The sequence below is a fragment of the Varanus komodoensis genome, unplaced genomic scaffold, assembly GCF_004798865.1.
Source record: "Varanus komodoensis strain SLA01 unplaced genomic scaffold, ASM479886v1 scaffold15, whole genome shotgun sequence".
Taxonomy (NCBI): domain Eukaryota; kingdom Metazoa; phylum Chordata; class Lepidosauria; order Squamata; family Varanidae; genus Varanus; species Varanus komodoensis.
This window is the reverse complement of record NW_025335440.1, coordinates 6,937,800-7,006,689: the sequence shown is the minus strand read 5'-3', so window position 1 is coordinate 7,006,689 and position 68,890 is coordinate 6,937,800. Positions and strand designations below refer to the sequence as shown.

At 51.6% G+C, this 68,890-nt stretch overlaps 3 protein-coding genes across 7 annotated transcripts; 2 read left to right on the top strand and 1 right to left on the bottom strand.

The window, feature by feature from the left end:
- Nucleotides 1–18,845: 18,845 nt before the first annotated feature.
- On the bottom strand, nt 18,846–39,720 carry GUK1 (guanylate kinase 1). The gene is made up of 8 exons (XM_044425130.1): nt 39,570–39,720; nt 27,959–28,072; nt 26,133–26,174; nt 24,522–24,618; nt 23,262–23,400; nt 21,836–21,920; nt 21,240–21,325; nt 18,846–19,059 (listed from the first exon to the last, which is right to left on the bottom strand). The coding sequence occupies exons 1-8, from the start codon at nt 39,604–39,606 to the stop codon at nt 19,024–19,026; spliced, it is 636 nt and encodes a 211-aa protein (XP_044281065.1). The 5' UTR covers nt 39,607–39,720; the 3' UTR covers nt 18,846–19,023.
- MRPL55 (mitochondrial ribosomal protein L55) lies at nt 39,669–45,505 on the top strand. 2 transcript variants are annotated; one of them, XM_044425131.1, is made up of 4 exons: nt 39,669–39,819; nt 41,229–41,386; nt 44,300–44,501; nt 45,115–45,505. In XM_044425131.1, exons 2-4 carry the CDS (start codon nt 41,361–41,363, stop codon nt 45,262–45,264), a joined length of 378 nt encoding a protein of 125 aa, XP_044281066.1. In that variant the 5' UTR covers nt 39,669–39,819; nt 41,229–41,360; the 3' UTR covers nt 45,265–45,505. The 2 variants fall into 2 exon arrangements, with proteins under 2 accessions (XP_044281066.1, XP_044281067.1); XM_044425132.1 differs by lacking the exon at nt 39,669–39,819 and adding an exon at nt 39,972–40,080.
- Nucleotides 45,506–47,212: 1,707 nt separating this feature from the next.
- On the top strand, nt 47,213–55,901 carry CUNH1orf35 (chromosome unknown C1orf35 homolog). Of its 4 annotated transcripts, none has more exons than XM_044425248.1 (9): nt 47,213–47,253; nt 48,474–48,666; nt 49,774–49,924; nt 50,507–50,552; nt 51,232–51,314; nt 51,823–51,895; nt 52,318–52,397; nt 53,520–53,666; nt 55,103–55,901. In XM_044425248.1, exons 2-9 carry the CDS (start codon nt 48,573–48,575, stop codon nt 55,440–55,442), a joined length of 1,014 nt encoding a protein of 337 aa, XP_044281183.1. In that variant the 5' UTR covers nt 47,213–47,253; nt 48,474–48,572; the 3' UTR covers nt 55,443–55,901. The 4 variants fall into 4 exon arrangements, with proteins under 4 accessions (XP_044281183.1, XP_044281181.1, XP_044281184.1 ...); XM_044425246.1 differs by lacking the exon at nt 47,213–47,253 and adding an exon at nt 47,733–48,037; XM_044425249.1 differs by lacking the exon at nt 47,213–47,253 and adding an exon at nt 47,735–48,037 and having other exon boundaries at nt 55,106–55,901.
- The last annotated feature ends 12,989 nt before the right edge of the window (nt 55,902–68,890 follow it).

Genomic DNA, 68,890 nt, shown 5'->3' with positions numbered 1-68,890 from the left:
TCTGTTCAGAGATGCAGAGATGCTCAGCAACCGAGTTGGCCGTTCCCTGTTCTGCAGCTGCTTCTTCAAAACGGAGCCTGCACTGGCTGCGTCGGGCTGCCCCGGGGCCAAGATGGTTGGACACCTGCAGCAGGCCCCTGAACTCTTCCCTGTTGCTGTTTGTTTACCTATGTCTTGCTCTCACCCAGGTGACACCCTTTGAGAAGGTACAGAGGAAGTCACTGCCTCTTCTCTCCCTGGATCTCTCCCTCTTAACCCTCACTAAGACAGGTGAAAGCCTCCCTCCCCCCCCAACATCCTTAGCTGAACTCTATCACTAGCAGGTGGCCGGCTGGGTGAAGAACTGGAAAAGCTCGCTTTGGTCCTCCGGATGTATGAACCAATGAAGAACTAATTTCACCTTCCTGCCATCGTTTGAGCACACACGCTCCACCAGTGCGAAACACCCTAGAAGGCAGCATGAAGATCCAGGGCGATCCTGATACACTTTAATACCGGGCTGAAACCGACCAAACATGAGCCGACAATGTGATGCAGCTGCCAAAAGGGCAAATGCTATTTTAGGATGCATTAACAGAAGTATTACTTCCAAATCATGAGAAGGAGTAGTTCCCCTATACTCTTCCCTAGTCGGACCTCACCTGGAATACTGTGTCCAGTACTAAGATTTAAGAAAGACGGAGGTAAATTAGAAAGTGTCCAGTGAAGGGCAACAGAAATGATCCAGGGTTTGGAAACAGTGCCCTATGAGGAGAGACTGGGAGAACTGGGCATGTTCAGCCTTGAGAAGACTAAGAGGGGACATGAGATCCCTCTAGAAGGACCTCAAAGGCTGCCACAAAGAGGAAGGCCAAGATCTCTTCCCGCTGATGCCAGAGTGCAGGACATGGAATAATCCGTTCAAGTTGCAACAACCCAGATCCAGGCTGGACATCAGGAGAAGCTTCCTCACTGCCAGAGCAAGACGACAGGGGGACCAGCTGCCTGGAGAGGTGGGGGGCTCTCCCACACTGGAGGCATCCAAAAAGAAACTGGTCAGCCATCTGCGTGGGAAGGTGTAATGTGGTGTCCTGCAACAGCAGGGGGTTGGACTGGATGGCCTTCACGGCCCCTTCCAACTCTACTATTCCATGATTCTAGAGGACACAGCAAGTTGACCAAGCCCCGATACAGAACCGTGTGTTCTGTGCACTCTTGTCTCCCTGGGAAGGGGGTGTTGGTGGGGAATCTCCAAAGAATCGGGATGGAAATAGGATGGAAAGAAGCGCAGCACAAAGCATTCCATTGTGCTGGTTACAATGGAATAAAATCCGGATCCCAAAGAGCTTGTGTTCTGCCACAATATTTATGGAAATGCAGACATGTACCAGACAAATGGAGTCCAGGAACCGTAAGCTTGGTTTTCTGACTATTTTTTCTGTTCCTGGATTCTCAGTGTTTGTACTCTGTTATAACAACGCCTCTACTGTCAGGACACAAACAGAACTCAATGGACATTCTGGTTTTTGACGCCAGCGGTTTATTTAAAAGAAAAAAAAAGATTTGCTAATCTAAACTGAACTTGGGGCATTCACTCAGTAGCATTAGCTAGAAGGCTGAAAAGCACACGGTTCTGCGTAATTGCATTGCAAATTTTCAAAACCATCCCAGAGTGCAAGATCCAGCTACCAGTTCTAAATCCAGAGCAATTTCTGTAAAAAAATAATAATATTCCCAGCTGGCAAGTTTCCAGACCTCATGAACGCAGGAAGAAGAAGACAAAAGGTAAAGCCTAGTAGATGCACCATTCAAATTTTGGCTAAAGCTAAGATGAGAAATCCAGGCTTTCTTTTGGGCTTGTAACCAGATTGGCAAGCATTCCAAGTAAAGAAATTAAAAGCAAGTTCATTGGGAAGATTCCCTTTGGCCAACATGTCCAAGTAATGTCAAGAGAAGCAGGCATTTAGACTAGAGAGGAATGCAAATGTGGTGCAGTGGTTAGAGCACTGGATCGGGACTCAGAAGATCTGGGTTCCAGTTTCCAGACAGCTGTGAAAATCAGAGTGACTTTGGGCCATCGCTGGTGTCTCTTGGCCTTCCTCACAGGGTTGTTGTGAGGATGCAGTGGTGAAGAAGAGGCCCGTGTAAGACGCTCCGAGTCCCTTGCAGAAGGGGATAAATAAATATAATAATTTGAGACCTTAAGTCTCCAGCGCTCTCTTCTTTGGAAAGACTTTGCCCTGTCTGCAAAGGCTCTGTCTCTGGAAAGAGACAGCTGGAACGTCAAGAGCTGTGTGGATTAGGCCTGGATTGCTCCTGTTCCTGCACCGCCCGGGCAGCGTGAGACCTGGCGGGGGCCCGTCCCAGTGGAGCAGAACAGACGCGGATGGACTGACGGCTGTGACAGGAGGGTCAGGCACTGCCGGCCGGCCGGCCCGCCTGGTGGGGAGCTCTGTCCTCTTGCCCGCAGGGATCCGTGCCACGCGCTGGCCAGCAGCCGACGGGAGAGCTGCACAGCGGGAAAGCCAGCCGCGGCCGGCCCTGCTGCGCAAGCCATCGATCCCACCCCGATCACAGGCCAGCGCACTCGCTGCAGGGCGCTCACTGTGTCCCCTAGCCCCCCGGGAGCGTCTGTGCGGGAGGGGCAGAGGCCTGATGCCGCGCCATCCGTCCAAGCCCCCAATCCAGGCATTATGGGAGTTGCAGTCCATCTGGGCGGGCAGCAGCTTGGGGAACGGCTGGAGCGGGGTACCAGGCCCCCCCTTCCGCCATTCCCCACACTGCTTTTATGGCGCGCCGGCCCCGACGGTTTGAAAACGCAGCAGGGTCCGGAGGGGGCTTCTTGTCCAAACAGCTGGCTCTTGGAAGACGGGCCCACCTCTCAAGGATCAGGCCCCGGCACCCCACAGAAACCACACCCGGTCTGTCTCTGGGCACTGCTGAATTCTCGTGTGCTTCGATGTGGGTTGTGAGCATGGGTGCCCTCTGGGCAGGGAAGGCTCCCCAAAGGAGGACGAAAGGTGTTGTTCCTGGGGAACCTGTGCTGGGGTGGAGAACCAAGGTCCAGGAGCCGGATCAGCCCCCCCGTGCTCCGCAGACGGAACCCTGCCCCTTTCCCCAGCCTTGCTCGGGTGCTTCTGTGTTTCTCTCCATCCACTTATTAACTAGATATCAATCTAAAAAGGGCTTTTTGGGGGCGGGTTGTATCTTTGTCTCCCGCTCCTTGGCTTTTGCCGCCCTCCCCACTAAGACTTCTCCAAAACGGAATTTGGCCTTTGGGATGAAAAGGACTCTAAATCTGCACACCCCGCCAATGCCAACAATAACTCTGGAGCGTCTGTCACCTTCCGGAAGAGGCGAAGCCCCGCAAGAGAGAGAAAGGATGCTGCACGAAACACGCCGAGCGAAGCCGGACGGAACATCAAGCAGATGAGGCCTTGCCTCTGCGAAGGGAGCTGGCCGTCACGGCAGATGCTCGCTCTCGCTGCTGCTCCTGCCCCGACTCACCCCCCCCCCCGTCTCCAGCGGGGGTCCAGCTGCCACGGATTCCGTGTGCAGTTACGACTGCTGGGAAATTGTGTGTGTCTAATGCAGTGTGTGTGTGTGGGTGAGGCAACATGTAAAAAAAGGCACACTAAAAAAGCGTGGACAAACTACACTTCCCCCCCACTTCCACCTTCCCCAAGAAGATGCATTCCAGATGGGCTGGACTCCAAGTCCCATCATGGCCGGCCAGCATGAGGAAAGGGGGGAATCAGATGCACAGGTGCAAGGCAGCGGGTGGGGGAGATGACTGTTCTGGCAACGAGACACACGAAAAGCGTCTTGGATTTATGCTCAACTGCAATCGGAGTATGAGCCCAGCTGCGTGAAGTGGCTACGAAAAGGGCTAATGCGATTGGCGTTGCTTTCAGAATCACAGGAGCCCAGGTTCTATTCTGCTCTGCGCCAGATGGATCGTCGCTCGCTTAAGTGCTGAGCTTGTTTCTGGACGTGACTCTTGGCGGAGGATTTGGATAGAGCCAGACACGTTTGGAGAACGGCGACAAAGACAATCAGGGGTCTAGAAAGATGTCCTCCGAGCAAAGATGGAAGGAACCGGGCATGCTAGCCTGGAGAAGAGGCTATTAAGGGGGGGCAGGACCCCATTTTCCAAGTGACTGAATGGTTGACCACCCAAGCTTCTAGGACAGCAGATAACGGGCTTAAATTGCAGGAAGACAAATTTCGGTTGACCATCAGGAAACATTTGGGGGTGGTCAGAACAGCCAGACCATGGAACGGACCGCCTGGGGGAGCGGTTGCCCCTGCAGGTATCTGAGCAGAGATGGGACAGCCAACCCTGGATTCCTGCCTGGACGGGGGCTAGACTCAACAGCCCTTCGGTGAGCCATGAATTCTGCCCGGTGGGATGCCAGTGGGGCAACGGGGCAGACTCCTTCATGCTTAGCTCGCGTCTCACATGCCCTGGAGGGCACTTTTCGGAAGACACAGCCGCCACCACCGCCCACGCATGGGGGCCCACCTGTAAGGATGCTCAGAACAATCTCAGGGGTTGCCCGTGGGAAGCTTCCAAAGCCCAGCCTGAACTCCGCAGGGAAGGACGCCATCTGTCCATCTCCCAAGAGGTCTTGTGCGTTGGCCGCCTACCTGAAGTCGGCTGGGATGCTTCAGCAGCTGCTCAAACGGGGCACGGGAGGAGACTGTCCTCGCACTCCTGAAAAGGGAAGAGAAGACGATGTCCAGCGCGCTGAAGGAGTTTCCCCCCTGGACCGCCCCCTGGCACCCCTCGTCTGGCTTCACCGCTGCCCAGCTGAGCTCTGCTTCTCCCTCCCCGGACACCAGGAAGACGCAACAGCTAACAACGGAAGGGCTTGCGTGCGACACGCCGACCCACACATGCATGGGTGCAGGCGTGAGAGAGCATCCCCACAGATCCGCCGATGCAGGCAGGACTTTCACGTCGCTTCTAGACCGAGGCCGCTCAAGCACCCTCAGGATGAGAAATCAAGCAACATACAGGCGTGCCGGAAACCATGCCCTGGGCCAGGCTAAATACGAGGCCAATCACACAACTGGCCGTTGTGTGCTTCCCCGATTAAAATGCAGTCGAGTCTGTGGGCTCCAGGCGGGGGCTGCAGCTGGCAAAGAATAGCACAGCTCCCCCCTGGCTGCAGGCGGGGAACCCCTCCGGCCAGTAAAATCTCCCCGCAAGTAAAAAGCTGGCGCATCAGGGAGGAAGGTTCCAGCTATCCTGGCTTCCTGCAGGGCTACTTTTTTGGAAGGTACGTTCTACCTAGCGGTGCATTCACGGATGCATCAATGTGGTGCAGTCCCACTTCTGGGTCAGGACTCTTCCACCTCAGTTATCTGCAGGAGTGGACAAAGCCTTAGGTTCCACTGGAAGCAGGTAATTACTGCAGCTTCTTTGACAAATTAGCACACACTCATTAACTTTCAGGGTAAGAAAGCAGTTCCCCCACGTCATTGCATTTCCCGCTGCTTTGCAATTCTTTATCTTCTTCCTCTCCCCTCTTCGTGCTCCCTTCTTTCCCTCTGAGATGCCACGGACCCTCAGGTCGATTGCTTCTTTCCCCTCCTGCTCTCCTTCCTTCCGGGATGTTTCTTCCTTTTCCAACCCACTTTCTGCTTTTTCCTCTTTCTTTCTCACCAAGGCCAGCATGAGCAACAGAACAAACTTCTGGGAAGAGCATCAAAACAATGCAGTTTAATCCCTCTTTTGACAACAGCCGCAAGCAGAAAGCAAGGGACGATGGCCAAGAACCAACCACAGCAGCTTCCAGCTCTGGATCTGCCTCCAAGTGGGGAACTGAAGCTTCGGAGAAGGTATCATACGGCAAGGTGAGAGAAAAGCACGGTGCCAGTGTCGGGCTTTGGAGAGCCTTCGGCTGAGGGATCTTCAAGAGGTCCCTTCCCCCCACGGCTCCATCCACAGGAGGGTCCTGTGCACACGCAGAGCGATCTTAAAGGGTATACAAGTGAGCAGAAGCACACCTGTGCCTTTTCTTGGCCCTGCATACCTCTGCAACAGGTAACCCCAAGGCCCCGGCTGCCTCCCTTTCTGGTTGTTCTTCACCTTGAAAACCAGAATTCCCTCTAAGAAGCTTCAAATACACAACCATCCTCTGGAATATAGTTGCCCTGTAAGTCAGGGTGCACAATATTCTTTTCTCCCTATTCCATAATATTTTATTCACACGGAAACATATATATTCCTTCAAAGCATTTCACACATACAACACCATTTTTTTTTCAAATGATTTTTACAAATGACCCTGGTATTTAATTTAAGGAGCCAGGAACATCCACTAAAAGTAACTATTCAATAGGCATGAGATTTCTTCCCATGAAAATCCTTTGCAACCTTCTCTCCGCTAACCAAATGTGTTAATTTCAGCAGTTTAATGATTCCTAAGTTCCCAGAAATGGGCTCTCTTTTAACAGGCATCTCAGGGCAAAGCAAGGGTGCAGCAGCTTTTGGGCTCAAGATGTGGAAACTCTCTGGGAGACCTAGTGGAGAGGCGGTTGAGCCGATCCAGCGGTGGCATAGCAATTCAGAGGCAAAAGCCTTTCCCTTTCTTTTCCTCAGAGACACTCAAACCCTGCTAGTTCAACGGGCAGAACGACGATGGTAGTCTTGGCTAGAAGGAGCAAAGCCCTGGGGAGAGCACGGTTAAGGCCTCTGGGAGCAGCGTGAGGCACCTGGGCCACAGGTGGGCCCTTCTGTTGTCAGTGACATAATGCAGTGCTCCTTCGCACCAATCAGAATTTTTTTTTAAATCACTGCCTCTAGAAAACTAGCCTTTGAAATGCTTGTTTTCCAGATGCGGGGAATGGAGGGCAAAGGGGAGCATTTCAACATGTCCTTTGCCAGGGGTTGAAAGTGGGGCAGTCCAGATGGAGGAGAGCACCTGAGAGAACAACTACGGCCAGGGAAGGGAGCAAGGAAGTATGTTTTTCTCCCAACTCTGGAGACATTGAAAGTCCCGATCAGAGTTTGCCCAGAACCCACAAAGTGGGGCACCGGTTAGCCCCGTCCACCCATCCATTGCATGCACCACGTGTGAGGCCTGCACCCCATGGCGCAGCCCTGAGAGTTGCACAACTGTGCAAACACAAGAGAGTCTCTCTTTAACAAGGAGCACATTTGCCCCCAAATAAAAAGAGATGCAACAAAGAAGACGACAAACCTTCATTTTCCCACACAGGGTCCCAGCTCTTTCGTGGGACATAACCCAGGCAGGGTAAATGAAAATCAATGATGTTTTTAAAAATCATTTTTATTTAAATCAGATTTTTTTGTTTTCAATTGGTTTTTTTGAATTTAAATTAGGTTATTTAAATAAAATGCTTTTTGAGAAACAATCTACCTAAAGATAGTTTTCTATTTAAGACACATTATAGTACAAGGGGTATTCATCATGAAATAAGGAAGAAGCTTTTAATTATGTAGCATGAAGCTGCAACGTTTAAATATTTTGGTCAATAAATTCCATTAATCCATTGACAACATCCAGAGGTTTCTCCAGTATTTCTGTCTAGAAGATATTATCACAGACGCTTGGTTTTACAGTTCTCAAAACTCTGAATTTGTGTCTGCAGAGATCGCGTGCCTCTTCTTCACAGCAAAAATGTAAAATAAACACACACAGTTGAGAAAAATACCTTAATCCCATTGTTCCTCTATGTACACAGAATCAGCCGCGCCAAGTTTCAGAAAATGCAATGAATAGGAGAAGATTGCTGGGAGTGGAATAGATCTGCACAAGAAGCTATGTGTGAGGAGGGAGCGGCAAGCAGTAAAAGGGAAAGTGAACCCTTAAAGTCAAACAAATCGAAATATTCCATGTGCCCTCCGTCCTCTGTCTCTCCCTCCCACCCACCTGCTGGCGTGGCAGAGACAGCTGGCCCAGGAGTTCCACCCCTGGAGGGCATGCGAGCAAAAGACCTACACGCTGCCTCGAGCCTGCCTCCCAGGGATGATGGGAGCTGTAGTCCTACAACATCGGGAGGGTGCCATGCTGTGAGGGCAAGGCTGCCGAGCACGGGCAAGGCCTTCTGAGAGTTTCAGAGCTCTGAAATCGCGGCTGCGTCAGCACATCTGCACCGGTGGGATGCCTGCCTTCCCCTTCACGCCAAGCTGCTACAGGAAAAGCTGTCCAGTCCAACAGGGCAGCCCTGCCTCCCCTGGAGCCCCCCGGCCCCCAGCAAGTCCCTCCCTACCCTCCCCGCAGCAAGACCCTCGCCCCGCAGCGCCCGCCACCCGCAAGGTCCTGAGCCGCAGCTGCCGCCCCCTGGGGGTTGCTCATGGCACACCATGCAGAAGCATTTCTCCCCTGCGCATGATGCCCCCTTACATATTTCGTTTTAGGCACTGCCAGCTGGCAAGAGCGGAAGCAATCATTTGTCTCCTCCCCGTCATCTCCCTCCCGCTGTCGGAAGAAATCAGTCCGCCCGCTGGCTGCAGCTATCCCGTCCCATGACCTGCACCCCCTGCACAGATGTTGGGTCCCGAAGCATCCACTTATTCCCTCCCACCAGGAAACAGCTCGTGTGGATTATCTGGCCAGTGCGACTTCTTTTCTTTTCTTTTCTTTTCTTTTCTTTTCTTTTCTTTTATAACTTTTCTTTTATAACTTCTTTTATATCGTTTATATTTTTTATTTATTTTATATTATTAATTTTAATTTTATATTGTTATTTTTGTATTGTATTGTATTGTGTTGTAAGCCGCCCCGAGGCTTCGGCAAGGGGTGGCATAGAAATGTTATAATAATAACAATAACAACAACAACAACAACAACAACAACGCCTTCCTTCCCCTGATGGAGCATGATCAGCAGCATGGCTGACACGGAGCTGTCAGTATGCCTTCCACTTCACAGAGGACAGGTCCCTGCCCCAAGGAGATTACAGCCCACAGTTCAACAACCTGCAAACAACAGAGCAAGATAAGGCAAACGCCCAACAGTGGGGGGCCAGGGGGTCCCCAGGAATGGCTGCAGGCTGGGGAAAAGCTGCACTGGGCTGTGGCAACGAAATACCACGGCCTTCGCAGGAAAGACAGCTTCGATACATGCGCAATGCTCCCAGACACACACACACACACACCGCCTTCGAATGATACTGCACACAGCAAACGCCCGTCTAATATTCACACACTCAGATGTCCAAGATGCTTGACAGAAACATAATGGATATACTGTACAGCCTCAAACACATGTTTGCCTAATGCAGATCTATTCAGACACATACAAAAGCCTCCCCTTGTTATCTGCCATTCTATTAGGATACACATCCATACCATAATATGTCAGTATTACTGAGGTCCATAGAACCTATGCATGATATGCATCCAACTCCTGCATCCACAATTGTGCAAGTCTCCTTTGCAACTACCTTGGTAAGTGTGTCTTTAATGGGCTTGCGGTGCAAAATTTGTAGGTATTTTGCGGCATGCCGCAGAAACAAGCTGAGAAGTTTGCGACACTAAAATTGTACGCATGTATGCACGCAAATACACCATAAAGACTATCCCATACAAATATGGGTCAAAGATTTCCCATACAAATCCACAGATCTCTGCCACACAGTTATGCACACACATTTAACACATGGGCTTCCCACACATGTACGAACCACCTCAGAATCTTGCTTTACACGAAAGTAATACAGCACACAGTTTTTGTGTATCCCGTTTTATATGCATTTTGTTGCTATTCCTAGTATTATTTCCATTTCTATACCACTCAAAAGCTGAAGCATTCTGGGCTGCTTACAACCATATAAAAATACTATAAAACGTTATCAAAATAATCATTTTTGAAGAAAAATGTTTACGAACGTTTAGTGAAGAAAGACCACGTGGAAAAAGCATCTGGGACCGGAATACGGTCAAGCCCTGGCTGGCCCCAGGCGGGCCACTGCGGAGGGGTCCCAACTGTCCACGCATCCTGTCCACGCACCACATCCAGACAGCGCTCCTGCACGCACGCTACGCCTCCTCAGCACACGTGCGCGTGTCTTACCTGCATGTTGTCCGAGCGGACAACACTCCCCGCGGCGCGGCGTCGCGATGCCGAGGCGTCTCTGACCTACGGCGCCCGTGGCGCAACCCCCGCCAGCCGCCCTGCGCGGCGCGGCGCAGCGGGGCGCCCGTGCCTGCGAAGTTCCCCCCGCGCCGCCCGGTGCCTCCCTCCCTCCCCCCCCCCCGAGCCGCCGCGCCATCCTGTCCCTGCGCGTCCGCCTGCGCGCGCCGGCCCGCGCCGCCTCCCCCCGGGCCCCCGCTACCTCTCCGGCCCCCGCGTCTCCATCGCTGCGCCGGCGCGCAGGTCTGGCCGCGGGCAGGAGCAGCGTCGCGGTCTCCGCCGGCTGGGTGGGTGGGTCGGCGCAGCAGGCGGCCGAGGCCCGCGACGGCCCGGCCGGGAGGGCGCCGCCGCGCGGGGCGGGTCACGGGCCGGGCCCCCCAGCGGCCATTCCTGCTGCTCCCGCTCCCCGGCGCGGCGGGGCTCCCCGGGAAACGCCCGAGGCGCCTGCTGCGCGCCCGCCTCGCCTCCTCGCCTCGCCTCGCCTCGCGGGGCTGGGCTGGGCTGGGCGGGGGGAGCCTGCGTGCGAAGGGGGACCCACCCGCAGTGAAGCGGCGGAGCCGGCCCGCCGCCAGCCCAGCCGAGGCCCCGCCAGCCCCGCCGCGAGGAGCGCAGCGCAGCGCGCGCAAGCTGGGCGCCCCGCTGCGCTTCCCGCCCCCGGCGAGCGGCTCCCGCGACCGGGTGGATCCCCAGCTCTGGATTGCTTTTGGGGAGGGGCGGGAAGAGCTGGGCCCCCTCCCTCGCCGCGGGTGGGACCGGGGAGCCGGATCGCGCCCGGGCCCTTCGCTGCGCCTCGGGCTGGGCCGTTTTGGGCTGCCCTTGGAGGAGCGGGGCTCGCTCCTTCGGGCTCCCCTGCCAGCTCCCCGCGCTCGCTGCGAAAGTTTTCCAAGTTCTGCCCTTATAAAGACGTGGGCGAGCGGAGCCGTTTCTCTGCGCTGCCATCGCTCTCCTGCACACCCTCCTTCCTCCGAGCAAAAGGATGCGTGCGAGGCCTTGCGGGATTTTCGAGAGAAGCGCTGCTTTTATCTGGGATGTGTTGGCGCTCAGGGTTGGGTTATTTCTGGGTGCCTAAAATAAGGGGGATCGCGACTCATTCCACGGATCTGGGGCCATAACAGCAGGACACGCAGGAATAAGCCCAAGCGGGACGGGATGAAAGAAGAGGTGCAGGATTCTGCAGGAGAGAGGCAGGAAAAAATAGGACTTAAAGGGGGTTGCTAAGAAGCGGGGTCCCCGGTGTGACCAAATGCAGCCAGAGGGCATGAGAACCAGGATGTTTCCAGGATGTTCCGGAACCTCAGAACCAGGTTATCTCCATCCTAAATTCAGCCTTACTTTTCAGGTCCCGTTAATATGGATGGATGTTAACACACGTGTGGCTGAAGCCCATGAGAGTTCAGGGCACAATCCTCCTGTGCATGTTCAAACAGGAAAAGCCCCACAATTCCCAGCATTCCACAGCTGGGAGTTGTAGTTCCCCTAAATGAACAAGCCCAGGAGACTTTTGATCTGTCTGAGATTTATTTCCTCATGGATGGATTTGGGATTGCAGCCTGAAATGTCAGGGCCACAGTTTCAAATCCCAGCTTTTCCCTAGCCCTGTATCTGCAGCGGCCCCGATGTGCAAGTGCTGTGCTTTTGGAGGCTTTTTGGAAACTCAGAAGCAGGCATGCTGCACCTGTCCATGGAGGCTCTACCATGCTCTCATGTCAGATAGACCCACAGAGCAGTTCAGGGCATGATGGGGGCGGGTCGCTTGTTGGTCCTCAGCATCCAGTAAGGAAAGGTTTGGTTCTGAGTGGTCCCTCTAGGGTATCTCAGCCTGCTCTTCCCCAACACAGTGCCCTCGAGATGTTTGGACTTCCGTCAGCCCCAGCCAGTATCACCAAGGGTAGCCAATGCTGGAAGTTATACTGCAAAAATCTAGAGAGCAGCAGGTTACGGAAGCTGTTCTTTTTGCTCCTTTTCCCCTGCTTTGCATTTTGCATTTCCAAAGGCTTTCCTTGCAGGGCTTGAAGCTTTGCATTTCTCAGCTGGGATTCAGGCCTCTCCAGAAATAGAACATTTAGTCATTTTCTTGTAAGCGTTTCTGCTGCGGATGCGATGTTTCGGAGCCGATGAACTGGTCGTGGGCCCAGGGGAAATGTGCTGCCAAGGGCCGTTTGGCAGGGACGGCGGCGTGAGATCATCTGGGGAGACCAGCCATGTCACATCAGCTGGGCAGAACACAATATCTAACATACCCTCGAGGCTTGGAAGTCGGGAAAGGCACATCTCTGGTGTGTGCCCGTGCCCTTTTTGAAAAAAGCGAGCTCTAAATTAAGCTCACGTTCTTGCCTCCGCTCAAAGCTTCTCTGCTTCTTTAGGGCAAATGCTGATAACGTTTCTGGAGTTTAGGAATGTGCTGAACCAACATGCCGCTAGTCCTGATGGTGCAGGTTGGAGTAAGTCCACGTGCAAGATAAAATCGTGGAGATGATGCTGAAGCCACAAGTGGCCCCCGTCGCAATAGTTCCAAGGTGCTCATTGAAGCTCCGCAAAAGAACGTTAAGAACTATGGGATGGCCCCAGAGGTGCCTTGGTACTCACTGCCCTACCAACATTTATTAATTTAATTTATTTATTTAAACAACGTATATGCCGCCCCATCGCATGAGCCTCAAGGGTACAGTCTCCGCTTTCCGGCTCCAAGAGCCTTTTCTTGTGATTCCTGGACTGGGCACTGAAGCGTCATTTGTTGTGTGGTTGTCTTGAAGTCTATTCTTGGGGCTGTCACTGAGTCAAGGAACCTGGAGCTCAGCCTTCCCCAACCAGGTGCCCTCCCACTGAACCTCCTGCATCTCCCACCTTTCCCAGCCAACAAGGCCTGATGGGGGTTGTAGTCCAGCGCCTCACAAGGCTGTCTTAGTGGGTAACAACCTCCCAACATTCCAAGCCATCCAGAAGTAACATGCGTCCAGAACTTTTCTCTGAAACAGACCACTGGTCCAGGGCACTCTCTCATCCTGGTGCGGCTGGGGATACTTTATTATTTATTTATTTATGTATTAAAACATTTTTATGCCGCCCCATTCGCCGAAGCCTCGGGGCGGCTTACAACATTAAGTTAAAATACAAACATTAAATTATAACATTAAAATGTTTGTAAAGTGCAAACATTAAGTTAAAATACAAAAAAAAACAATGTAAATACTGGTCCAGTTCATATCAGGTTGGGGAAGACCAATCTGTGGCTCTCCGTGACACAAGACCGTGTGCGAGGTCCAAAAGCGAAGGATGCCCGTGACAGGAAGCCGCGGGTCCTTCTGCGTGTGCTGTGTGACCTCCACCATTGGATGGTAGGCCATCCATTTGAGCCCTTAAATCTAACTTCAGTTTACGCATCGGGCAGAAATAGGCACTCGTCTTCTGAGGCAGGGGCCTCTGAGGGCCGACGGACCAGTGGCTTTTCTACCTGAGCGTGTAGCGAATGCTCATCCTTTCCTGCTTGTGATTGTCCACAGGTCCTTGCGACCAATTCCACTTCTTGCACCCAAAGTTTTGTTTAAGAGCAGGGAAAATAAAGCATTTGAATGGGCAAGCGAAAGAGACAACTTGGTTCATTTGTGCCTTTCCGCTCTATGGCAGCACCCCCTAGAGGTTACAAAGCAGAAAAACAAGCTTTTTTTACTGTAATGTTCCGATCTTAGTACTGTGACGAAATGGAATATAGTTATAGCGGATTCTCAGGCTCTTGTAGGAAAGCTGTGAGTCAGTTCAATGGCTATTGGGAGGATTAGGTACTGAGTAGGAGAAACCTGTGAGAAAATTATGTGAGCCATTTAATAAATATCCATATTGTTCTTTCTGTGCTCTAGAAATCATTCACTTCAGTGTTAATTCCAGCAACACAAACAGTTTCTATAAGATAGCGAGAGGAATAAACATCAACTAGCACAAGCAAGCATATTTATGCCACAGTGTAAACTCTGAGCTCGTACGTAGGAACAATCCAGCCAGAGAATGGCCCCTAAGACCATATCCTATGTGTATTTATTCCAGTGTAAGTCCTGACTACTCGGTCCCAGGAAATGCCCATAAATTGCAGGGGTCAGCCCCATGAGCTGAAGGGTGAAGTGCTATACAGGGTGACAAACACAAAGGAAGGTCTCTGCCTTCAGGATGTTACAATGGTGTTCTCGCTCAACTGCTGCGCACAATCCCTACCCCTTTATTCAGAAGAAATATTCTAGTTTCTTTTTAGTCTCCTGTTCTAATAAGACCTCCTTCCACATTTGTGTTTGTGCGTGCGTGCGTGTGTGTGTGTGTGTGTATAATATATGTAAGGTTTATTTGTAAGGTATGCCTTGTCCTCATCATCCCATTCAGTTACAAACACGCTCATTTAATTTGCAATCCTATGGAAGTTTACTCAGAAAAACGCCTACAATTCCCAGCCTGTCCCAAGGATTGGGAAATAAAGATTCCGTTCCCCATTCAAGCATGAAGCTCAGTCGGTGTGACTTTGGGCTAGTCACTGACTCCCAACTTAATATAATTAAAAATTTAATTAGAATTAAAATCAGGGGTGGTAGGTTATATGGATCTTCTTGGCTCTATATTACAGTCCCAGCCAGCAACAGTGTTCTACAAAATTCCATGAATTTAGGTCCCAAACACCCTTAAATCTATAGGCAGCTTTTCTTAATCTTTACTCGGAGGGTCAGGATCCAGAGCAAGGTCCTAGCACAGAGGGCTTTTAAGATCTGGATCAGCCCCCCTACAATTCCTATAGAGGTAACATGAAGAAAGACACAGACTGCTGGAGCGGAATTTAACTTAACGTCTGTTTTGAGTGTGGCCCAGAAAGCTTGTCCAAAGCTGAATTCAGCGTTTGGCTGAAAGCCGCATGATAATTCAGTCTTCGAATGAATTTTGCACCCCAAAATTTGTTCTGAGTGCCAGATCCGAACTCTGCTCACTGACTTCTCACCACAAAACACCACTGCAGCTTTTCCCCCAAGACTCCCTTCATTTGTAGTAGTGTAAATGTACGGCACCGTAGGAAAAGGGCATTTTGTACCTTCTGCCCTTCAACAATCAGGTGTGAGAAATCCTTACCCAGAGGACCCACCTGCAGATGTAGCAGTTTGGACCCCCGAAGTGGGTAGCATCCTCCCTCCTGTCCTTGGGTGAACTGGACAGCTCAGCAGTGCCTTCGTTCATCCTGAGGAATGTGTCGGAAGATCAGGACTCTGTGTTTTCCCAGCCCGTCACTCTCGCGCGCTGCGTTTTACACAGCTCGGTGCATTCTTACAGCTTGGCACTAAAATAAAATACTAATCACTGTAGTGGAAAAGACTGTGAAGGCATTGTGTGAGAATCAGCAATCTCTAATTCTGACGGTGGCCCCAATTTGTAAGGCTCAGCAACTCCAGGCATAGCTGAAGAATGAAACATAGAAACATAGAAAACAGAGCGAGTCAGAAGAGGCCTCCTGGGCCATCTAGTCTGACCTCCGGCACCAGCCGGCTCCACTCACGACATGCCCACCATGTGGACCTCCAGCCTATCCTTGAACACCCGCACCGATGGGGCCTCAACGACCTCCCGGGGAAGCCCATTTCATACCCTGGGGGTCCTAACCATCAGGAAGTGCTTCGTGGCATCCAAATTGAACCTTGGTTCCCTGAGCTTGGCTCTGTTGGAGCACGTCCTGCCCTCCTTTGCGGGGGAGAACAGGTCTCTACCCACCTCCGTGTGACACCCCCTCACACACCTGTATGTCGCCAACAGATCCCCCCTGAGTCTCCTCTTCTCCAGGCTGAAGAGACCCAGTTCCCTCAGTCTTGCCTCATACGGCATCCCCTGCAAACCAGCCACCAACCTTGTGGCCCTACGCTGCACTGACTCTAACCTGGCTATATCCTTCCTGTAATGAGGGCCCCAAAACTGAGCACAATACTCCAGTTGCGGGCGCACTAGAGCCGTGTAGAGTGGTAGTAATACCTCTCTTGATCTGGAAGCCACACTTCTGGCTATGCAACCAAGGGTGGCGTTCGCCCTCTTGACCACCGCATCACACGGCTGGCTCATGTTCAGCCTGCAGTTGACCAGCACCCCGAGGTCCCTTTCACAAGTGCTGCTCTCCAGCCACTTGTCCCCCAACCTGTACTTATGACACCTATAAGACCTTGCACTTATCCACATCGAACGCCACCCTGTTGTCTCCTGCCCACTTCCATAGTCTGTCCAGATCCGTTTGGATCTGGAGTACCTGCTCCTCAGTTGTGGCCACTGCTCCAGTTTTAGTGTCCTCTGCGAATTTGATCAGAGACTGTTCACCCCTTCTCCCATGTCGTTAATGAAAAGATGATAGAGGATTGGCCCCAGGACAGAGCCCTGGGGGACCCCGCTTGTCACTGGCCGCCATCCCGATGATTCCCCGCTAATGGTTAATGAAGAGGGAGGCATGGAGGGGAACTCTTACTGCAAGCAGCTGAACATCCGCTTTCTGCAAATATGAGAGACGCACGGCTGTTGCAAACCTTGGATCAAGGTGCCCAGCGGGTTGTTTTAACATTTCCGATGGTGTTGCAGGATTGCTGCGGGTTGACTAGAACCCTTCCAGCTCTGAAACCGATTCTGTCAATTGCGTTTGCTTCCTGCTTTCCCTGCAAGGTCACCTTTAATGGCGACTGCATCCCACACACCCCCTCCCCAAATAATGTGAGTTGCAGTGACGGTACTTGGAGAAGGCAGGAAACCAAAGGTCTAACTGAAGATCTGGAAGTTCCTTATCCAGATACCCATTGCATCCTTTGCGAGATACAATTTCGTGTCAAGTTTCGACATTTAAAAATGCAATTGCAATTGCTGCTTTGGTTCTGGTGTTTTAAGTTCATGTTTGTGTGCGTGTTTTTAACTCTTGTTAACTGCCCAGAGAGTCTCAAATGTTAAATAAATTCCCTACCACCAGGTCTGCAGTGGTTCCACAATGTGGGCAAAATTATCTAGTAGTTGTGAGTGCATCTTGTTCCTGATCCTGCATAGACGAAGTGGGGGTATCCATACTCAAGTGAGCCCAAGGAAACCCAGAGACTGTGAGGCACAAGAATTGAGGGTTAAAAAATCCCAACGGAGGGACGATCCAAGCAGTCTTACGGCTTGGTATCCGTGGCCACCACACATGTGGAGCAGGGAAGCGTCTTTCTGTCAGTATCACGGCAGTTATGCTTTCTCCTTACTGATTTTATTATCGGTAAGAAAAAAGATGAGAGCAGTGGAAAGCACCAGATTATGACTGTTCGTTTCATTTCTGGGCTGCCCATTACGCAAAGCAAAAGACAATGCCATCTGGACCCACGAGGAGGAGGTTATGCATTGCTACAGAAAAGGCCTTATTTGGATGCTACTTGACTCTTGTGCAGGGAGCCAGAAAAGTCCACGCATGTGAACCGAATACTGTCTAGAGGAACAGGGTGATCCAGAGCCTCCGTTGCAGCTTCTACGGCAGCAGGAACCTGGAATTAAATTCATGAGAAATGGCCACAGGCTCAAATTGGAAATGTGGCAGAGCCACAAGGTTCCATCTGGATTTAGGAGAAAACATCTTCCAGAAAGAGGGCATGTTGATTTCTAAGGCCCGAGTCCTCAGTTCAGAAATTATGCATTGTTGAGATCCATTAAACACCCACCCGCTTGGGTGTTCCCCCATCTGCTTTTGTCTTTGGCATGGGCCTTTCCCTCCCAGGCATCTAATCTTGAAATGATGCAGTTGGCCATCAGTTGCAGCTGTACCAACATCAGTGGGTTCAACTTTGCACGGAAGAGAAATGAGCCATAAATGCAGATGGCTAATTTTGTTTTTGACAGCCAAAAAGCCACATACTTCACTACAGTTGAAACCTTACTACATTTTGTACATCTACGATTCCACAGGAGCAGAAAACTCATAAATGTAATTTATGCAGGTTCCAGCTTCCTGGGAATCTCAGCAATTTTTAAAGAAGTTTCTGGGCCTCATGACAGGAAAGGTATACTTGAAAGGTCTGGCCGAGATTCTAAGGAAATGTCAGGATTTCATTCCACGGTCCTGGCTGAAAAAAGATCTTTCTCACAGTCCAGGTTATACTTCCTTGATTCACACATCTTTTCTGAGATTAGCAAAGCCAACCTAAAATTAGGCAAAACTGGGTGCTTAAGCAAATCTGTTCAGTTTGCATAGGCTGCCTTCCCCAACCTGGTGGCCTTCAGAGGCAATTGGACTGCAATTCCCAGAATTCCCATCCAGCAGGGCTATTAACTGGGCATTCTGGGCGTTGTAGTCCAAATGAGTCTGGAAGGCACAAGGTTGGGGGAAACTGGTCCATAGAGATTGCAAAGTTCAGCTCACTGCGGTGCAGAATTAAAAATTCTGGGAAACATTTTATTTTTTTTAGGACAGACCTGTGTTGAATTCGTAGTAACTGTCTCCCCCTTGCAGAGCTTAGGGTTAAGGTTAGGCCAGTGGTTTAGAGTATGCAACTTCAGACATAATCCGAAACCAATTTATCAACCATCATTTGCATTGTTAAGTACAAAAGCAGGACTGAGAGAGCAAACAATGCACTATCTCGCAGGTGATGGTGCAGAAAGCTCACAGGTAGACAAAACACCTAGTAACCACACGCAAACAGAACCATTCCCTAGCCCGCCTGCGTGAGTTTGAAGCTTCGTTCAGCCTGGGTACTGTGGATTTGTCTCCACTCACGCACTGACAAAGGACAACGAGCTCAAGCGTCGGCTTCGATCATTTCTTCTTTAATAGAAAGTGCCCTAGTAGAATTCCACAGGGAATCCAGATAAAAGGGAATGTGTGTGTTTCCGTTCCTCTCTAGTACAGAAGCAGCAAGCAATGTCTCTAGCACAACAAGGATCTGGAATGTCTGCCGGGTTCGTGCCTTGATACCCGAGAGATTCATGATTTCCTCAGCCCCTGCGTCTTCTGGATTTCCTGTGAGAAGGAGAGAGGCTGTCAGCTTGTTACACAGCAATTTGCAGAGAATCCCACCCCTCACCGCTTTGTTCAGGGACACAGAAGTGAAGCAGCGGCAACCTGGGCTCATTCGAGAGGGAACCTCGTTCTGCCTAGCACCAGACAATCCACCCATCCAAAGGATTCTGGGATCAGGTGACGGCAAGGGTCCGTGCGCACACTTAAAATATCGGGAGGATTGTGGGGACTCAGAATGGCAGAGGGGGGGGATGAAAGCACCTCCTCTCACCTTTATTGCGCAGATGGCAAACTTTAGAGGCTGAGAGATGTGGGACCCGGGAGCTTTCTTGTTCATAGACAAGGCACCGGCACTTGATACGTCACTCAGCAGGATGCCGGCTGCCCAGTTAAACTTTTTATTGGTTAAAAATTCTTTTAAAGTTTAAAAAAAAATCCGCAGGGTAGCCTAGGAGGCACTAAGGGAAGCACCTGCTGGCCCACTGCGGAGCTACGGAGATCCGGCCATCACACACTTCCACACGAAAGCAGGGGACCCTCAGAAAAATTGCCTGGAGAGAGGAGGGCGGCAGCAAAGGAAGAAGGCCGGTGAGGGAGGCGGAGGGGAGCCTGGCCCCAGGCTTTAGGGCAAGTGTTTCAAGTGCCTGAAGACATGACATTCCCCCACACTCCATCACGTGGCAAAACTGTTTTTCCTGTGTTTCTCGGCCTGTTCTTGCTTACGTGGAACGGCTGTTACTCTCCTTGAGCCCTCTGGAAGCTGGGCTGTATGCCTCACTGCGTAAAGAGGCCCCAGTTTTAGAATCCTGCCCTGCCGAGTTCACGGGGCGTTGAGCAGCCTGGCCTTGGCGCTCCCTTGCACGGTCCCCCTCCCCAAAAAGGGGTCACCAGGGCAGCCTTCCATGGGGAATGGCGTACAGCCTGAGCTGCCTCTCGCCTCGGCTTCCCTGTCCCTGAGTGACTTGCCTGGATAGGGATGGGTCAGAATTTTGCTCTACTGCCCTCAAGACCTGCTCTTTTGACCCTCCCTCCATGGTATCCTTGTCTGCTTTGCAGCACACGGTCCCTCCTGCCCCGTTGTGGTGTTTTCCCCCAGCTAAACCCGGTCTAATTACTCTGCTGGTGCTTGCGATGCATTCCACGCTTCTGGAGACAGAACATTTGTGAGCATCCTGGCCTAGCAATGGCACTGTGAGGCTCACGGACACAACATTTCAGCCTTGTCCGTAGGAGGAATTCACTGGGTGGACTGTGTACAAACATCTTCCCAAATGGGCTGGAGAAGCTGACCGCTCCACGGCAGTGTTCTCCCGGTTTTGTTCAGGGCCCTGCTGAAGCCGGGGCAAGCACTGTGCTGCTGGCTACAGGCGACCCTTCTGATCTCCCTGCTGCCACTAGGAAAAAAGGATCCCAGGAAAAGACCATGCCCTTTGCTGCAGGAGGGTCAGCTTCAGGCCATGGAATTAGGAGGCAAAGTACCAGGCCATGGATATTAGGAGGGTGAGTACCCGGAGGAGGGCCTTCTCTGCGGTGGCGCCCCACCTATGGAATGTGCTCCCCAGAGAGGTCTGCCTGGCACCGTCGTTATCTGTTTTTCGGTGCCAGGCCAAGACCTTTTTATTCAAACAATATTTTAATAACTCTTAATGTCATCTATAGGTTTTAATTTGAAGCCAGGGGGAATCTGGATTTTATTTGTATTATTTGTATTGTGTCTATTTATTTTATGTAAGCCGTCCCGAGGCTATGCGATGGGACGGCATACAAAAATCCTAAATAAATAAATAAATAAATAAAATTTCCTAGGGAGCAAGGGCCAAAGGCTCCTGGCAGCTTCCTGGAATGCTGTTGGAAGGGTCTTGAAGGCAAGCACATTGGAGCCCCTTCGTGTTGCCTATTCCCCTATCTAAATGCTCCCAGGAAAGAGCCTGTTGATCAGAGATCGGGGTGGGTGGCACCCCCTCTCCGCAGCCGGAGTATATGAGCTACGTACAGGAGCGCATGTGGTGCGCCTGGTGGTGGGCGCTGCATCAGCAGGCACTTGGCAGCCCCCTCCCATTGGCCTGGAGGGATGTGGCCACGGTTCCAAAGCGAGTCGTTCCACCTGCGCTTCGGCTCTGGGAAAGGGGTGGCGGTTGCAGCCGGATTCCACACTCCTTGACGGGGGCTGGAGAACTCACCTCCGCGAGAGCGTTCTTCAGCGCCAGGTATGCCTCCTCCACGTCGTCGTTGATAATGATCATGTCAAAAAGGCCGGGCTCCTTGCCTGGTGAATTAACACGCACAGATCAGCCCAGGCTGGAAGGAAGGCCTGGACACGCCCAGTCCTTCCTTTGGCCCCCCGAAAGTGACTGAAATGCCCAGCATCCCAGAACTGCCCAAAAGGTCGCCACTGCTCCATAAGAGAACTCCCAGCTGGCTATTTCCCCCTCTCCCCTCCCTGACACTTTTCCTTGTGTGCTGTGTCTTTTTTGCTGATTGATTGTAAGCTGCTCTGGGCATTTAGGGGGGTTGGGGCTGAGATGCAGGATTTAAAAAACAATATTTTAAATGAATAAACAAACACCAAACTTCTTCAGGTGGACCTGGAAAACATTAAGCCCTGCCAAACACCTGGCATTCCTTGCACAGGGTTTTTTTTTTTTTTTTTTTTTTGGTCTCTCCTTGGCATCTCTCATGTTTATGTGAATGTGCAAAACGGCATTCCCCAACCAGACATGTCGGACTACAACCCCCAACATCCCCAGCCAGCATGCAGCAGCTTTTGCATACTCACTAAGTTCCATGTCAATACAAGCCGTGTTCAGCCGCTTCTGTAAACTCTCCTCTGTTTCTGTCTTTCTGTCCCGCAGCCTTTTCTCCTAAAGGCAGGCAAATGCAAATGTGAAATTCACACTCTCCATCTGGGCTCGCGAAATCCTCACAGCACCAAGGTGTTTCTGCTTTTCCACTTAGTTGTGCTTCATGCTCACACAATTCTTCGACATGGAAGAAATGAGAGAACCGTGCATTGAACAAAACATTATATGGTATTTAATGCGTTGTTCAATGTACTTCGGTACAATCCATTTAACTGTCGTGCGCTTACAAAGTGAAATGCCAAAGAGGTGTTTAAGCTTCCTGCCAACAAACATTGATGATCTGCAGGTGCTGCAACATTCAGGAAAGGGAAGAAGAGGAGAGGATTTCCACCACTAGAATATGGAGCATGTTTTTGAAAATGCAGCTCAGGGGATCATAGAAGAGAAATGTTGTCACACCCACGTTCCCAAGTTCCTGTTCAGCATGTTAGCTGGCAGCCAATTTTAGCAAAACTGCAGAAACCGCCCAGAAGAGGGGCAGGCAACCCGCCACCCCCCAAATGTTTTGGACTACAGTTCCCATAAGCTTCAACAAGCATAAGCTAGGGTCAGGGTCTATGGGAACTGTGGTCCAAAACATCTGTAGGGCACCAGTTTGCACAGAGTGCAGCACGGGGGGGGGGGGGGGGGCATCATCCCATGACACCTGCCAAGCTCCAAATAGCGTAGGAAGGTCAGAACAGTTTCGATGTGTCGTATCAATGACGTCTGGCCCAATATCCTAACTAGAACAGTGGGCAGCCTGAAATTCCCAGGAAATTCAGAAGGAGAATGCCAGGGCAAAGCCGACTCTGGTGCCCACACCCTGCTATTCCGAAGTGATGAAAAGCTCCGAACACGGATTCCGTTTGCCCTCCCCGCTAATGGCCTTCGACTGCCACGGGCTTCTCTAACCTGCCCTGCAAAACTATCCGCCTTTCTCACAGGAGCTCTGCTAGGGCTGGGCTGTCACACGTGACTTTCAATTCAAGGTTCCTCAGCTGCTGAAGGGAGAAGATCGTGGCCGGCGGGTTAATTCTCCGTTCCCACTCAACGTATAAATGTTTTAATAAATAATAAATAAACAAACATCAAGCTTGTAACCCAACAAAGCACCAAGCCAGCTGTATGCTTTTCCCTGCCCCACCATCCCCTTGCATAATGGGCCTGTCGTGAGCGGAGCCGGCTGGAGCCGGAGGTCAGACTAGATGGCCCGGGAGGCCCCTTCTGACTCGCTCTGTTTCTCTGTTTCTAATTTGATGAAATCTTCTAGAGAGCCAAAGCTTTGCCACCCTGAGCAGTCCCGTTCATTCTGAAGATGTCGGAAACCTGCCTATTCGATAAAGGACGAGTCTCACTCACCAAGACTTCAATGGAAGGAGCCTGAATAGAGATGTAGATTGGATTGAGGTCTGTTTTTTTAATGTTCTTCACGCCTTGCATGTCAATATCCAGAATGCAGATTTGGTTCTGTGCTTGGACAGCCTGGACCGCCGCTTTGCTGGGAGGGAGAGAGGTTACTGCTCGCTAGCTGGATATGCGGCTTCCTAAGGAGCACCTTTATAACAAAAATGGGCCTTGAGGACCGGTGCCTTGAACGTGCCCAAATGATGCACCAATCCGTAACTGCTGCCTTAAAATGCTGAGCGGCTGAGACGACCGGCAGATAATTCCCTGTGCAACGGAAGACCTAGAAAGCGTGGGAGGATTTGGGACCAGGAGCACCACACAGGATGCCGTCAGTGTCCCGAGCTGATACAACGGCCCCTTTCTAACGAGGGTGATTGATTTATTTAGGATGGGCGTGGGGTAGCTCTTTCAATTCGAGGGCCAAATTCGATTTTGGAGAAGGCCGCAGGGGCTGTATTTCTGCATTAGGCAGGAACAAAATCAAAAGGCACCTACACGTTAGCAGAGACATACCAGACTTTCAGAATGAGGGAAGAGATTGTGGCAGGGCCAGCCAGACTGACGCCGGAGCAGGCAGCTTGGGCAACTCATGAAGACCCGGCTGATCCCACAAAAAGCCATTTCTCCTCCTCCTCCTGGCCCACCCTTTCCTCCAGTCATCAGTTCTTTGGAGGTCTCCCAGCTCTGTAGCCTTTGCCTTCGTTCAAAAAGCCCAAAATGTCTCTTGGCACTTACTTGTCCTCATTCTGTTGCTTTCAGGCCCATGATCAAGTTTATCAAGATTGCCCTGGATCTTCATTCTAGTCTGTTTGCAATTCCACCCAGTTTTGCATCATCTGCAAATTTAATTCTCTTTCCTTGTACTTCCTCATCTAAATCATTAATAAAGATGTTGAAGAGCACCGGGCCCAGGACTGAACCCTGCGGCACCCCGCTGGTTACCTCCATCCAGTGTGAGGAGCTGCCACTGAGGAGCACTCTTTGTGTCCGACTCAGCAGCCAATTTTGGATCCACCTAATAGTTTTTCTATCTAGTCCAGCGTTTGCTAATTTGCAGGGAATTCCAAAGATGGCGGGCTTTTATTTAACTGCATTCTAAACCTGGCTTGGCAGCCTTCGTGATAAGAGACATATTTGAAAGCACATTAGCTAGAAGGATGGACCGGCCAACAGTACAGCAAGCCATCCTCACTTATCCTCCCGATGACGTACCTTGTACCGTACATGTTCCCGGAAAACTCTGCATGTTCAATAAACCCCCCAGCATCAATTTCCTTCCGCATGGCTTCTCTGGTCACAAAATGATAATCTGGGGGAGAAAACAGGTTGATTTATGGCTTATCTGTGTGCCTGAATACTCAGAGACATGCATCAAATTACGTATCAAAGCGCACACCGCTGGAAGTGCACGGTCCCATCATCTGCCGTATTTGGAGGGCACCAGGCTGGGGGAGGCGAAAATGCAGAAACCCCTAGCCAAGTGCTGGCATCCAGTGCCGGAAGACTCAGCGCCTGCTCTCCTAGGCCATCTGATGTGGCACCAATCGCCAAGCTCAGCACGGGCACCAGCACCCACAAGCTCCCCCATACGTGGAAACGCGCACCATTTCCCACCAAGTGCCAGGCAATCCCGTCTGCCGGTGCAGCTGGCGGCAGGCCCGCTAAATCAGCACCAGCCCAGCTGACGAAAGGAAAAGTTCAGCCTGCGGCATTCTGTGCACGCGCTGGGAGGGGAGAAGGAAGGAAATGGGCTCCGAGCCTGAGCGAGAGCGAGCCACTGACATTCTGAGCAGCGCGCCGGCCCTCTGCCCCCGTCCTCAAGCGCCTGTTCGTGCCGGTTCCACACCACCTCATCCAGGAACACGGAAAGCCGCCCTGGAGGGACGGTTCCCAGCACAGTGTCTGCACGGACTGGAAGGTTTTCCCTCCCTCCCTGGAGGCTCGGAGGCCGAGCCATCTGCGTGCAGGCAGGGCATTTCCTGAATGGTCCCCTGGAAGAGCTGCCTCCGACTGCCCAGCTCAGCCAGCCCCACCCCTGACTGGCCCGGAACCATTCACTGGGCAGGGACGGGCGCGTTACGCCGGCCTGATGCTTTCCTTCCTGACATGCTCACCTAGAGATGCCTAAGGACACTGAGAGCCCGGGTGGTACAGTGGTTAAGAGTGTGGCACTGGGACATGACATCCGGAAATTCAAGGGCTGCTTTCGGCCCCTAAAGCCTTAAAGCATGGCTTCCGGATGTGGTCCCTTGTGGCTGCCATGTTGCTGCAGGCACCTCTGGCAGAGCCAGTGATGTGGTCTCTAACATGGAGCCCACAGGCACCCCAAACCAAATTTTATTTTGCTGAATTTCCCCCAGGTTAAATATGCACACATGAGTTTGTATAAAATGCTTACAACTTGCTCACTAGTTTGCATAGGCTGCAACAAGAGAGCCAGTGTGGCGTAGTGGTTAAGAGCATGGGACTGGGACTCAGAGGATCTGGGTTCTAGTCCCCGCTCAGCCATGGAGCCAGCTGGGTGACTCTGGGCCAGTCACAGACTCTCAGCCCAACCTACCTCACAGGGTTGTTGTTGTGGGGATAAGATGGAGGAGGAGAATGATGCAAGCTGCCTTGAGCCCTTTGTAGGAAAAAGGCAGGATATAAATCGAAAAATAAATAAATTAATTAAATTTGCCCTGCCTATAGTGGTGCCATCCCTTGTAAAATAAATAAATGAATGAATGAATGAATGAATGAATGAATGAATGAATGAAAACTCCCCAGGTGGCTGGGGGCACCTGGAAGGCTCCTGCGATGGCCACGGATCTGGGCACTCACCTTTTCCATCCACTTCCCCAGGTCTTGGTTGTCTTGTAGTATCTGAAAGCAATTTTTAAAAAATAACTTACGTTGCGACATGGCTGGAAAACTGACAGGCTGAGGTCTGGTTTGCTTGCCTCCCTGCAAGGAGCTAAAGCAGGGAACCTCGACACTCCCCGAACGTTCCCCTCTCCCCACCCCTTTTTAAAACCTGTGCGTGTGGATTTGTATGAAATGCAGCCCAAAGTCACATGCATACACAGACTTCAGAGGGGGACCAGTTGTCCAGTAGGTATGATTTTGGAGTTAAGATCCGATGTCACCTGTTCATACATCAAAAGACCTGTGGGGTCTGTTGTGTGATAGGCGGTATGTGTTTTTCCCACTGATTTTTAGGAGAGCCAAAGAGTCCAATGGGACGTGAAAGAAAACCGCAGGTCCACAGATACAGACAGACGGATGCCAAGGTGTCTGCAGCCGTGTCCTCGGCGGTTTCTTAAATCCCCAAATGTGCCCACAGGTCCAGAACGGTCAGGAAGCCCTGGTCTAAACAGCTTGTCTCACTTTTAATTGAAGGCTCGGCTTTTTCAAACACACACAGCCAAGCTGGGGACTGTCACCCTTGCCTCTCGCCGAGCTTTTTGAAGTGGATCGGTGGGAAGAGCTATATAGCAAGGGGACGGCAAACAAAAACTTTAAATAAATAAATAAATAAATAAATAAATAAATAATAAGTAAGTAAGTAAGAGGAGGCTGTGTGAAACAAAGCAGAAATTAGAAAGGAGAAGTGGCCTGGCTGTTATCTGTACAAAACTGAGAGGGTGGAAATTGCCTAATACAATTTATTTATATGAAGGAGAGAAAACTGGATGCAAAATACATCCCAAGGTGAGCATTCCCTGGAGTGCAATCAGGGCTTCTCCCTGCCAGCTTCACACGACCGGGGGCCTCTACCCAACGCCTGCAGAAAAGGATTGTGGGGATCCTCCAACGCAATGGAGCGCCCCCCTCCAGATGTGCTGGATCACACCATATGGCCATGCTGGATGGGAATGATGGAGGATCCGGGAACGATGCCTGAATTGCCCCAGGGTGGGGTACGCCGCTCTGACTGGCTGCTCGGAAAACAAGCCTGGTGGAGCAGAGTGATAATGGAGAGAAAGGGGGCAGAGGAACATCCCTAGGTGGGCAAGTAACCCATGGACTGAGCATGTCAAATAGCATCAGAAGTATCACGGGATGGTCAGAAAGTTACGGCAACATGTGACGCTACCAGGTCCCATGGCAAACCCTTGATCTACGCAACCTAGCCTGTCCACTAGCTAAATGCCACCCGATCCTTTTCTACTTGAGAGTCAGTGTGGTGTAGTCGTTAACAGCATGGATCCAGGGCTCAGGAAACCTGGGTTCGAGTCCCCGCTCAGCCATGGAGCCCACTGGGTGACTTTGGGCCAATCACAGACTCTCGGGCCAGCCTCCCTCACAGGGTTGTTGTTGCTGTGGGAGTCAGTCTGAGAGCAGCAGGAGGAGGAGGATATTAGCCTCTTTGAGATCTTTAAAAAAAGGAAAAAGGAGATCCCACGAAATGAGACTGGACTTTCTGCATGCAAAGAAGAAGATGGAAGAAGAAGTTGTCAGTTCAATTTGCTGCCGTTTGCTCTATTCTGTTTCCCTCCCAGCACAAGGCTCAGCTTTTTGAGTGCCGGAAGCTTAACATGCACAGCACGTTAATGCTGGCTTCCAGGGGCGGGGGGGGGGGGGGGGGGGGGGCGGGCAGGGCAGAGTTCCCCTGCAGCACACCGGATGCCAACACACCGCATGGGCTCTGCAGAAAGCGAACTCACGAGAGACGCTGAAGCCGAAGACATTCTCGTAATCCTTCAGCAGCTTCTTCAGTAGGGTGCTCTTTCCCGCTCCTGAAGGCCCGCTCAGGACGACTGGCCGCGGTCCCGTCATAACTGTGGAAAGGGAATTGGTGGTTTCATTCGGAATATGGACCTTTGAATCTTTTGTCATCGTCTTGCATCCTCTTTAGAACGGGCGTGCCAAACCACAAGCCGACGGGACAAATCCAGCCCATCTGGGGTCCCAATCCGGTTATCTGGACTTCTCCAGGTGGCTACACCCTCGACTCCTTTCCCAAGCCCAATAGTCTCCCAGCGCTTCTGCTGTTGTGTCCAACTGCCTTCTAAAAGGCTGAAATGTCTCTCTGCGACTTAGTTACTCCCTATAAGAGCTTCAAATGAAAACATGCAGGTGCTTTGGCTCCACCCCTTTGGTCTCAGCCCCTCCCCACTGTCTTTGGCCCCACCCACCACAAGAATGCTTCTTGCTTTGGGGATCAGGCCTTGGGTTGGAAAAGGCTGAAGGCTCCTGCTGTTGAAAGGCACATAAGAAACTTTCACAGTACTGCCTCGCACTTCTTCATATTGACGTATTTCTGAACCTCAGGCCAACACTGATGTGAGAGCAGCTACCCAGATACTGAACGCAACACTGTTTGGGAGACCTGTAACTGGGAACGTTCCCTCTTTCTGGGCATGGTGCTGTGTCAAGTCCCTGCTCCGATTCCTTATTACCGGAGGTGTCTTTACTCCAATACCTTTCTCCGTCTCAGCCCTATTTCCATGCCTAGCAACTACCACACACCACATTCAGGCAGGAAAGATTTCCATGCCCAAAACAGAACTTCAGCTATTGAGCAGCATACAAATATAATACAGCAATAAACGACAGCCCCGGAAGTAAAGGCGCAAGGAGGACGGTCGGCATTAAGAAGTAAGCGGAGCAGTTTGTGTTTTATTTATTTATTTTTATTTTTTGATTTATACCCTGCCTTTTTCCTACAAAGGTCTCAAGGCAGCTTACATCTCTTCAGCCATCTTATCCCCACAACAACAACCCTGTGAGGTAGGCTGGGCTGAGTGTCTGTGACTGGCCCAAAGTCACCCAGTTGGCTCCATGGCTGAGCGGGGACTCAAACCCGGATCACCTGAGTCCCAGTCCCATGCTCTTCACCACTACACCACACTGGCTCTCTCAAAACACGCAACGGTGCAGCGATCAAGAGAGCTGGACTGAGACTCAGGAGACTTGGATTCCAATCTCAACTCAGCCATGAAGCGGACTTTGGGCCACTCACCAGCTCCACCCTGGCCTACATCACAGGGCTGCTGGTCGAAGGATAAAACAGAGAGCACAAGTCTCTTGTAAGCTGCCTTGGGTTCTTTGCAAGAGGAAGAAAGGTGCAAGTCAGTTAGGTATCTCCCAGTCAGTAGATATTTCAAGAGAAGCCGTCAGGCTAAACCTCTTTTCCCCAGTAACTACTGCGTGCAGAGAGAAGCGTCAGTTCTTAATTTTCCATTGTCTAAGTCATGACTGCTAGGCGATCAAACCGGTCAGTCCTAGAAGAGATTAACCCCGGCGGCTCTTTAGAAGGCCAGATCCTGGAGATGAAGCTCAGATACTTTGGCCACTCGATGAGAAGGAAGGACTCCCTGGAGAGGAGCCTAATGCTGGGAACAACTGATGGCAAAGGAAGACGGGGACGGCAGAGGATGAGGGGGCTGGAGGGGGTCACTGAAGCAGTCGGCGTGAGCTTAGGTGGACTCCGGGGGACGGTGGGGGACAGGGGGGCCTGGAGGAGTGTCGTCCGTGGGGTCGCGATGGGTCGGCCGTGACCTCGCGACAAACACCTCGTGCTAAAAAATGACCCACACTTTCCTTTTTGTAAACTGTTCTGCTGGGCAAGTACACCATTTCCTACTGCCTGGCACCTGGAGTCTAGGGGGGAAAATTAGCATTGATATAGATTTAGTTGCAAAGTAATCTCTTATATCTGTCCAAGATTCAGAGAGATAATTACACTTTCACTGAATTGCCAGGGGTCAGCGTCTCTGTGGACCTGAGGAGTTGATTTACTAACAACAGTGTTACATAAAAAATGGTGTTTGAGATTACAATGCTAATAGATGCAGCCACTGGGGAGAACAGGCAGGCTAAAACTAATTCGATGGAACTGCAGTTTTGTCCTTCTTCTCTTACCATAATTCAAATCACTTTCATCATTCAATTTATAGGAATGGGTTTGGCAGCAATTACAGAAAACTGGAAAAATTGCGTTGCAGTGTGAGCTGTTCCTGGTTAGCCTGAGCCTGTGATTTTTGTTTTCGCCCTTCTTCTACCCTTTCCATTGTAACTAAGGTAACTGTAGGTTGTGTTTTCCCAGTTGCAATGTATGGCTGTGAAAGCTGGACCATAAGGAAGGCTGAGCGCCGAAGGGTTGAGGCCTTGGAATTCTGGTGCTGGAGGAGCCTCTGCGAGTCCCTTGGACCGCAAGGCGATCAAACTGGTCAGCCCTAGAGGAGATCAACCCCGACTGCTCTTTGGAAGGCCAGATCCTGAAGATGAAGCTCAGATACTTGGGCCACCTGATGAGAAGGAAGGACTCTCTGGAGAAGAGCCTGATGCTGGGAACAATAGATGGCAAAAGAAGGAGGGGCGGCAGAGGATGAGGTGGCTGGATGGGGTCCCTGGGGCAGTCGGTGTGAGCTTAGGTGGACTCCGGGGGATGGTGGGGGACAGGAAGGCCTGGAGCAGTGTCGTCCATGGGACTGCGATGGGTCAGACATGACTTCGCGACTAACAACAGCAAAAGTCATGCTCGGTGGCACTGTACTTGCCCTGCACATTTTGAAAGCCCTCACACATCTTTCCATCCTGTGTCATTTCAAGGAAATGCAGAGCTCCCGAGAGCCATTGCTTAGCCAATGGGAGTTGGAATCAAAGTGTGTTAGTCTGAGACGGTCATCCATAAAGGATGTTTCCCCAGGGTGCTCCGGAAGGGTATTCTTGGCACAAGGCAAGAATCAGAAAGCCAGGCAGAACTTTGCAAGCCCATGAACAAACTGAGTTTTTTTAAAGTTGCACTTACACTGCCGAGGCCTCAGGTGCTGCCCCCGTCTCACCCTGAGCAGAGTCCCTTCAGTGCTTTCTGCTTTCTATCCTGAGCCCACCCTGCTCCCCTCCAAACCTTAGAGAACGTGGGTTTCCTAATATGCTCCCCAGAGAGGTTCGTCTGGAGCTGACACCTTGTTCTTTTCGGTGCCAGGCCAAACCCTTTTTATTTCCCCAGTATTTTAAGCTTTAGATTGAGATTTTAAGTGGGTTTTTATTGTATAGAATGGATGCTGTGCTCGACGTTGTTTTATTGTGAGGCTGTCCCAAGACCATTTGGAAGTGGATAGTATGCAAAAGTTTTAAACAAACAAACAAACAAACAAAGAAATGCAACAGTGGCAAGCTATATTTAGCATGGTTCCACATCCTGACATATTCTGCTCCTAACAAGCGTGCATTCGGAAAAATTGTTGTAAATGCAAGTGCTGCCACATTATATTAGAAACATCTGTTTACTCTGTGCCATGGAAGGAGGCTGAGAACATGTTGGAGAACCCAGAGTGAAACTTCGGAAAAAGTTAGGACACAGCTGTAAAATGATGCAGACGCCCTGATTCCTGAAATCAGAATAGTAAGAGTCCATCTTTACATCTGTATCATTCATTCAGAAAGAGGACCAAGGAGAAGAAAATGATGAGAAATGGGATTTAAAGGCCACACATGTAAGATCCCTTCTGTGGTTTTTTTCTTCTTTTTCTTTTTCAAAGATCCCATCTCATCTGGAATCTTGTTCCTCATCTCCAACTCCCCTCGAGGCCATGGCTCGGCCTCAGGCCAGCAAATCCCATATATAACTTGTGCCACCCCTGCCTCGAGAGGTGCTGGACAGCAATTCCCACCAACCCTCGCCAGCATGGCCATCAGCCAAGCACCTGCATCTGCAAGGTGGTCCTTGTCCACACGCCGGCTGACCTTCCTCTAAAAGGGAAACAGGGCCAAATGTCCTACTGCACAAGCTACGCTGACTCTTCCTGAACAAGGCTCGTCCTTCTAGAAGTTCCACAGCTAAAATTTTCATAAGGATTTCCATCAACTTCCTAGCTTCTAGCCTACCACATCGCCAAGACCCAACAGCTCCTGCAGGTGCTTTAAACATGTGCAGTAAGGAAAGTAAAAGTTTAACTACTTTCCAAACCTCTTGTGAAAGTTATACGGATGCTACATATACCTGTAAGAAAATCAAATTTCACATTTGGTCCTTTACGTCATCTCCAGGGGATGCTGGCCTGTTCGGATGAGATTAATAGTAATGGGTCACTTTGTTTGAGAAATTTCTCCATCACCACCCTTATTTGTCTCGACTCTTCCAAAGACCGTCGGGTAAAACTGGTTCCAAGACCTTCTGCAGCAACGACTCAATGCAAGAAACACGCCGTGCTTCTCTGCGGTCTTCCTAGCCACCCCTCTGTACTCTCCATCTTTGGCATATAACAATCCAACAGTTTCCCTGACTGGAATCTTGCATCTGATATTTGTAATCGTTTTGTGTTATGTTCCCCCAGTTCTTTATTTGCTTGTCCCACTGTCATGGAGAAGTAAAATTATTCCAACCAATGCACACCTCCTTCCCAAACCCATACTAAAGAACTGCCACGCTTTGGAAAAGCTTTCTGAAAGACCCTTGGCTCTTTTTGTTCATATTTCAGCCCTTATTTGTTAGCAAAAGAAAAGGAAGAACTCCCAGCCTAGAATAACTGCCGAATACCCATGGCAGGTCTCAGTACCATCTCTGCCCTCTCAAACTGTTTTCACCTTACCTTTGGTCTTCTCAAAATACGATACAATCCTGCCCCTTTTTTCTGAGAGCTGCAGGCTGACCTTGATCACACAAGAGGGAAAAAAGGAAGAACAGGGCAGATCTGCTAGCTATTTGTGACTACCTAAAGCCTTAATTACTGATCCTTCACCTTGAGACAGCCAATGAGAGACTAATCCCCTCCCCTGCAGTTTTGACGCTTCCCCTGCTTTTAATGGCTTAAAGATTCGGCCACACCTGAACTTACCTCAGTAGGAGGTAAGTTTCTTCTCTTTCAAGGAAAGTCTTATCTTAAGAGAGAAGCAGCACTGTAACACGTGCAAAGCAACTCTGGAATATTGAATTATTTTTATCCCATCATTCTACAGCTCACCAGCTTTAGAGGAAAATGGTGCCTCAAAACCACACAGCATTCACTTAACGGAGAGGCAGATAGAGCCCAACAATAACTGTGACTCAGTAGACCCAAGTGAGAAATGTTGCCACCAGTTCATTCAATTAATCAATGTCAGAAGCTTCTTAGCTGCAGGTGCAATGCAATTTAGAGCATTTGAACACTTTGTAGATTGCAAAACAAAAAAGTGGCGGAGAAGGGAAGAATGTTGTGAGGGAAGTGTACTCTGAGCACTTGATGCTGTTGTTTAAAATCTACAATACACAGATTACATTGGAACGACAGCAAGGAAGACAAAAGATAAATATAGGAAGGGATCAGCGAAATGCATTCTGAGCAGCACGCAAGCTTAGAGAGAGAGAGAGAGGGAGAGGACGGAACAATGTGGCATCTGGAGGAAAGATTAGTGGACAGCGCTCGCTGTCACCTCAAGAAAGGTCTCATGATTAAACACTTTTAATCGCATTTCCTATTTATAACATGTCCTTTGCAAGTTTGCCTTGCGGGGTTTTGTAATATGGAACCAAAGGGCAGCAAAAAAGGGTAATTTTGCTAGTTTAAAGTTAAGACCAACTGGCCAGAGAAGGGGGGAAAAAGGATGACTATTTAAATTTGTGGCAGAACACCCTTGGTCTTTTATAGGGATTTATGCTTATTTGGGAGCATAACAGGAACATGGTTCCCCTCTATCAGCAGAAAATACAGGATCAAAAATAAGAATGTGCCTTAGATCAAGTCATATGCAGAACGCTGGTCCAGCTACCCCCGAATACAAGTTGTTCAGCATCTTTTCCAGCCTCCCATCCAAGGCCCTAAGTTCTGACCTGGGACCATCTGCAACTGAACTGGTTTAGACTGGAACACAAAAGATTGCCATCTGCAGCCTTCTTACTTCGAAGTGTATCCCACAGGCAAGAACTTCAAAGAAATCCTTTTGAGGATGTGACCAGAAGTCCTTCCAAAACCACAACAGGCATACCATTTGTTCTCACTGCAACTTGAGGAGCTGTTAATGAAAGAAGCCTTGCGAAAGGAGCACTGATGCTTCATTTGTGGGCAATCTGCAACAGATACAGTCTGTCATTGCTGTCCATTCCTGTGGGTCATCAAGGACAGACATGATGGAAACACTGCCCTGTGAGAAGAGACTGAGAGAACCTTGAGCCTGTTCAGCCTTGAGGTGAGAAGGCTGAGGGGGGACATGAGATCCCTCCAGAAGGACCTCAAAGGCTGTCCCAAAGAGGAAGGCCAAGATCTCTTCCTGCTGATGCCAGAGGGTAGGACGTGGAATAATCAGATCAAGTTGTGAAAACCCAGATTCAGGCTGGACATCAGGAGAAGCTTCCTCACTGTCAGAGCAAGACGACAGGGGGACCAGCTGCCTGGGGAGGTGGGGGGCTCTCCCACACTGGAGGCATTCAAGGCGAAACTGGGCAGCCACCTGAGCGGGATGGTGACTTGGTGTCTGGCACTGAGCAGGGGGTTGGACCTGATGGTCTTCATGCCCCGCTCCAGCTCTACTATTCTACAATATATCAGACCTGACTAAGGACCCACTACTGCGGAGTGTGGCCAATGATCCGCTGGGTAAGTCAGGATATGCCTGTACTTAGATTGCTCACCATGCCCAAAGTCAGGAACCAACAATTGATTTTAGATGTTTGAAATTGTATTGATTTTTTGGTAATGTTATGGTTGTCACTCTCACCTTGTCATGTTTTAGAATGGTCCTGCTAAAGAAGAAGAAGAAGAAGAAGAAGAAGAAGAAGAAGAAGAAGAAGAAGAATAAAAGTTATTTATACTTTGATGGTGGCCTTTCATGTTTTGTGGTATATTTCTAATTTTTGTCTGTTGTATGCCACCTAGAGAGTCTTTTGAACTATGTGGCCGCTTATAGATATAGAAATAAATACATGAATTCCTTCTCAGAGGCCAGCAAGCCAGGCCTACTTCGCCCTGCAACATGCCTCCTAGCTGGCTCAGCTCCCCGTAGCGGCACAGGAGGCTGCTTCGTAGTGAGTCAGATCCCGGGTCCACCCAGCCCGTACGGCCAAGGCTGCCCAGAAGCCGTTCTCCAGGGCTTCGGGCAGAGTTCCTTTCCCACCCTGCCTGCAGAGGCTGGGGCCTTCGGCACGCCGGACGCGCGTTCTGCCATGCAGCTACAGCCCCTGCCCGCTTTATGTGCCGCATGCCTGCAATGCAGCTTTGTCCGAGGTGCACTTTTTCAACTGCACGTGTGTATTTTGAGCTGCCGTGAGCAAGCCGGATCATCGTTTAGAGTCCCTTCCTGTTTTAAGGCGTGACCGTGGCACCACCTCATTGCCATCCCCACACACGTGAACAGCGTCCCAGCCTGCGTATCCCAACAAGCGGGGGAAAGGTGACATTCAGCCAGGTGTGCTGCTGCCACCTGGCTCCCAGGGGTGCTTCCTCCCTCCACAGTGGCCACGAGAAAGGCAGCCAAGGAAACAACTTGTCCAGAAAGGACGGAGGAAGAGGAGCTGCAGAAGAGAAGGAAGAAAAGAGGAGCAAGCCAGTCCAGAAGGACGACAGTTGCAGTACAAACCTGAACTCACATTATGTATTCCCATGAATAGGAGCGACTGAATGCAACATCACCATCACCTTTCCAGTTCCCTCCTCCCTTTCCATGCACTTCCTTATTTTTTAAGATTGTGAGCTTGAGGACAGGACTACCGGATAAACCTTTTGACTTCTGAAGAAAGACAAATGCTTTGAAAAATTAAAAAAAAAAAAAAAAACCAAAAACAAAGCAAGGGCCCCTCGCAATCCTTCCTCCACCCTAATGAAACGCCATTGACATTGTTAATTCCCAGCTGAGATTGCTCTGCTCTGTGGAAGTACAGTGTTCTCAAAGCCAGAGACAGAGGTCCACCAGCAGCAGCCCAGCTGTGGGTGGCCACCAGTCCAGGCCCCTCCCTGGGTTTTCTGGCCTGCACAGAGAGCTTTGGGAAGAGGCAATGCCCTCTCTCATTTGTGCAAGCAAGAAATGGCAGGAGCACCTCCTCCTGCTTGTAAGTGAGTCCTGCTGATTCTCCCCCACTCAAAAACTGCAGCGGAGGGGAGAGCTCTAGGTTAGGCACCTGCATGGCATTGGCTGCCTTGCTTTGTGCGTTTGGACCTGTGGACACCTGGAGAGAGTATCGCCACACACATATGGAAGCCCAGCCTCCCTTTTGACAACACAAGAAGACATTAGTTGCTGGGCAGATTAGACAGGAAATAAATAAACCAAAAGCTCTGGGTCTTGAATTCAACACTGATTTGAAAACAGCAGTCAGAGTACCAGCTGCAAGTTCCCACCAAGCCTCAATACCGCACTTGCAAGCAAAGGGAAGTGCTTCATTATTAAACTTTTGAACTGTAAGAAGCAGGACAGGAAAAATAAAGGTGAAAGTAGCGGAAATGTTCCTCTACTCAAACCGGCCTCCAATGGCACGCAGCCAAGGTGCTGGTAAGACATTAATCCCAGCGCACAAAGACTGCTCATGCTTATAAAGCAGTAGAACTAGCTACTGGGGTGGCGAAGCAGACCAATTCTCCAGCAGAGGGCAGTAATAATTAAACCATTCTGTTTCAGTGGTTCTTAAGAACTCCTTAATAGAGAATTATTTGGGAAATAGAAGTCACACTGAGCAAATCACTGGACAATACAGACACATGAATAACAACTGCTAACAGAATGCACAAGATGCTTCATCGCAGTTAAATTTGGCATTGGCACTCAGCATTCAAAATGTTGGCTTGATTCTGAAAAGAGGCTTTTGTCGATGCTGAGACTAAAAAAAAATCCCAGAACTCATTAACATGTATATTTAATGCTCAAGGAGAATGCAGCTTTCACTGCTGCTACTCATTTCCTTCCAGGATCTACCGTATTTTTCGCTCTGTAAGGTGCACTTTTTCCCCCTCAAAAGTAAGGGGAAATGTCTGTGCGTCTTATAGAGCGAATGTGTGTGTGCCCGACGCCCAGGACGCTGCCGGCCACCTGCACCACGTGGCACCACCTAGCTGGCACGCGCTTGGCATGCCCTGCTCCGTCCCCCCCCCCCCGGCACAGGTGAGAGCTGTGCCGCTCAGGGGGAAAGGTGCGGAGGAGAAGCCACGGCCTTTAACCCGCCGGCCGCATGGAGAGATGGACTGCTCACCCCCACCGCCCGGGAAGACCTGCCGCCGCACTGCCCGGAAGACCACCGCCAGCACGCTGCCAGCCCCACGTGGCACCACCTGGCTGGCACGTGCTCGGCGCGCCCTGCTCCGCCCTCCTCCTCTGGCGCAGGTGAGAGCTGTTAATCACAGGTCGGTGTGTGTGTTCAAATGGCAACCCATCTTTTAATGAAGCCCATGGGGAAGTGATGGGGAATGTGTCTGTGATTATCAGGAAGCTTTCCATGGATCGGTTATCTGTTAGTTGATCAGACACATTTTTTTTTAGGATCAGTGGATATTTGAACAGCATTACCTTCCTGTATGAAGTTTATTCTTCAAAGGCTACTTAGTCCGCTGTGTGTTTGATTTACCGTACAATGTTTCATTTTTTTGTCAGAAGTTTTTTTCTATTATTTACTAGTAGGGCAGCGTGGACATTACTGGCTTTTTTAGATTTGTTATTGAATTGTCTGCAGCAGCTCTTGTATAACTGGTGTAGATTGTGGATTCCTTCAATAATTCCACTACTGACTAAGAAAGTGATGTCAGTGATTGTGAGCAACAGAGCTTCATAAATTCTGACTCTAGTGATGATGAGTTCTATGGGTTCAACGAAAACTAGAAGAGTACTCGAACTTTAAAGTCTCTCTTTTGTTAATGACAGTGATGATGGTTCTTAATGCCACTGTTGACTGTTGTTCACTTTCCAAGGTTGAAATACGGTATTACTGTATTCTGTTATAGTTTATTAAATAGTTTAGTAAATCATTTGATTCAGAATATTTTTTTTCTTGTTTTCCTCCTCTAAAAACTAGGTGCATCTTATGGTCAGATGCGTCTTATAGAGTGAAAAATATGGTAATTTGTTTACAGCTTAGGGCTGTTTAAAACCTGTACTGATTTTGGGGCGTAGCTGCTACTACTTCATGCCCTCCGGCAACCTCACATTCATTACTGCTGCTACGGAGCAGGATTTGTGTTTAAGGAGAAGCATCAAACAAATCTACACTGTCAGGAAGAGTACACACTTTTAAAAAACCTGTCAACAGTGTATCTTTTTTAACAGTTATTTTAAAACAGTAATTATTTTGGTCAGTAACTCATATACTTAGAACAGGTTCAGGGGGCCAGAACTCTATCCCATAATATGGCCCGCATCTAAATCTGGTTGCCACAACATGCCATAAACTCCAGTCCTCTCTAGAATAACATCAGGGTGAGCGCATGAGGCATCATGCAGGGATCAGATCTGACTCAGAAGCCTCCTGTTGCCATCCAAAACATTTCTTTTGGTCCGTTCCAGCTGCTCATATTCACCCTATGAGAAGGACCTGATGCACCACCGCCCCAGTTCCATGCGTACCCTTATGCTGCAATCCCATAATGCTTAGCCTGGAGTAAGTCCCCCCTAGCTCCATCTATTACATAAGGAGAAATAAACCTGTTTCATGGTGCTTAGAAAGTTGGACTGGGACTCCAGAGTCCCGGGTTCTAGTCCCCACTCAGGCATGAAGCTCACTGGGAGACTTCGGGACAGTCCCTGACTTGCTGCCCAGCCTACTTCACAGGGGTATTGTGAGGAAAACAGAGAGAGGAAGGACCATGGAAGCTTCTACTAATGGACCGCCATCGTCAAGCCTGATTATTACCCCTGCTTTTTAAGCACACAGGTGAAGGAAGAAGATGCACCAACAACCCCTCCTCATGCCTCATCGCCTCCCTTCTTTTCCTTAAGGAGGGAGCCAGTGCGGGGCCGTGGGTGATCACACCATCCTGAACCCTGGAAGTACCGAAGATCTGTCATTTCTAAGGTCGCCTTTATGCGAGATGGCCCCAGAGACGAAGCGACGCCCCCCCCCCTCAAAAAAAGCGACGACTTGCAACACAAGCTCCCAGAGGGCTGCAGACAACCGGTATTATTTGCCAGGAGGCACAGCCCAAAAGGACGGGAGGGGTTTGCCAGTGAAACCGAGCTCGGGGAAGCAATTCAGCGGGAGCGCTGCGGGAAAGGAGAGGCTGCCCGGGGAGCACGGGAGGCAGGCGAGGAGGGAGCTTCGCAGGGCAGGGCAGGGCAGGTAGGAACCAAGGTGAGGGGGCACGGCGGCGGGGGGAGGGTTTCAGTGCAGCACCGCTAGGGCCAAGGAGGCTGCAGGCGGCTCGGGAGCGGAGCACTCACCTGAGAGCGCGCTGCACAGGAAGCGCCGCCAGAGCATGGGGAGCGGAGCCGGAGCCGCCGCCCGGAGCCGCCTCCCGGCACGGTGACTCAGAGGGGAGGGGCGGGCCACGCTCACCCCGGCGGCCCGGGTACGTCATCTCCGCGCCGTGCCTCTTCTGAGGAGCGGAAAAGCGCCGTGACGTCGTTGGCTGATGACGGAAGAGGGATGGGCGGGACCAGTTGTCCGCGCGTCGAGGGAGCGCCGCGTCACGTGAGGGAACGCTTGGCCGCCTTAGGTTGCCTAGAGGACCAAACCATTATATAATAGGGGGAGGCCGGCGGTGGGCCAATTTAAGGTGGCGGCAGGGCGAGGAAGTCGGTGCGGTCGGCTTTCGGAGCGTGCTAAGGCAAGGAATGAACCATGTATTCGCGGAAAATGGGGGAGGAAGCAGTCATTTAGCGGGCGAAACCATGGCGGAAGCTGATGGGGAGGGAAAGAAAAAGTCGTTTGTTGAAGGGCGAGCCATTGCAGGTGCGAGGGGGAGGCTCAGGGGCCGAACCATTTACGTGCATGGGGGTGGAATTCATGCGAGCAAATTACTGACTTTTCCTCTTTCCTTCTTGATACTGCAAAATATCTGCATGGCGTTATACAGCCTTCTTATTTAGCACACCTCCCGGATGTGTTGGGACTACAGCTCCTATCATCCTTAGCCACGCATGCATTTTCCTGCCGTTTCCTTTCTCCTTTCTGAGGCTATACAAAAGGCTTAGTGTTAGGACCACCACGTCCATCATCCTCAGTTGTGACTGCACAGTGCAGATGATGGGTTCTGTAGATCCAGCTCGTTTGGAAGTTGCCAGGTTGCAGAGGAGGCTGACTTTCAAGGAGTGCCATGCAAGCCCTTAGGATTCCTGGACCTGGGAAAGAGCTCTGCAGACTTTGGGGGCCACACGCCATGCGTAAGGTGACCTGCAAAACTCCGCTCCAAATATTGCATACCGAGACTATGCCCAAAAGTGCCAGAGGAGAAGAGTTGCGTTGCCTCTGAGCATGGAAGAACAGCCTCGCTCCTTAAGATCAAATGGTACCTCCCCGCCCCCATCTTGTCTTCAGCAGTGGCCAGAAAGAAACCTTTGGGCAGTTCCCCGAAAAGGGGCACTGTTGATTGTGTGGCTTAGCATTAGCTTAATTGCTAAGTTTTAAATAAAATAAAGACCCTGCTGAAATAAAAGAGAACCTTTCTATTCCAAGACAGTATTCCTTTGCTCCCAAGTGTTTTTATGGGACCAGGCAGCAGAATCTTAATTTAAACCTAGGCTTAAGTGTTACTGTGAAATGCTTCAATTCTTTACAAGTTTCCTTAGAGTGGCAATCCTATGCATGCATTTTCAGACAGACCCCCCCCCCCCCCCAACGCTCATAGTTCTTAGCATGCCAAAGCCAACCTGATGGGGAACTGTATGACTTTTTCTGTCTAAACATGCACAGGATCACACTCTTGGGTGGAAGTGCTAGTGATGCCATGTTTGCTCAGAAGTAAAGGCTTACTGAATCGCTCTGGGCTTTGGCAACATCTTTGCATGCTTGGTTGTGGACGCAGCGGTTCTTGACAGATAAAGCAGTTCAATAGGTCATTGGCTGCCAAGCAATAAACCCCCCTGTGATTTTTCTTACAGAAAAAGCTCTTGTCGCTCTTGGATTATGTCCCCAAAGGATCTTTGCAGCTCTGCCCCATCTTAGAGCTTGGATCCAGAGCCCCCAAGACTGAATTTTCTTGCTAAGCTTCTGCATCTTCCTCTGAGCATACAATGGCTACTCTAAGCAGGATGCTAAGGTAATGCAGATATTGGATTTTATTTGAGAGCATGAATGTGCCAGGAGTGGTCATCCACTGAGCTCCGTGGCTGAGGGGGGACTAGAACCCAGATTGCCCGATTCCCCACACTGGCTCTCAATGATTAATTGATTCATTAGGAACATAAAAAAGCTGTGCTGGGCCAAATCCTCGGTCCATTCAGTCCAGCTCTCCGGTCACAGGGTCGCAAACCAGCTGCCCACAGGATTGCTGGAACAGGATGGGTGCCTACCCAGCTCCTCAGCAATGGACTGATTACATGTATATCTTTTCTTTTCCTCCAAGAGCCAGGCATGCTCTTCCTCTCCTTTTCATCCTCCCAGCAACCCTGTGAGGTAGGCTAGAGGGACTATCAGAGGCTGGCCCATCATTTCCGGGTGGGCTTCGTGGCCCAGTGGGAAACAAGCCCAGAAGTTCCGCCACCAGTCCAACACCAACTGCTTCACCATGCCAGCATCCCTCCTTCCCCTTCCCCACCCCAGACAAGACTCATCTCCCCTCTCCCGAGCGACCTTTGATCTTCCTGCTGCCCCTCCGTCACCTTGCTGGAGGCTCCTGTCTTTCTTCAGCTTGGCCATCTCGTGAAATATCTCACAGAGGAGGCGGCACAGAGCTTCCAATACGCTCGCAACTAGCCACAGGGTGGCTGTGGATGCATGAGGAGGTAACTTGGGGCAGAAAGCGAAAACCTAAGAAGGGTCGTACTGGGTTAGACCAAGGGCCCATCCATCCCACACTTGTCTCGCACGGGGCCAACTGGCCGCCCCGACGGGAAGCTCAGAGGTAGGGAATGAGTGCCATTCCTCCCGCCTTGTATTGCCCAGAAACCAGTGTACTAAGGCACACTGGCTCTGATGCTGCAGGTGCCACGTAACCACCGGGACTGGTAGCCATGGATAACTTCCTTTTCCATTAATTTGCGCAGACTTCTTTTGAAGCCCTCCAAATCGGTGGCCATCACCAGGTCTCACACCATCGTCGAAGAGCACCGTGGGGCCAAGAAGGCTGTTGAGACAGGTCTCCCTCCCCGAGCGCTGTCCAGCTCCATCTTGAAAGCCTCCAGTGCGGGAGAGCCACCCCCTCCCTCAGTCATGGGCTCCTCTATCAGTCAGGAAGTCCTTGCTGATGTCCAGCCGGACCCTGGCTTCCTGCAACCTGAGCCCGTTATTCTTGCGTCCCACACTGGGGTAATCCAGAAGAGAGCCTGGCCTTCCTCTTTGGGACAGCATTTCAAGGATAGGCTGCCATCCTATCTCCCCCCAGTCTTTTCTTCTTGAGGCTAAGCATGCCCAGCTCTTGCGATCTCGCCATCGATTGAATGGATGCCGCAGTTTACCTGTGTGCCATGCCAAAGAGGCCAGCCTTTTATTTCTCCTCCCCATCTCTGTTATGGCAAGAGCCAGCTGGGATCTGGAACGATGAGCAAGAGTTCACGGCAGCTGAGCAGGGCCGTCAGGGGCAGGACCTCTGTGGAGGGTTGCTGGAAGTTGGAGGGGACCTGACGGCACGTAAGGACAACGAAACTGAGCAGAGAGAACCATGTCTCCCTACCCACCAGGCATCCAGCTGAGCAATCCCCGACGTGGATTTCCCTTGCAGGGTGTTGCTCCAGCCTCTTCATTATTTTTGTGGTCTCCACAGCTGCTGGGCTGCAGTTTCCATCTTCCCCAGCTAGCTGGGCCAGAACAGTCCACCACTGCCTCTCCTAACTGTGACCTTCCTCATGAAACGGGCACCTGGCTCTGGCCGGGGCCTTTGTTCCTCCCTGCAAACGGCGGATCAAGAGAAATGGCCACAGCTCTCGCGGGGAGATTTTTTCTGAAGATCTGAGAGGTGCTCAGCCTGATCTGTGATCCGTTTGCACTTTGTAAGGTCCTGTTTGCTGTCTGAAGTGCTGAGCCAGGTGTTTGTCTGATAATGGAGCCCTTCACCTGAACACGTTTGATTCCAGGATCTAAGAGAGAAGGTTTAAAAGAGAAGGCCAGTGATGTGTGCAAGCAAAACAGATTTAGATGGATAGGGAAAGGGCTTCAAAGGGAGTATCGAGTGTTTCCGGGGACATCATGCGTTTTAAAATGCAAAGAGGTCCTACGATTCCCAGCTTTACTGAAACATACTTAAGATTGTGGCTATTGTGTCTTAACTCCCTTTTGCCAGAACATACTCGGATAAGATGGAGGTGCTGTTGGTGCAGAATCCTTCTGTTCAGCTGGGGAATCTGCAAAGTATTCTGCACGAGGTTGCGTGAGGTTGGCATCCTCGGAGTACTTCTGGATCCTGAGTTGTCACTTGTGCCCCATTCATCACATTTTGGTTGCACTGCATTGTTTTCTGGCTTCGAACACAATATCCAGCCTACCTTGCAAGCATAAGGGCTAGAAACTTGTTATTTTAGAACAAATGCTGAGATTTCAAGAGATGCTGAACTCTGTGATCAGTAGAAGTTTTGGATGCAGTACGGAGTTTTTCTAGCCCAACCGAACAGTCTGTTTACCCTATTTTCACACAGGATTCTCCTTATCAGAGTTGACTTGATGGCGAAGACGAGCCCTGTTTCATATTGCTTTGAGGTCCATGTTAATTTTCCATGTAAATTTCAGCTGTCAAAGGGACCAAATACCAACTATTTATTTAAAACTTTTATATGCCGTCCTTTATGTATATCTCAGGATGGTTTACAACATTAAAATCAAAATCCAATAAAACAATATCACAGTATAATAAAACAATATATAACCAATAAAAATTAATCAAATCAAAAGCCACTGTTAAACCATTAAAATACTATTTTAAAAAAAAAAAATTGTCCCCCTTCTTTTTTTTGTAAGAGTGTGCTGAGTTTGTAGGTATGGAGATTTTTCATGGATCTAACACATCGTCAATTGCTTCTAGGGTCTTGCAGCTTGAAGCCTTCTCCAGGCAGTTTCCCACTTCTTGTGGGCTGCACACATCTGCCAGTAAGCACAATTCCAACCGAGTGGCCATTTCATGCCTTTCGAGGCAGAAGTACAGCCGGAAATATCCAGTGATGCTGGTGAGGACTGATGGCTCGACGATCAATGTCCGTTACAACGAGCCGAGGAGGATCCTTTCGGTAAGAGTGAATTCCATTCGACTGGAAATTCTGGCCTGCTCTGTTTGAGGTGGTGAACTTGTATCCGGATGGCAGAGGTTGGGTTTGCCTGCCTGATTCGTCCTCCATGCAGCAATAACGGTTCCCTGCCCATAGAAAACTAGCACGTCAGGCTTCTAGCCTAGTCTACTGCTTGGTTAGCTTTCTACAGGCAGGGAATTGTCCTTGCACAGAGGAGCATTCAGTGACATGAGCCCCACAGTCCAGAATTCATTCAGAGCTAAATTCCAGCTAGTGCAAAGCACTGGCCACTTGTGGGGCCGTTCACATTATTCAAAAATAAAAACCCTCCAAAAATAAATAAAAATAAAAATCCTAGAAACTGACTAGCAGCCACATGATTGCTGGGCAAGAAATAATAATCATCAGATTAGGGTCCAAAATATTAACACTTCCCCCCCACCAAGTCCTGACATGCTTTTCTAAGCAGAGCTGTCCTTGCTGAATTTCTTTACAAAAGGCACAAGATCCTTCCAGTGAGGGGGAATAGTGAGATTCCTAGGAATGCCGAGTAAATTATTTTTAATTTGCAACAGAATATTACTACTATTTTTAATTCTCTTTCCCTTTCTAGCTACCTGTAGACATCACTACTCTGCCTGAAGCTGAGAGGAAAGCCCGGCTGAGGAAAAGGACCGCCGGCAGGCTGAAAGTCAAAGAGGAGGTTCCTTTGGAAGATGACTTTAAATTGGACGATTACAGGAAGTACTGGAAGAAAAAATGATTGATTTTTGTCTCTGCTGGGGGTGGGGTTTAGGAGGAAAAGAAACTTTGTCACAGCAGATACTCCAGGTGCAGTCCTAGGCATGTTTGGAGAGAAAAAAGGCTACAACCCACAGGAGTTGTAAGTTGTTGGGAGTTGTAAGAACTTCTGTCTAATCATGGCTTGGATTTAGCCTTCATGTTGCAAAAAGTGCTGCAAGGAGATGAAAGCAGTCCCCAAATAAAAAGGTTTGTTTTCTTTATTTCCAATTTCCGGGTTACTCTCTTTGGGGGCCACGTTGGGGGCAGAAGGGGCTGGAGAACCACGTTTAGCTGGGTGGTGGTGGTAAGAATATCACTCAGTGCGAGCTCCTGCGCTCGTTTACTCAGAAGCAAGCCCTGTTGAATTCTAAGGGACTACTTTTCAGGTAAGTGCATACAGGAGAATAAGTGTCCTCATGTACCTGAGAATAAATTATATTGTGTCCACAGGGTTATTTTATTTTATTTATTTTAAAAGCTGAAACCAGCTCATGATCTTGCAGCTGACGCATCTTTACACTTTCTTCCCTCCACTGCGGCGGGGCAGCTCCCACTTTCAGGGAATGGGGTGGAGAAACCCACTCCGCCAAGGCTCAGTTCCGCAATATGGCGCAGCCCGGCCTCACGGGGCAAGCCCATTGGTCGGGACCAGACAACACCTTTCGGAGCACGTGCGTTTGGCAGGCTAAGCTCACTCGAATCACAGCCCTCTTGTGACTGCAGAATCACATCGCGTTTGCAGCTCCCTTTCCAGCTGGATCGTTTGGAGGTGCCTGGGCAGAGCAGCCTGCAGGGTCCAGGTTTTGGGGGCAAACGGTGCCATGAGCCCCCTTCTCAGAAGGACTGCTTTGTCACTGCTGTTTCTTGTCAGCCTTTTGCTTATTGCTATCACCAGGTTGGGAGGCAGAGAGGCAGCAAGCAGGTTGGCCTGGCATCTCCTCTTCCTCCCGGCGACCTGCCCTTGCCGGGACCTGGGTAAGAAGCAGGGGAACAATCAGGTTGCAATAGGACAGGAGGAGCAATGGCAGGGGCTTCTTGTCAGTGGCCCCTGCTGGGGCGTGGGGCCCTTGGCCAATGCCCGAGCGTGCCTGATCACGAGGCTAGTCCTGCCCGTGGGCCCCTCCAGGCCCACGGACCTGCTAAGCGCCCTTCCTTAACGTGTCCTGTTGCTTCTGCTGGGAGAGCCAATGCCGTCGCCCAGTGATGGAGCAGAGGAGCTTGTCCAGTCTCCGGCTCAGCGGGAAGCTGGACTGCACAAGCCAAGAACATTCATAGCCAAAACCTCCTCCAGCCCCAGTAGATAATACTAGATGAGGAGGACCAGGGAACTGCCTCTGGGGGAGGTGCCTTTTCATATTCCGGCTATTTCTACCTCCCCCCTGCCCCCTTTAGCCAGTCCTGACAGGACTAGACTAGCAATACCTTCCCCAACCCACAGTGCCAGCTCCAGCTTCTGGAGGGGCCATGGGCAAGTGCCCGAGCATACCTGTCCTCGTGGCAGCCCGGACTTTGGCCCGAGGCTCCAGACCTTGCACAGGAAATGTGTGACTGACCGCCCTAAGCTCCCTGCCAGCACAATCTTAGGCATGGTTGGGCAGAAGACAGTCCCCCAACTCCCAGCATGCCCCAACCTGTTGCTGGGGCATGCTGGGAGTCGGGCTCTCTCTTCTTCGTGGAGACCTGCACAGGATATGGCCTTCCATGTCGCGCCACCCTGCTTCGCCTGCGAGGAGGAGGACTCCCCTCCGGGAGGCAGGCAGGGCAGCCTCGGGCCGGCAAGCGAGGCGCCTGAGACTGCCGGGGCGCTGGAGGGCCGGGCCGCCGAGAGCAGCAAGGCGCGCCCCTCTCGGCAGCTTGGTACGGCCCGCCTCCCCCCGCCAGCGCGCGTGGCGGTGGCGCAGCCCGAGCCTGGCGGAAGGCGCTGGCGGAAGCGGGTCGGGCGCGCGGCACGTGGGTCGCAGCGGCGCAGGTCCGGGCGCCGGTCGCGGGCGGGGGGGGGGCGCGGTGCTGGGACGGGCCCCGCCTCAGGCCCAGCGGCCTCCGCCTCGCAGCGGGCCTTGCGCCTCCGGGCCCGCCGGGGGCGTCCCCTCCCTCCCGGGCCTTTGGGGTGCAGCCCGCTCGCCCCTCGGCGGGCCGTCCCGGGGGCCCGCATCTGCGGGGGCGCCGTGGCGGAAGCGCTGCCCTCGCGCAAAAGGCGCTCGGGGAGGCGGCGGCGGCGGCTCGTCGCGGGGCCGCGCCGCCGCTGCGCCGGATCGCGGGGAGCGGTGGAGCCGCAGGGGCATCGCGCCCGATCCCCGCTCGGCTCAGGGCGCGCCCCGAGGGCCTCCGGCGGGGGCCCCAGCCTCCCCCGGCCCCGCTGCCGGGCTGCTCCCACGGGCAGGGCGTGCCTCCCGGCCCTCGCACCTGGGCCCGCCCTGCCCTGCCCTGCCCTGAGCAGGAAGAGGCTCTCCTTTCCGTGGCGCCCCTTCAAGCGCCTGCGCAGTGTTTCCCGTCAATCCGAGCGGGTCGCTCGAAGGATCCAAGACGGTTTTTATTCTGACTTGACCTAATAGCCTTTCTGAACATGGCACTTTCAAATAGGATGCCTGGCACCCCATCTGTTTGCTGGTGGGAGATGGGCTTTGTAGTCCACCGCAGCAGCCCCCTCCTGCCCATGTTCCCCAGCAACTAGTTTTCTTCAGAGAGGATAAGGAATTCTGCATGTGCTCAGAGGCACTGTGAACCTCCCTCCCTTCAGAAAGGAAAGTCAGAAGGTTTGTGCTTGGAGAAGTTTTGGTCCTAAGTCCTTTTTAAAAAAAACAGGTTTGCGAAAAGGACTCTGGACAAGCTGCATATTTTATAATAAAAGCTGGTGCAACTTTACACCCAGGAGTGGGTGGGCTACTGGTTTCAGCTGTCCAGTTCTTTATCCAGAGTAAACACATTCTGCTTATGGGCCTATTTCTTTCAAAATAGCAGATCCTATACTGCTGTTGTCATGTAAGCTGCCTTGAGCTTTCAAAAGGCTGGATTTACATGTTTATGTCCCTTTCACTAGACTGAACAACAACCTTTTTGCAACTTAGAATATACCTTCCAGGACTGCAGTGATTAGATGCAATAAAACCACCAATGAAACTGCTCAACGGAGTGTTGAAATTAGACTTAGATAGAGACAGCCCTTATAAGCATTACCTTTTCCTTTTTCAGGGAAAGGTGCCGGAAGATTGGAATCCACTCTCCCTTTGAAAATTTGAATTTTTAAAAAAAGAAAAGAGTCTGCAGGGAATCACCGTTTTCCCCTTCGTCATGTTTGGGTCCTCCCGAGGCGGTGTGAGGGGCGGGCAGGACCAGTTCAACTGGGAAGATGTGAAGACGGACAAGCAGCGGGAAAACTACCTGGGTATGAAGACTGTCCCAGTTCTTTAGCTGCCTCTTGTGGTAACTGGGGTGCTGAAATTGCTCAGAGCCGGTTGAGTCCCGGGTTCAAATGCCTCCTCCAGCCTTGAGTTCACTTGGCAGCCTCGGACAGTGCTTTCTTGTGCCTTCTCTGTCTTTCTCTCTCGGTCCCACCTCTTCCTCCAGAACAGATCCAATAACATTTATTCCCCGGAGTAATATTCTGCAGAGAAGATTAAAGCAGACTGTAGAAGTGTTGTACAATAGTCAGAATTTAGCTACAGGCTGCCTGAAATGTTCCATGAGGCTTAAGGGGTCAACTGTATGCATGTTTAGACAGAAAAATAGGCCCACGGCTCCCAGCATGCCCCAGGATCCTACGGTAAGGCAGGTGGGGAGACACACACCTCAGTCCATCCTCGTGGAGGAAGCAGCCGACAGCTTTTTTCCTGTCTAGTCATGCGTACGATTGTGTCTTCTGTGGAGCTAAATGCAAGTCCTGCCATTCTGTGTTGCCTGGGGCTTTTCACATATCATAGTACCCTGTGCTAAAATTGCTCAGCCAGTGGGAAGATGGAGCAGGCTGGTGTCTCGGTGAACCTGCAGGATTCGCCTTAGCCCTCCATGAGAGGAAGAGTTAGAAATTCAGAGTGGTCTTCGGAGCCTCCCTGGGAGGCATTGGCCGCCTTACCTGGTGGATGTAAAAATGCCAGCTCACACGTGCATGAAATTGGATGCATTGGATGTACAAGAAATGTGTGCATCAGCCTTCGCCAGGTCGCTGCCTTCCAGATGCGTGGAACCGCAACGCCCTTGTGCCTCTAGCTGCATTGGACACCACCTCCCAGAATTCCCCAGGCAGCTGGGGGATTCTGGGAGGTGATGTCCAGCAGAACTAGAGAGAACCACCTCCAGGAGGGCTGTTTACTTTGGCCAGCAGGGTAGCCCTCGTGTTTTCTCGCCCTCTCAGATCCTTTGGAACAGAAAGACTAGGATTTCTGACTTGCCACGCTGGCTCCCTCTGCTTGAGCTTTGGGCCATCCACCATCTGTCTGGTGGTTTGCTTGTGCCCCCATCCTCTCCTTCAGCACTGACACTGCATCACCTGCAGGGAACTCCTTGATGGCACCCGTGGGCCGGTGGCAGAAGGGCAAGGATCTCACCTGGTATGCCAAGGGGAAGAAAGGAGATGCGCCTGTCTCCCGAGAAGAGGAGCTGGCCGCTGTCCGGCGGGCGGAGGAAGAGGCCATGATGGCGGCCTTGTAAGTTTTGAGACGGAGGCCCTCTGTTTTGGCTCCCTGTGGCCATTCAAATGCATGCCTCAGTCCACATGGACGGAGAACGCAGGGCCGTTCTCCGTCCAGAGCATCAAGGCTGGGTCATTTCATTCCCTGAAAGCAGAGAGCTGTGGAAAGCTCAGGGTCTTTCCGTTTGTTTCCTACTGGGAAGCATGTTCAGTGTGAAATTTCTTGGTGGAGCAGGACCCATGTTCCATGCTTGCCGCAGCGTCTCGAAAGCCTTGGAATTGCGCTGCTCATTTAAATCGCCAAGTGGTTCTTCTGGGAATTCAACCGAAGGTGCAAAAACTTTTTTGGGTGACGCATGAACGCCCAGCAGGACCACTGGCTTGCATGCCAAAACTTGGCGCCTTGATCAGGGTTAGCAGAAGGTGGGGGGACCTCTTTGCTGCCCCTCAGGCAGCAAAATATTCCAGCCTGACCCTGGACGGAGCCTGTGGGAAAGTTCCAGACAAGCTGCACTGGAGGAATCTGGGCTCCTTTGGAGCTGCGCTTCCTCATTCACACTCCACCAGACTAACTCTCCTTTGCGTTGCTTCTTCCCAGGGGTTACAAGAATATGAAGAAACAGCCAACAGGGTTGAGCAAAGAGGTAACCATACTTCTCCTTATATTTTTCAATTCTGCATCTGCTCCGATCCCTCATGGCTCTCCTTGTGCTTAATTTATTCTTTCAGTTATATCCCACACTACTTTTCATTCCTCAAGGGGAGTCACAGAAAACCCTCCTCTTCCTCCACTGTTGTATTCTCACAACAGCCTTGCGAGGTAGGCTGGGCCGAGATGCACGACTTGTCCAGAGTCACCCAGTGAGTTTCATGGCCAAGCGGGGGCTGAATCCCAGATCTCCTGAGCACCAGCCTGCATGGTAACCATTGCACTGCACCAGCTTCCTGTGTTAAAAGGGATAAAGCGCTTCCTCGGCATCTCTCCATTCCCTTTCAAAGCAGCTTAGTTCCTGTTATTAAACACCAGCCTTGGCTCTCTGAGAAATACGGCATGAGACAGAGGTTGGAATACAGTTTTCTGGTTTTCCTGCAGTACTCTCTTTTTCCAGAAGATTATTTGGGCTAGCCTAGGGGTTTGGCTGGCAGGCCATTTTCGTGCAGGTAATGCCTGCAGACACTTTTAGAAACGATGCACTCTTCTACTAAGCACAGCAGGAAAGGTCTAGGGCAGAAAGGTTACCACAGCTCAGAGCTGTATTATTTCCCCGGCACTGGAGTCCCTGCGTGATCCTGAAATGTATTCCTGCTGTGATTCCGTTCAAGGACCTTGCTGAAGTCTGCAAACGTGAAGGGACAGAACACGACGAGAAGAGTGTGGACCGGATGGTGGGCCTGGGGAGTTCGAGGTACGTGGGGCCTTCACCAAATACCTTCCACACGCTGCTTTCAAAGGGGGAGACTGTCCTTGTCCTGCAGAGGTGGCAGATACACCTGCAGGAAGGAGCCCTGTACTCCCTGCCCGGTTCTCTGTTCTGTCCAAATTGCACGAGGAAGCCGTCTGGTTCTTTCCACCCACCTCGCCCCCTTCATGTGCGTTGCCCTAAGCAGGCACCTCTCCATGCACCTGTTTGAGAAGTCACCACCTGCATTGGTGGAGCAGATTTCTGTTTTGTTTTTGGAAAGAATAATAGTAAATCGTGCCGTGGGACGGGACCTCGGAGATCAGGCCGTCCAGCTCTCCTGCTCTGTGCAGGAAGTTTCTCCTTTTTGGGGTGCGTCCAGAAGTACATTCGCCTTTATTTTCGATCCACTGTACGAGCGTCAAAAAAAGAGCGCTCCTTTCGATTGCTCGTCTCTCCTCGAATGGCAGCTTGTTCACTGACATCCTGCAGCTGTGATCTGACTTCTTTTCAGGTGCGCCGGGGCCAGGATGGTATTCTCCAAAGAAGACAAAGAGGCCGCCAAGCTGGGCCTTTCCGTCTTCACGGTAGGTGGCCAACCAGCCCCTCTACCGCACGCCAGGGGTGCAGAAGGTGCTGCTTGCGGGCCCCCTCTGCCGTCCTGCAAGGCCCTTCAAGCTCCTTCGTGGGATGGGACTTGGCCTCCGAGGCCCATCCGCTGGAGGAATCCCTGACCTGCTCTCGGAGCCACTGGTGTTGGGGGAGGCACATCGCTTCCGTGCCCCGTCCTGTGCGAGGCCAGATGGAAAAAGAGACTCTCAGTTCCCAGCATGCCCTGGGCAGCGCACAGGGATTCGTGGCCCTTTTCCCTGGCGGCACTGCCATCAGATCGCGCCCGAAGTGCACCAGAACGCAGTGACCTCTCTTCCTCCTCTTTTCCCTCTGATGAGCGTCTAAAGCGGTGCGACAGGAGCCGTTCACTTTCGCCTTGTCTTTGGAACTCCTCTAGCACCATCGGACGGCGGACGGCCCTGAGGTGATGCCCACCCAGAGGAAACCGGAAGAGGCCGGCGGAGGAGACGCAGCGCAGTAAGAGCCCGCGTTCCCGTGTGTCCCCGGCTCATCCCTCGGGCCGAGGAGAGGAAGGCTGTGTTGGTTCTGGGGAGCTGCACCGGGCGAGGGGGTTCACACACTGGGAAGGAGAAGCATGGAGCACGCGGCCAAAGGAAGATGGGTCTGGTGGTGCCGCATTTTAGCCGGCTCTCCCTGCCCCGGCCTGGCCCCTCCCTCGAGATGTGCCGGGCTACAGCCTCTGAGCCAGCAGCAGCTTGCTGACCCGGGGAACACGGGGGTTGCAGTCCCACAGATCCGGATGGTTTCAGGCTGGGGAGGGCTCACCCAGGCTGAAGGCGTGCGCACGGGGCCTGAGCTGGGCGGAGGAGAGAACAAGCCGCGTGAACGGGGCGTCCTTCAGCCGTTGAACCACCGGCCTGAGGAAGAGTAGGGAGAGTGGCTCCAGCCCTCAGGTCTGGACTGTGCCACTGCAGGCTGCAAGTGGGGGAGTTTAATGGCCCCCCCATTCTCTCTGCACTGAAACCAAGCATGTCAGGGACTAGGTATGGTCCCGGATAATCTGATTTTCTGTGAGCGTGGGTGTTTTTCTGAACAGCAGAGTACGTGCAATTTGAAATGGTACGGCCAGCTTTCTTACTCGGGTTCCAGGGTATCTTCCCTGCCCATTCAACTCCATCACCATGCTTCTAGACCTCATGGCTGTGGAGAACCACCCATGCCCGGGAGCTCATGGTACTTCTTTTCAAGTCTTGAAGCTGCGTATGTAAACGTGTCTTCACCAAAGGTACCAGCTCTTAACTGGGCCAGCAGTTAGTTCAGAGCTGCCCCTGCAGCAGAAGCATCCTAAACGTTCGAGGACGAGTCTTGGAGGAAGGTGTGGTTTGCCTGGCCCGCTCGCCTCCAAACACAAGGTGCTTCTGCGGCAGGACTATTCCAGAGGGGCAGGTCCCTCCTCCCGCCCCCATGCATCCTTGAGATAGTCGAGTCTCATCCGGGCTGTGCCATATACTGGCCTGCAGGTATGGGAAGGTTCAGCTCTGCCTCTTGCGTGCTGGCTTGCGTGGGCCTCCGCAGAGGGACGAAAGGAGGGTCAGAGAGAGAGGGAAAGGCCGTGTGGTTTCTGTTTTCAACTTGCAGGCCAGAGGTCAGCAAGAAGTCCAAGAAGAAGAAGAAGGAGAAAAAGAAGCACAAGAAGGAGAAGAAGAAGGAGAAAGAGAAAGAGAAGCACCATAAAAGGAGGGCCACGTCCTCCTCTGCCGCCTCTTCTCCCGACACCAGGGAAAGGTACTGCAGGAGGTGCTCCGTCTTGTGGGTCCGGGGGGCCCGTTCTCTCATGCTGCCTGCCTGGAAGAGGAGTCCCACGGCCCGGCAGAGATGCTTCTCTGGCCAGAAGGCCCTCTCCTTCCTCGGCTAGCCACAGATATTGTTGGGTATTTCCGTTCCAAGGAAATATGCTAACCCTCAGCCCCTGAAGGAGCGCGAGTCAGATCTCGGACGGCAGCAGGCGACAGCTGCCATTTCTGAGCTTTTGCGCCTGATCTGAAATGCCTGTTTGGAGAGTCCCTGGTGGGTGCGAGTCATGAGGGGAAGGTGGTTCAGAATCAACCACCTCTGCCTGACCCTGGACATAAAGGAAGTCTCTTGGGACCCCCGTATGAAGTCCTTTGGGAAAGAATTAAAGGCCAGCTGGCAGAAGCAGGTCCAGCATGTGATTTCCCCACCCCTGCTGTTCTGAAACAGTCTCCCCTGATCTGGTACCCTCCGGAGGGTTGGACCAGAGCATCCCCCAGCCAGCACTAGGCTGGAGAAGCCTCCATGATCAGTTGCGCTTTCAGGGGTTCCACACATGAGGCTGGCCAGGCACGACCCATGTCTTTAGGAGGCCTCGGCCAAGTCCTGGAAGTTACCGCTCCAACGGGGTTGAAGACTCCAGGGCTGGGCTCCTTCTCCCCAGAAGGAGAAGGGGGCGCAAATTAGCAGAGAAGCTTTTCCTCCTGCCCAGGTCTGCACCCATCCTGCAGATACGGTGCCTCGGGGTTACAGGGAGCCGGCGTCAGTGAGCCCTTGGGGTGCTTTGCGCAGTAGGAACCGTGGTCTCCACCTCCATCCTGCAAGCATCTTGCTGCCAGGCTCCCCCAAATAAAGTTTTAGGTGCTTAGGACTTGCATTCTGGCAGCCAGATTTAAAAAGGTTAGAAATACTCGAAACACCCTAAGTAATAAAGAGGCACGGAGCGATCAGAGAAGGTCTCGGGACGGAGGTCAGCCTTTATTTGGCACTCGCGCCTCCCAGTTCCAGGGGTGTTTTATAAGGTAGCTGCCCCTGCAGCGAGGGGATCCTGCCTGGCAGCTCACCAGCCGTGGCACGGCCAGCAGAGGCGCTTTTTCCCATGACTCCCAACCCTTTTCTGTGTGTCCTGGGAGTGGCTGGGCCTTCCACGGATTGTGACTTTCTCTTCCGTAGACCAGAATTTCTTTAAAGCCGTAATGGTGAAGAGCATGGGACTGGTACTCAGAGGATCTGGGTTTGAGTCCCCGCTCAGCCATGGAGGCAACTGGGTGACTTTGGGCCAGTCACAGACTCTCCGCCCAACCTACCTCACAGGGTTGTTGTTGTGGGGATAAGATGGAGGAGGAGATGTAAGCTGCCTTGAGCCCTTTGTAGGAAAAAGGCAGGAAATAAATAGAAATAAAAAATAAATAAAGCTTTTCCTTCCGCACCAGGAAAAGGCGGCCTGCTTCCCTGCCACAGGGGCATCCCTCCTCCGCCCGGCCGGCCGGAGCTGGCCTCCGGAGCAGCAAATCCTCACCCTCCCGGGAAGACCACCGAGCAGCCGGCAGGCAGCACCACAAGCCAGCCTCTTCCGGCAGCCGTGAGGAGGGCTCTCCTTGCGGCCGGCGCTCTCCCAAGCTCAGACGAAGGGAATGTCACCGCAGCAGCAGCAGCAGCCGGTCCCCGTCTCCCAGAGGCCAAAGCTTGGGGACCCCAAAACGCAGAAGGAGCCCGTCCCCCACGGCACTCAGAGCCAGGAGGAGGCACGACACGGATTCGGACGACTGACGCTTCCTTCGAAACGGAAGAGGCCGGGGCTTTGGCTGGAAGAACCACCCCTCTGGCCACGGACTGGGTTTCTTTCTCGGCCAGCGCCCATGTGCGCGGCTCCTTTGGAATCCAGGTTGCCGCTGCCCCACTGGGCTGCCCTGGTAGCAGAGATGGAAGGGGCAGAGCACCCACCCTCACCCACAGAGACGTCACCCTGAGGGCCCTGTTGAAGTGTGGAACCGTCGCTGCATTAACAGCCTGAAGCAGCCTTCCCAGCAGGGTGCCCTGAATCCTCGGGGCTGTCGTCTCAACCCTCTGGAGGGGTCACTCTGGGAAGGCTGCCGACATTGAACAAGTTGAACCAAGTGTTTTAACATACTAGGAGAAACCTTTGAGTTGCTCTTTTCCAGGCAGTGCGAGTGGCTATGAATGTCTGGATCAGCTTCATAATAAACACCTTCTAAGATTTTTTTTAAAGGATGTTGTGTTGATCTATATTTAACTCACACATTTTAAAAAATGCCGTAGAGATGTGGGTTTGGGCCCGGAATTAAGCTTCATCGGGCTCCTCCGTCCTTCCTCTTCTCTCGGTTCTTCTCCCCCCCGCAAGAAATGATGCTGGGGGGGGTGAGCTGTGGAAGGGGAATTCCTCCCCCAGGTTGGGTGGGGGCCCTTCCTGCCACAGCCCAGCTCTGCATCCAGCCCAAGGCCTTGCCCCCCCTTGCCCTCCTTTCATAAGTGCATGTGTACAGTTTGTGAAATTACGCATCAAAAGCCCTTGGCTCAGCCTCCCAATTGTTTGGACGGGAACACGCAGCATCCCTGAGCGTTGCCATGCTGGCTGAGGCTGATGGGAAAGCAAGTCAGAAACATCTGGAGGGCACCGTGTTGGAGAAGGTGGCCTTAGTGACGTATTGACATTGGATTTCTGTTATTAAAATACTGGTGAGCTTTTACATTCTAGATACCAGACGCTATAAAACTAAACCGCTGTGCCGCTGTTTTCAGTGCTTCCGTGTAAATGGAAAAGGTGGTTTCCAAGTTTTTGAAGCTGCAGTTGACTCGCTTTGTGGCGTTTCCTCCTCAGCCTTGCGCCAGCCTTCCTGAGTAGGGCACCTGTGCCAGGGGGTGAGTCTCTGGACGTACTCCTGTTTCCCTGTTACCTGGCACTAAAGGAGGAGAGAGCAGAGGCGAAGGGGAACGGTCCGCAGGGGAATGGGTGGCTGGCCCGGAGCGTTTCCTTTCCCTGTATCCCAGATGGCCCTGCTGCTTTCACATGACTGCCGATGGGGTGGGGGGGTTCCCCGTTTTGGCACATCACTCTCCCCACGCCCCCACTTCTAAAGGGAGGAAATGCCCCCTGAGGCTTAGTTGCGGGCAGCAAGAACAAGCGGCTACAGGATGCTGGTATGTTTGCCCCTGCCCGCTCGAGTGCCCCTCGAAACGTGGGTGTAGCCCTCGGGTCGCAGTGACATTCAGCACCCCTGCTGTCTGCAGAGGGGGCTGCGGCGGTCGCTCGCCTGGACCGCGTCCCCTTCGGCCACGCATCTCGGCCCTGCCCTGGGGGAAGGCACGGCTGCAGCCCGGAGGCAGAGGCGGCGTCCGTGCAAGGAACCCGGCTTTCCTTAGACGCATTCCCGGTGTTCCTTGCTAAGATCTACCTTGGCTTCCCTGGAGCAGAGCCTCCGCCTGGGCTCCCTGCTGCTCGGGTTGTGCAGCCGTGGCAGGGGAGCCTTGGTTCCAGTGGGGTGCCAGCCCCCCAAGTCTGTCTGGAACCGAACGCGTCCCTCAGAAGGCGCAGGAGGGCGGGCAGGAGGAGCACCCTGCCCCTTTGAGGTTTCCTCGAGGTCTGCAGGGCAGAAGGGAGGCGGGATGGCTTCTGCTGCCACCAGCCCTGCTTCCCGGGGTGACATGCCAAGTGGAGGCCAGCCTCGCCCGTCTGCCGGCCAGAGGAGGGGCCATTTCCGGGGGCCGGAAGGCACTTTGGGTCCCAGCTGCCTGGAACTGCAGAAGGAAGGGGAACGAACCTCTTGACTTCCTCCATCATTGACCAAAGGAGGAAGGGCCCCCGAAACCAGCGAGGAACGGCCAGCCTGGCCTGAAGGTACGTGACTTCCTCACTCGGCGCTCGGGAGCCAGGCCCTCTTCCCTCGCTCGGAGCGTGTCAGCCCAGGAGTCCCCTCCAAGTGGCGTGGATGTGAGGCTCCCCGGGAGTCGGCGGGTCAGGATGCAGGGGAAGGCGAGCTGCATTTAGTTGGCCTCCGTGGGGTGAGGCGCCCAGGAGCAGGTGGGCCTCGGCTCTCCTCCGGCGCGGCTCACAACCTTGCAGGCACCGCACCTGGACCTGCCGCCCCCCACGCGTCTCGGAGGAGCCCCTGCGTCTTTCCTGGCCTGCGCTCACTGCTTTGCTTTCCCAAAACCCCCTGCAACCCACAGCGGCTCTCTCTGCGGACTGCGATCGCTCGCCTCTTTCTCTGGGAAGCACCTTCCCGCGGGCGGTTTGAGCCTCAAGATGGCACTCAGCGGGCCGCAGGCATCCCCCTTTCCGCCCTGAGAAAGGCGCCGTGCCTGTCACAGCGCTTCGTCCTTGGGCTGGAGGAGGGGGAATAAGCGCTCTTGGTGCCAGGGTTCGGAGGGGCCTGGGGCAAGACCTCACGGCCCAGCGTCCTCCGTACCAGCACCGCCAGCCAGCCTCGAGGAGGGAGAGAAGAAACCATGCATCCACTCCGACGGTCTCCATGAGCCCTGGAAGCATGCCGCATCTCCTGTGCTCGCCTGGCACGGTGCCTCCCGGGAGCTTCCTCCAGGGCAAACCACTTCCCCTGAATTCGGCTGAAACTCTCGTGTTTCAGGGAGAAGAACAAGAGATCGGCAGTCTCCATATAGCTGGCCGGGTGATCTCAGGCACATTGTTCTTCCCCCCCGGTCTACCTTGCAGGGTTGTTGTGAGAGTAAAGAGTGCGGGGGGGGGGGCTCCATCCAAGCACCTTTGAGTTTCTAAGTTTACACGTCCAAGATATCTTAATTCTAAGACAGTCCTAGTTCATACCACCTGTATCTGCCCCTGCCAGCGGCACTTCCAATGAGTGCTACTGGCACAGACGTGACTTAACAGCACATGTGAATGGCGCCCTGTTTCGGAGTCAAGACGCAGCCTGAGAAAGCAGGGGAAATGACGTGAAATGGCGAGGCGGTGGAAGCCAGTGAAGGTGAAATTCACACACCTGGTTATTTAGGAAAATGAGTAGGAAAACCGCCCACCCCTGACCTCAGGCCTTACAGAAAAGGACAAGATGCCTTTATTGGGGGGAAATAAAAAAATTCTGGGGCAGGGGGTGCTGTGAGGAGAATGGTACCTATTTCCCCCACTTAGCATGAGACAGCCTCTGCTGTGAGGAGAAGGTGGGATGCTCTTTTGAGGTGAAAAGCATTTTAAAATCGCCAGATGGCTTTACGAGGGGAAGTTTCTCGGGCCATAAATCCACGTAATGGGCCTGTTGTTGTTATGGTTGTTTTATAAAACATATTTTGGGCTTCATGCAGTCTTGCTGGGACCCAGGTTTCCTGCTGGACGCGTGAAAGGAAGCGGGGACAACAACCGCTCAATAGCCTCGCTGCATCATAAAGTGGCCGGAGAAGACCGTCTCACCTGTGTGTTAAGTGGGGGCAACGGTGGGAAATGAGCCTTTAAGGGCACCGCCTGCGGTTCGGAGCCCCGGGCCAAGGGAAGGCGGGCAAAGGGGCAGGGAAAGGAAGCGGCCCTGTGAAATCGCAGCGCTGTAAAAGAACAAAACCGCCACCACACCGCGGTTCGGAGACGAGGGCCAGGCCAGCCGGCACCTTGGCTTTCTGGTCTCCATCCAGCTGCCCCCCCCCCCGCCCCCCAGCTCTGGGAAACGCATCCGTGTCGGGGGACAGATTTCATCAGAAATGACAGATGGAGGCAGGGGGGCGGTTAAGTAATTCCTCCTCCAGTTCTGCATTCTTTATTTGCAATACAGCAAGACCCAAAGAAATAGCAGGTAATTTTGGACTGGGCCGTCTTAAGAAAGGGGGAAGCCTCAGCTTGCAGATGTATGAACATGCAAATATTTCTTCTCTCAGGTTTTACCACCGTTTCTGTATTCCTGGTGTGATGGAGCAAAGCGAAACTCTCCGCTAATTCAGATTTAAAAGAAAGTACTCTGTCCTCGTGCGATTTTTCATCTGGAACTCACCTGAATGACAATGACATCAGCAGCTGCAGTTATGTGGGTCGCTCTCTCCACAAGCTAAAGTGGTCCCGTGCCCCATTTTGCTGGGGATCCTCCTTTCTGAGAAGCGCTGCCCAGCCTGGGTCCTATTTAAAGATCAAGCTCCATGAGAAAGGAGAGTGAAGGAGCCTGGATGTTGCTCAGAGGCAGCTCCGGGATTTTCTCGTCCAAGCAGCCAGAAAATAAATTTCCACCAATTTCCCCCCAAACTTTTCTTGCTCGCTCGCTCAGTCGTTTCAGTTGCTTCCACCTGTTCTAATTTCTGCTCCAGTGGCGCCATCATTGCAGTGACTCAAGCACGTGAGAGCTGTGCCAAAGGTTGCCCAGCGTTGTGTCCACACAGGGACCACCTAGTTGCTCCAATGGCGAAGCCCCCCAAGCAACAGCCCATCCCTGCCCATGTTCCCCAGCAAGTGGTGTTGATGGGCAGCCTGCCTCTGATCGTAGAGGGAGCAGAGGGCCATCAAAGCTCGTAGTCACGGATCGCCTTCTCTTCCATGAATTCATGACATCCAAATGGAGGCCCACCACTAGATCTTCTGGAAGTGAGATCCAAGGATCAGCTCTGCACATTGTGAAGAAAGTCCTCTGCTCTGGCTTGAATCTCCCACCCACCAGCTTCATGGGATGCCTCTGGGCTCTGGCATTATGGGAAAGGGAGAAAAACATCCCCCCGTATTCTCCACCCTGGCACAACACTTCCATCAGCTCTCTTGCTTGCCCCTTTTCTAAGTTAAACCATCCCAGCTGTTGTGACCTTTCCTTAGAGGGGAAGTGCCTCTTTCTGCACTTTCCTTTTTTTTTTTTTAATACGTTTTATTTGAGAAATTATAATCCTAAAAAAACAAAAAGAAACTACAAACAACATCCGTCATCAAAAACATCGAACCCGCTGGGTCAGCCCCCACACCCTTCTTTTTCCATTTATGATAACTTAAAAACATATTTAAATCTATGCGAAGTCCCATTTCTCTAGCCAATGATAAAAAGAGTCCCAAGTTTGATAGAAGTCAGTATCTTCCTTCTCCTTCAATAATAAAGTCAATCTATCCATTTCTGCACAGTCTAGGATCTTTTTTAGAATCAGTTCATCGGTGGGTAGTTCTTCACTTTTCCAGTGTTGAGCGCATGCAATCCTTGCCACAGTGATTACATGTAATTTCTGCGCTTTTCCAAAGAGTCAAGAACATAAGGTGAATTCTCCTTTGCTCCAGTCCCATGGGCTCTGAGGCTCTCCTCCATTTCTGCTTTGCCAAATTCAGTCCGTGAGCCTGCATCACCCAACCCAAACTTGTCCTGGATTTTTGAACCCCGAATTTTGCATATTGGACTTCCTAGTAAAACTACCAAAGCATTGCTATCCCATCTCTTAAAAATAGCTTAGAATGTCTTTCAAAATATCCAACTGGGATGGTGTAACTTAGTGTCCTGCAATAGCAGAGGGTTGGACCCAACGGCCTTCTGGCCCTTCCAACTCATGATTCTATGAACTGGCATAATTTCATAATACACTATTAAGCTTTTTAATATGTAAAAAGCAGTCATTGTATTTAAGGGAAGATGCAGCTTCTCAATGAATTCTGGGTAGCTGGATATACTTTGCAGTGAATTCTGGGTAACTGGCAGAAATAAGAGTCAAGGCAAGTATCCAAAGAGAAAAATCTGAGTCAAATCCCTAACATCTGGGCCAGAAAGTTATTTCGGTATGGAACAGGTGTGCGACTGTTGCATTCCAGCGCAAAGATGTAATTAAATTTGTTGCTTATTCATGAATGGGCTAACATCTACACAGCAAAAGTCTTACGACGCAGGTGTCTAGCGAAGTTTAGGGTGCAGGGCGATGTCCTGCTGCCCTGCTGTGCATAAGCACGGAAGCTTGCGTGCATCGTAAGCGTGGAAAAGCCACTCTTCCAAGTCGTTTTCGTGCATCTTTATTTAGCGCTGTGGGGTGGGAGGGAAGGAGGCCTGGGCACTGAGAGGAAATAGGTGGGACCCCCCAGCTGCACCTCTCTCGGCACCAGCATCTCTCTTTCTGCCCTCTCTGAGGTCGGTTACAAATGGGAAGCTGCCGATGTGATCCTTTCCGTGCTGCCGGTCGAGGGGGAAGGGGGGGCATTGGTTGAAGTCCCCGCACCAAGTTCACAGAAGCCGTAGGATTGGGTCCTTACAGCCTTAAATTGAATGAACAGATTGTAAGAAATTTATTTATTTAGAAAATCTGTAGGCCGTTCATTGCTATTGTCTCTGGACGGTTACTGTTGTCTCTGGACGTCTCAAAGGCATGATTCAAAATGGATCGGATCTAGCTTAAAGGACTATTCTTCTGGAATTTTGCAGCAAGAAATTTTGCGGCAAGAAATTACATTAAATTAAGAACAAGAAATTAATTACAGAAATTAAGAACAAGAAATTACATTAAAACAAGGAGCCCTGATTTACACGATAGTAAATAATGAGATAGATACAGAAGATGAAACTCAAATACTTTGGACACCTAATGAGAAGGAAGGACTCCCTGGAAAAGACCCTGATGCTGGGAAGGACTCAAGGCAAAAGGAGAAGGGGGCGGCAGAGGGTGAGGGGGCTGGACGGGGTCACTAGGGAGGTGGGCATGGGGCTGGGTGGACTCCGGGAGATGGTGGAGGACAGGGGGGCCTGGAGGAATGTTCCCCATGGGGACATGATGGGTCAGGCACAGCTTTGCAACTAAACAAAAATGATGAGATAATTTCTACAGAAAACATTGTAATACATGCTATTTTTGAATGTGGGCGAATCTTGTTAAAGCTTCACCTAAGTACCCAGTGAGTATTGAATGAGGAGTTTGGTCCTTGACTTGAGATTCCTTCTTTTAGTTTAGGACTAAAGGTCTCAGAAGAAGGGATATTTTGAAGGCACCATGTCCTGTTCAAATTGTTAGCAATATTTTAACAAAAATGTTATATCTAGATATACTTTATAGTTTGATGTGCTAATATGGGTGCATTTCTGATAAATGGACCCAAAGTTTTCTGACTAATTCCTGTTTATGCAACACCATACTGAATCCATGGGAAACAGTGGGGCATCCGTGTTGTCTAGCAGGCGATTTTTTCCCTAAACAATGGAAATGTGATTTTAAAACACTCAGCAAATGAACATCTGTCACAATACCTGTTTGTGGAGGAGTTTTCCTCCCAGTGTAATTAAACTTAGACACACACATGGATGGAAGGAAAGTGATGGCTTTATTTCTCTCCCCTGTCCTCTGATTTCTGGTCAAGGCATAAATCACGCGCGATCTTTGCTGCATCTCAAAGGCCAGGAAGCAGTTCTGACAAGGCCGTCCTGGGACAAAGGCCTCAGCCGGGAAGGGGTGGCTGGGGTGGGAGCTCGGCTGCTGGTGAGCGATGGGCTCGGTGCCTCCCCTTTCCAGCCCGTCCTCCTTTGTCTGGTTGAAAGATAGCCTCGCGCTGTTAGGAAGCCAGCCCCCCACTCCTTGGAGGGAGCTGGGCTAGGCGCCTCCCAGAGCTAGCGCTAAATTATTCTTATGGGGCCTCCCAAAAGCAACCGACTGGCCAGCCGACCGACCGCCGCACTCTGCAGTGTAGGGCACAGTGTGCCAGCATTTTAGCCAGCCAGTCACCACTCTGGGATGCTCCATTCCAGGTGTCCACATCAGTGCTTGCAGTTTGTGGCAATCCCTCCTGGCTGCCCCGGGAGGAGAGACAAGGGGGCAAGGCCCCTCCGCCAGCCTGCAGCAGGTCGGGCGTCCGATGTCCAGGCAGGGCCTCTGTGCGTGCCCAGACTCGGCTCCCGCTCAGAATTTCCCTGGTGCTTTATTAGTCCTGTGTGGATTTTCTTTTATAACTTTTCTTTTATAACTTCTTTTATATCGTTTATATTCTTTATTTGTTTTATATTATTAATTTTAATTTTATATTGTTATTTTTATATTGTATTGTATTTTATTGTGTTGTAAGCCGCCCCGAGGCTTCGGCAAGGGGCGGCATAGAAATGTTCTAATAATAATAATAATAATAATAATAATAATAATAATAATAGCCACTACCCACCCAGAATGGCCATCACCACTGAATCAGCCCTGGGGACCAGGAAGCGACACACCTGCTTGGCAGCATTTGAGTATTTATTTATTAGATTTATATCCTGCTTTCCCCCCCAAGGAGCTCAAAGCAGCTTCATTCATTCTCCTCCTGCAGCTCTCAGTCTTATCCCCACAACAACAACCCTGTGAGGTAGGCTGGGCTGAGAGTCTGACTGGCCCAAAGTCACCCAGTTGGCTCCACGGCTGAGCGGGGACTCGAACCCGGAGCGCCCGAGTCCCAGCTCTGTCCTCCGTGCAGAAGTGTTCCTTCGCCTGGTTCTTGCTGCAGCCTGTGGGAGCTGTATCTGCTTATCCTGCTTCGCACCTGCCCTGCCATTCCTGCTTCCGCAATGTGCACAGTTGATTGCAAGTCGGTCTCCTCAAGTGCAACTGGCCATGCTTCTGGGCATGCAACGAACGCACATACCCACCGAGAGGCCTCCCTGTTTACATCCCTGATCAAAGCTTGAGGGGCGGGTGGCTGCACCGGGATTTGGGGAGCCCCAATAGCCACGGGCAACACCTCTTCCCGGCCATGTCCTGCTCTGAATCTCAGCCAGATGGGCTTCATTTGTAGCAACTGTGACAACCTCTAATTATCTTGATTTCCTTTTCTCTTGCGAGACGCCGTTCCTCAGGCCTGGGGAGTTGAACTTGTGATCGCAGGCAACAAAATGTGCCCCCTGCCCCATCCTACTGCTGCACCACTGGCTCAGTAGCCTCCAAAGATGGGAGAGGCATACATGGCAGTGTGGCCTAGTGGTTGGAGTGCTGGACTAGGACTTGGGAGAACTGGGTTCCCGTTTCCATGCAGCCAAGCAGCTCGCTGGGTGACTTTGCGCCTGGCTTTGACCCTCACAACAATCTACCTCGCAGAGTTGCGAGGACAAACGGCAAAGGACGCTGCATTTATATCCATCCCCCACTTCCTCTACTTTACCCTCACAACAACCTTGTGAGGTAGGTTGGGCTGAGGGCCCATATCTGGCTTATGGAAGCCACCAGGCGTTCCTTGCAGGAAAAACGGTGGGATGCCAAGTATAACAAATGCGGATTAAAAAGAGGGTTGGATCCAGGTTTAGGTATACTTTTAAGGATTTTTTTTAATATTTAGCCTGCACGCTGTGACCCTTTCAATTGCTTTTATAGATGTTTAGCTCATTATGTTTTAATTGGTTTTAATGCGTTTTACTCTGTTAATATGTTTTATGCATTGTAAGCCGCCTAGGAAGGTCTCAGCAATTATAGGTGGCCTATATATACATGCAAATGAAAAAATAGTCCCACTGAAATCTATGGGACCTCCGTGACTACCTTGTCCCACCATGTGAACGGGGCTGCTCTAAAGATGAGAAAACCTGGATCCAATCCAGGGTTCTCCCTCATTTCATTTTCTGTCCCTGGAAAAAGAATTTATTTCTGCCCAGAGAAAAAGCTCTCATGGTCACCTGCCAAGATCCTTCCCCCACAGTGGCCGGGAAGGTGTTTCTGCGAAGACGCCAAGCTGGACCTGGGCCTTCTCCTCCACTAACTTTTGCCCAGGAACCCTCGGCCAAAGCCCTCTAAGTGCCTTTTCAGCAAATGCAGAGCCAAGGCGTCCTTCTGTCCCCCGCCAGCTTCATGGGATGACACCAGTCCAGGTTCCTGATACTGGGAAACATGGAGCACTTCTCTCCCTATTTCCAATTTCAGTACTTACTGATTCATGGATGCTTTTCAGTTCTATACCGCTGAGTAGCTAAAGTTCTTGGAATGGTTCCCAACTCACAAAGCAAGACAATTCAGTGAAACACCAAAAGTTGTTCTCCAAAATACCAAATTTCAAAACAAGTTCACAGCTGAAGTGGATCTAAGTCCTGGCTTTTTCCAGGTGCAAGGCATCCCAGACAGTTTAGAAACAGAGAACCAGAGTGAGTCAGAAGGGACCTCCCGGGCCATCTAGTCTGACCCCCGGCTCCAGCTGGCTCTGCTCACGGAATGCCCACCATGTGCATGTTTAGCCTATCCTTGAACAGTTTCCATGGTCCTGTTCAAGATCGTATCCCTGCAACAGCTCCATGAAATAGGTTAGGCTCCATTGTCCATTTTTTTTATTTTAATTTTATATTTGTAACTCAGTGTATTTTTGTATTTTTGTATTTAATGGTAATTTATTATGTTCTATTGTATTTCAATGTATTTTATTGTGTTGTAAGCCGCCCCGAGGTTTCGGCAAGGGGCGGCATAGAAATGTTATAATAACAATAACAATAACAATAATAATAATTGTCAACCGTCCCACAGCTAGCTACCAAGCTGCACCACCTGAGTCTGAATCACTCAAGTCCCAGGCCAATAATTTAACACCTGCACCATGCCCACAGCTTCTGTGCACCATGAATATTTCCCCATGCCTCCCACTCCATTACATCCCTTTAAAAATGACAACTAAAAAGACCGCGGGGGTTTCCCAAGGCAGTAGAGAGTGGCAGTTTTATTTTAAACCCTTTTCCTAGCAATCTTTAGCTTGGAATTTGCCTTTTTCTCAGCTGCCACGATAAGTCAGCGTTTTGACATTGCTATCCACCTCAGCTCTTTCAGCCACTGCCCGCTGAAATCTGATCAATGCCTTTATGAAGTTTTACTATCGATTTTTAATCCAATGCGCATCATTTCACACTTACTGACGTTGAATTCCATGTGCCACTGCATTGCCCCCTGGGCAAGATACCTTGGGAGCTCTCTCACATTTTGATTTCCTCCTGGCTCAATTCCGTGGCACTAGACTGAGGCCGCATGACCAGAGGAAAAACAGGCCTTTCAGCTCTGAGCTTGGAGATGAGTTTTGAGGTTGGAGTTGGGATTTTGAATTTGGTGCAGTGTCTTCCGCCTTCACAAGCACCGTGGAAAGGACTGCACTGGGTACAGCTCCCAGCTCGGAAAATCAACCTCGGCGTCAGCATCTGGTGGGTGCGCCGGCTGGCAGAGGAGAAGTCTGTCCCATATGTACCAAGACAATGCCAAAGCTTCTCCTCCTAGAGAATGGGGGGGAAGGAGAAATGGCCAGAATTGCCCCCCCCCCCCCCCGCAAAGCTCTTTTGCGGGGCAAGGAGCATCCGTCCTCAGAATGTCCCGGCCAAGCCACCCTGCACTGCACCACCCTTGATGTTATTTTATTTGTTTGGCCACGCAACCATTGTATGTTCTCTGGGCAGCTTGCAGAACAGAGAAGAATGTTTTAGGGGAGCATTCTGTGCTCTCTGGGCAGTGGAAGCGCAGGGTTTAATTGCAGGGGGCGGCATTGTAAGCTGGCACTCAAAGGGAAAAAGGCGTGATGGCTGTTTTCTGGCATCAGGACAGTGACCTTGGAGGAGCAGAGAAGGGGGTACGAGAGGAGCCTGGAGAGGCCAGGATGTGCAGCCTCTGCAGCACCATTCCCACCTTGGCTACGGAACCCGAACCCCAACCCCCTCCGTGTTTCCGCTCCACAGGGGTGTTGTGACATCGTTGGAACAGCAGGTGGTGCTGTGGGACCGTGCGAGGGAAAGGCCCCAGAGGGTTGGTTGGGGGGCCGGGGAAGCGTCCCGAATTCCACTGGCCCTGCCAAACTGGGTGACTTTTGCAGTCTCTTCTGCCTGGCCTTCCCAGGCATCCGTTTGCATTGCTCCAGCCCCGTTCCCCCTGCTAGCAATCTCCTGACCGCCTTTTGCTTTTCGGGTTGGCCCTGTGATTCCTTCTCCCGCGTATGGAGAGGTGGAGCCCTCTGGGGCCAGAGGCCACAGCGCAGTGTCTTTCTTTCCAAAGGACGCAACACTGGCGAGAACCTGCTCCGGCCTTGCTCGCTTTGTGGGAACAACTGGCCACAAACCCTACAAGAATAAGCACCTGGCAGGAGATGTTGCGATGGAAAATTCCACCTCCGGCGACTTCGCGGTGAAATGAAACTCACCCAGTGCCTCCCTCTTCGTTCTGCTGCGTTTTCAAAGCGGGTCTCCTGGCTGCTGGGGCAGTTCAGGGGTGCGGGGAGGACAATGGCTTTCCATATGGCTAAAATGTGATCGATGTCTAAATACACACACCCCAGAGAGAGGAAGGCAACGCCAGCCGGCATGGCCTGTGGCAGGAGTTACGGAGTTTCAGTCCCAAACAACGGGAGGCCACCAGGCTGCCTACGGGTTGCAAAGGGTTGGCCGCAGGCCCGTGGGGCCCACCAGGGGAGCCAAAGGGGCCATCCACGCCGAAAACGTGGAAAGGGAAGGTTGACATGTGCCACTTGCTCACCTCACCCAGCTTCATATCTGCAGCATCCAACGGGGCTTGGAAAATGAGCGCCCCTAAGCTGAGTTTTTTCAAATGCTTTGGCCACCTAATGAGAAGGAAGGACTCCCTGGAGAAGAGCCTGATGCTGGGAATGACTGAAGGCAAAAGGAGAAGAGGGCGGCAGAGAATGAGGTGGCCGGATGGAGGCACTGAAGCAGTCGGTGTGAGCTTGGGTGGATTCTGCGGGATGGTGGAGGACAGGAAGGCCTGGAGGAATGTTGTCCATGGGGTCGCGATGGGTCGGACACGACTTCATGACTAACAACAACGAAGCTGAGTGTTGTAGCTTCTCTGGGCAACATGGACTTCCTCCAGCCACAACACACGATTCCCAACGAACTTGCCTGCAGCTTCTAGCTCTGCTGCAGAGATGGGCAAGCCACGGCCTGCCCAGTGTCTGTTGTCCAATCAGCTGAGTGCTGTGCGTGAGGTGATGGGTTAAGCTTTAGCATCCTCCTATCCTGCTAGAAAACACTTAATTGCAGCCCTTTGGGTGGGAGGGGCGGTGCGGATCTGCACACGCCGTGCATGTACGAACGGCGAGGGAGAGCACGGATGCATTAAGAACCAACTTGTTCACATGCACGGTATTCTGCGGGTGCAGATGTATCTCCTGTCGCTGACTGAGAGGAGGCATTGCCTGCTAAATTCAACTCCAAGTAGATCGCCCACCTCTGAACTGAAGGCAAAAGCAAAGTGACTCTGAAGCCATCGTGTGTACTGCTCAGAGAATGCGCAAAATGCAGCCAAATTTGTGTGTTCTCCAAAGCCTGCTGGGGAAATACACATGGTATCTTCTTTCTGGACAGGTACATTCTCCATAAGGA

What these genes read in the sequence shown, in the direction of transcription:
- MRPL55 (XM_044425131.1), top strand. Translation starts at nt 41,361, where the DNA reads ATGGCTACTCTAAGCAGGATGCTAAG. An exon ending in ACTCTAAGCAGGATGCTAAG is followed by an intron (nt 41,387 to 44,299) that starts GTAATGCAGATA and finishes AATTGCTTCTAG; the next exon opens with GGTCTTGCAGCTTGAAGCCT. An exon ending in AGCCGAGGAGGATCCTTTCG is followed by an intron (nt 44,502 to 45,114) that starts GTAAGAGTGAAT and finishes TTCCCTTTCTAG; the next exon opens with CTACCTGTAGACATCACTAC.
- GUK1 (XM_044425130.1), bottom strand. Translation starts at nt 39,606, where the DNA reads ATGCTCTGGCGGCGCTTCCTGTGCAGCGCGCTCTCAG. An exon ending in GGGAACATGTACGGTACAAG is followed by an intron (nt 23,401 to 24,521) that starts GTACGTCATCGG and finishes TCTCCCTCCCAG; the next exon opens with CAAAGCGGCGGTCCAGGCTG. An exon ending in TGAAGAACGCTCTCGCGGAG is followed by an intron (nt 19,060 to 21,239) that starts GTGAGTTCTCCA and finishes TCCTTCTCACAG; the next exon opens with GAAATCCAGAAGACGCAGGG.
- CUNH1orf35 (XM_044425248.1), top strand. Translation starts at nt 48,573, where the DNA reads ATGTTTGGGTCCTCCCGAGGCGGTGTGAGGGGCGGGCAGGACCAGTTC. An exon ending in CAACAGGGTTGAGCAAAGAG is followed by an intron (nt 50,553 to 51,231) that starts GTAACCATACTT and finishes ATTCCGTTCAAG; the next exon opens with GACCTTGCTGAAGTCTGCAA. An exon ending in GGCGGAGGAGACGCAGCGCA is followed by an intron (nt 52,398 to 53,519) that starts GTAAGAGCCCGC and finishes TTCAACTTGCAG; the next exon opens with GCCAGAGGTCAGCAAGAAGT.